Source organism: Lolium rigidum, chromosome 3 (assembly GCF_022539505.1).
Source record: "Lolium rigidum isolate FL_2022 chromosome 3, APGP_CSIRO_Lrig_0.1, whole genome shotgun sequence".
NCBI classification, from domain to species: domain Eukaryota; kingdom Viridiplantae; phylum Streptophyta; class Magnoliopsida; order Poales; family Poaceae; genus Lolium; species Lolium rigidum.
Genome location: NC_061510.1, coordinates 386,634,416 through 386,705,958, shown reverse-complemented (window position 1 = coordinate 386,705,958; position 71,543 = coordinate 386,634,416). Strand labels below are relative to the sequence as shown.

The following is a 71,543-nucleotide window of genomic DNA, read 5'->3' as shown; positions in this document are numbered from 1 at the left end:
CAGAAGTGTTAAGAATGATTGTGTCACCTCTGAACATGTGAATTTTTATTGTCCACTAACCCTCTAATGAGTTGGTTCGAGTTTGGTGTGGAGGAAGTTTTCAAGGGTCAAGAGAGGAGGATGATATACTATGATCAAGGAGAGTGAAAGCTCTAAGCTTGGGGATGCACCCGGTGGTTCACCCCTGCATATATCAAGAAGACTCAAGCGTCTAAGCTTGGGGATGCCCAAGGCATCCCCTTCTTCATCGATAAATTATCGAGTTCCTTCTCTTGAAACTATATTTTTATTCAATCACATCTTATGTACTTTACTTGGAGCGTCTCGTGTGCTTTTGTTTTTGTTTTTGTTTGAATAAATTGGATTACATCATGCTTGTGTGGGAGAGAGACACGCTCCGCTGGTTCGTATGAACACATGTGTTCTTAGCTCATAATATTCATGGCGAAGTTTCCTCTTCGTTAAATTGTTATATGGTTGGAATTGGAAAATGATACATGTAGTAATTGCTATAATGTCCTGGGTAATGTGATACTTGGCAATTGTTGTGCTCATGTTTAAGCTCTTGCATCATATACTTTGCACCTATTAGTGAAGAATACATAGAGCATGCTAAAATTTGGTTTGCATAATTGGTCTCTCTAAAGTCTAGATAACTTCTAGTATTGAGTTTTGAACAACAAGGAAGACGGTGTAGAGTCTTATAATGTTTTCAATATGTCTTTTATGTGAGTTTTGCTGCACCAGTTCATCCTTGTGTTTGTTTCAAATAACCTTGCTAGCCTAAACCTTGTATCGAGAGGGAATACTTCTCATGCATCCAAATACTTGAGCCAACTACTATGCCATTTGTGTCCACCATACCTACCTACTACATGGTATTTCTCCGCCATTCCAAAGTAAATTGCTTGAGTGCTACCTTTAAACAATTCAAAATTTATCACCTCTGATTTGTGTCAATGTTTTATAGCTCATGAGGAAGTATGTGGTGTTTATCTTTCAATCTTGTTGGGCAACTTTCACCAATGGACTAGTGGCTTCATCCGCTTATCCAATAATTTTGCAAAAAGAGCCGGCAATGGGATTCCCAGTCCCAAATTAATTAACAAAAATAGACACTCCTCCATGGTATGTGATTGTTGGACGGCACCCGAAGGATTCGGTTAGCCATGGCTTGTGTAAGCAAAGGTTGGGAGGAGTGTCATCATAATAAAACTAAAATAAAAAGGCACTCCTTCATGGTATGAGATTGTTGGCAGTGCACCCGAAGGTTCGGTTAGCCATGGTTTGTGAAAGAAAGGTTGGAAGGAGTGCCATCCAAAAATAAAATAAAATGGGAGCCGCTCTTTGAAGGTTTGTCCGGCAAGGGGTTAGAGTACCCGCTACCATTCATTGACAACAACATACACCTCTCAAAACTTTATTTTTATGCTCTCTTTATGTTTTCAAAATCAAAGCTCTAGCACAAATATAGCAATCGATGCTTTTCCTCTATGGAGGACCTTTCTTTTACTTTCATTGTTGAGTCAGTTCACCTATTTCTCTCCATCTCAAGAAGCAAACACTTGTGTGAACTGTGCATTGATTCCTACATATTTGCATATTGCATTTGTTATATTGCTTTGCATTGACAATTATCCATGAGATATACATGTTATAAGTTGAAAGCAACCGCTGAAACTTCATCTTCCTTTGTGTTGCTTCAATGCCTTTACTTTGAATTATTGCTTTATGAGTTAACTCTTATGCAAGACTTATTGATGCTTGTCTTGAAGTGCTATTCATGAAAAGTCTTTGCTATATGATTCAGTTGTTTACTCATGTCATTACCATTGTTTTGATCGCTGCATTCACTACATATGCTTTACAAATAGTATGATCAAGTTTATGATGGCATGTCACTTCAGAAATTATCTGTGTTATCGTTTACCTGCTCGGGACGAGCAGAAACTAAGCTTGGGGATGCTGATACGTCTCCGACGTATCGATAATTTCTTATGTTCCATGCCACATTATTGATGTTATCTACATGTTTTATGCACACTTTATGTCATATTCGTGCATTTTCCGGAACTAACCTATTAACAAGATGCCGAAGTGCCAGCTCTCGTTTTCTGCTGTTTTTGGTTTCGTAAATCCTAGTAACGAAATATTCTCGGAATCGGACGAAATCAACGCCAAAGTTCCTATTTTCATCGGAAGCATCCAGAACACCCGGGAAGAATCAGAGGGGAGCCCTGGGGGCCCCACACCACACCCCGGCGCGGCCAAGGGGGGGGGCGCCCCCCTAGGGTGTGGGCCCCCCTTCGACCTTCCTGCGCCGCCTCTCCGCCTATAAAAAGCCCCTGGATCAGAAAACCCTATCACAATTAACGAAACCCACGAAAACCTTCCAGAGCCGCCGCCATCGCGAAGCCAAGATCTGGGGGACAGGATCTCTGTTCCGGCACCCTGCCGGAGCGGGGAAGTGCCCCCGAAAGGCTTCTCCATCGACACCGCTGCCATCTCCACCGCCATCTTCATCACCGCCGCTTGCTCCCATGAGGAGGGAGTAGTTCTCCATCGAGGCTCGGGGCTGTACCGGTAGCTATGTGGTTCATCTCTCTCCTATGTGCTTCAATACAATAATCTCATGAGCTGCCTTACATGATTGAGATTCATATGATGATGCTTGTAATCTAGATGTCATTATGCTAGTCAAGTGGGTTTTACTTATGTGATCTCCGGAGACTCCTCGTCCCACGTGTGTAAAGGTGACGAGTGTGTGCACCGTGTGGGTCTCTTAGGCTAGATTTCACGTAATACTTATTCACCGTTGAATGGTGTAGTGAAGTGCTTATTTATATCTCTTTATGATTGCAGCATGTTGTATCACAATTTATCTATGTGCTACTCTAGTGATTTGTTATTAAAGTAGTTTATTCCTCCCGCATGTGTGCAAAGGTGACAAGTGCGTGCACCGTGTTAGTACTTGGTTTATGCTATGATCATGATCTCTTGTAGATTGCGAAGTTAACTATTGCTATGATAATATTGATGTGATCTATTCCTCCTACATATGCATGAAGGTGACAGAGGTGCATGCTATGCTAGTACTTGGTTTAGTCTCGTTGATCTATCTTACACTAAAGGTTACTTAAACATGAGCATTATTGTGGAGCTTGTTAACTCCGGCATTGAGGGTTCGTGTAATCCTACGCAATGTGTTCATCATCCAACAAAAGTGTAGAGTATGCATTTATCTATTCTCGTTATGTGATCAATGTTGAGAGTGTCCACTAGTGAAAGTGTAATCCCTAGGCCTTGTTCCTAAATACCGCTGAGTTACTACTCGCTTGTTTACTACTCGTACAGCGTTACTACTACTCGCGTTACTACCGCTTGTTTATCGTCCCGGCGTAGCACTTTTCTCGCCGTTGCTACTACTTATTCATACCACCCGTATTTCACTATCTCTTCGCCGAACTAGTGCACCTATTAGGTGTGTTGGGGACACAAGAGACTTCTTGCTTTGTGGTTGCAGGGTTGCATGAGAGGGATATCTTTGACCTCTTCCTCCCTGAGTTCGATAAACCTTGGGTATCCACTTAAGGGAAACTTGCTGCTGTTCTACAAACCTCTGCTCTTGGAGGCCCAACACTGTCTACAAGAATAGAAGCTCCCGTAGACATCACATGGCCAGGGAAGAAGTAGAGACCATATAAATAGCACACAAACCCTAGAACCAGGACAGTCGACCACATATGCAAATCACCAGGTAAGGGTGCAGTAAGAACAAGCACCAGTTCATCCAGTTCATACTCAAGAACAGAAACCAACACAACCACTTAGCCCCCAGGAATCATGGTGACCGGAGAAGCTCAACCGTAAACTGGAGGTGAAGGGCTGTGCACAAAAACCCCAAGTCTGCATCAACCAAATATTTCACACTAGGAGCTGGAACAAGGTATACCAAGTTCCTGGACAGATCCAGTGGATCTGATCCATCATGTGAGCATGATATAATTATGGGAGTGAGCAGATGCTCAAAAAGGGGTAGATCATCACTTGGTTTTCACCAAGGATTACTGCCAGTCAAAAAGCTACTAAAAATAGAAAGCATCTAGGTACAGATCTTGTACACGTAAACTAGCACACATGCACGGATGCATACACTAGCCGGATCGGATGCACAAATAGCACCGATAGATGAATTGCAAGGATTAGCATCTAATAAGACTACACAAGAAATCCTAAGCTATGAACCATCGAGAAACCCTAGATTTTCATCGAGCAAGCATATTGGCATTCATATCAAGTATGATTCCCAAATATGCAAGCAAAGGTTGAGTAGCCACAAGATCAAATTAAATAGGTGAGCAACCAATCGTAGCAAGGCCACTGAGGTCACATCACACTTAGCACCAATTAAAAGAAAGCCAAATATAGCACATCATTATCCAGGAATGGATTCAGATTCAATTGCTTGCTAGACAATCATTAATAGCCAAATCATTTGCAAGCAAGACATTTAAATCATTACTGCATAAGCAGTTCATCATAACTTAATTAATTCAAGCATGAGTTTATCACAGATCCATGCTTAATACTGACAGTAGCATACTATTAAGCAACACAGTTCAATCACTACATCATAGCCACTTGAGCAAGTCCAGCAGCTTGAATAAGCAACAACATAGTGATGCTTGAGCATCAACATCACAAGGAATTGAATCACTTAGCCACAGAATTAATCAGTAAGCCATCACTGACAATTAATTGATCAAATGGATCAATTGAATCAAGTCAAATTACACAGGGAAGATAGCCAACAAGCAAAGGGTGATCCAATGGATCACTAGCTTGCATAGGAAGCACATAAGCATATCACAGGCACCACTGGCACACACAAGTGTCACTGATACATCACAAGTACACCTAGAGAAGCAAGTATGATATGCCAGTAAGCACAAGCAAGCCATAATCAAGTATAGCATGGCATAGCAAGTTCATAAGCAAGCACAGCAGAGTCTGGCAGCACAGAGCATGCTAGGAGGAGCAGAGAAGCAAGTAAAGCATGAATCGCAAGCAAAGCAACATTGCCGCACTCAAGAATCGGTAAATTGGCCATGAGCTTGCAGTATGTAGCAGCACTGGAAGATTAAGCAACTATGGCATAGCTCTGTGTGATCACAGGATCACTAGAGAGCAATAGAGCATGAGGAGGAAGAAGAACAGTAGCAAGGGAGGCGCACAGAAGAGAAGGAGAAGGTGAAGTACTTACTTGCGCCTGGAAGCAGAAGCTAGGGCATGGCGAGGCAGTGCTCGCGCGGCCCTAACAGCTGCAAATCCAGGGTAGGCGCCGACGTTACGCCGGCGAACCCAACACCACCGTAGCGAGCACCTGAGGCGACGGCACGAGTACTGTGAGCAGCACCCGCGCCAGGTCAACCCCAGGAGCGCACCCATCGTCGGCGAGGACGAGAGCTCGCCGGAGTTCATCGAGGCGATTCTCCACGAGATCCAGAACAGAGGCGATTCGCCAGGAGAGGAAGAGAAGGGGAAAACCATACGGTCAGATCGATAGATCTGCGCGCGGCCGTTCTGGTTTGGTAGGTGGCTACGGCGGGGGAGCTCGGAGCTGGCCGGAGCGAGGCAGCGGCCATGGCGGCGACGCCATCGCCACGGGTGTCGCCACATTAGGGTTAGAGGTGAACGAGAGAGAGAGGGCCGAGTGAGTGAGAGAGAGGTGGGCCGTTCGGCGCCACCGACCCATAAGGGACAAGCCTTATTGGGCTGTCCCTGGGCTTTAGGTAAATGGGCTGGGCCCAATAGGGGCCAGGGGCATTTTTGTCTTTTAACAATTAATAAAAGACCAGAACTTTGCCAATTTTTAATAAATAAAATACAATTCTAAAAATCCATTAAAAATTGGATTAATGAATGAAAAATAAATCTTAACAAGAATAAAATATGAAATTTAATTTATGAAACAAATTCAAAATTATGAATTTTAAGAATTTAAAATAATGATTTGGAAATTAAAATTATTATTTCCTTGTATTTAAAATTCAAGGAAAAATCTCAAATAAGTTCAAATACTTATTTTCAAACATTTCAAAAGGAAATTCTACTATTCCAAGTCATTTCTATTAAGAAAGGTATTTCTGGAGAAAGGTACTCTATTCCCTATTATTTCCGTAAAATATAGAGATAACTCTATTATTTCAAATTATTTTTGGAATGAAAAATAAACCATCAAGTCAAATAGTTTTACTTGGAATTATTGTACTTTATGAGAATTAAATTGAGTTACACTTTTAAATCTATTGCAAGTTACTGTCAAAGACATAAATCGTAACTCAACCCTAAATTGCTATAACCAGCAGGGTAAAGGGATTCAACATAAAATAATACATCCATGATTGCATTATTTGGATTTTATAACATTGTCTTTACCGGACAATGATGCTTCTTACGTAACCCGAGGTCCAGGTTCCATCAATCGCATTGAACCGCACTATCTCGCGAGTCCACGTGCAAGTTCACCCTTGCTCATACCAACTTGAGTATTTTCTATTACTTTAATGCAAAGCTATATACTTATCACTCCCGCATCGCAAATGAAATGTTACTTTCCAACTATGAATATGACTATGTGGCTGGCAATGGAACCATGGTATGTGTTGATATGGTGGAGGTTCCATTGCAATGGGTTATATCACCCTAGGATTAATTACCAATGCCGTCCAGTGATTCTAGCACCGTACAAACCGCGTTGACCATGAGATCTATAATGGCTCTGGGGAAGCCAGCCGTATCTTTTCCCTTCTGCACGCCAACGGATTGGTAGAGCTGGCGGGGTGTTGGTGGCACTGCCGTAGGTTGGGATAGCCTTTTAAATCCCCATCCATTAGTGATGATGGCTCTACGATCTATGAAGGATTGTCCGGAGTACACCGTGAGTAAAGCCGTATTATCGGGAGAAGTCTACTGGGGGTGTACGGTTGGACAAAAGGGTGGGTTTGCAGTCGCGGAGAAGGCGGTGTGGGCTTGGATTTTCATACCTGGCCTCACACCAAAGGAAGTGTGAACGGGGGCAAGTCCCCGCGGATGGCAAAAAGGGTGGGATCTCTTGTGGGAAAATTAACGCACCTCCGCAGAGTGTATCAAATTGTGGCCGTCATTCCTTGTTCCGGGAAGGGAACTCGCGAACGCGGGCAGAAAGGAACTCCACGAAGTTCTAATCAACTCCGTGAAGACCGACGGGCATAGTTTTCATAATAAAAGCAACCTTTTTAAGAAATAATTTCAAAACATGCATTGACCTCGCGATTTCCCGATCAATGGTCGTAGCTAGTGCATCAAACACCTTTTTACTCTTTTAGAACTTGCCGAGTACCTCCGTACTCACTTTCTTTCGACACCCTTGCTAGACCGTGATCCGGAAGTAGAGGCCATCAACGATGGAGCACCGTAAGGAAGTTACGAGCTGGTCTACGAAGAACCCGATCTTACCGGCGGAGTGGAAGGCGTAGACTATGGGATAGTCTACGGACTCGGATGACACGGAGGTGGAGGAGTAGTGACATACCCTAGCATCATAGAGCCGAGCAACGTAGAACTTACCTAAATAAGTTGTTGAGCTCTCTTTTATATATGGTTATAAGTTGTAATCGTACTTAAGTAGTATCTTAGGGTGTTCTCATAGGACTCGTGAGAATACCAACTTGTTAAGACAATGTTTGTAATAAAGTATGGAGTGTTATGACCTGCAATGTTTCTGTTGTACCACTCTGAGGGATATGGCAATTTGTGAAGAAGTCCCTTCACAAAGATCATATCAACGACTTGTATACTACAACATGTAGTGGTATGCTGGGTCACCGCAAAGCCACTTCCATCTTGCTCATTTGTCATGTTTGGTAAAAACTTGGAGTTTGAGGTTTCTCGGTCGGATGATCTAGGTTGCCCCATATTATTGGTAAATATGCATCTTATATGTGATGTGATACATTATTACACCACATATGGGTTCACACAAATAACCAACTAAAGATAGGCAGGATTTCCGGTATTCTGGAACTTTCCAGAAAACCGGATAATCCGGCCCCCTGGCACCCCGGAATATCCGGCTGGGCCGGATTATCCGCCCTCACTTTGGGCCGATTATCCGGCCTGGGCGTTTTGCGGGAGGACTAAGACAGGCCGCGGGGTGGACAGTTGCCACAGCAATCAGTTCCCCCCACGCGCCCTCCTCTTCCTCCTCAGCCGCCGGAGCTCCTCCTCCTCGCCGGAGACGCCCCGTCCGCTCCCTCTCGGAGTTTTTGGGTGGATCGGGTGCCCCTCCTCCCTAACTACTTTCTCCTCCAAGCGGCTTTCGCAATGGATGCGGGTATGACTCACAACCCCTAACCCTAGGTGTTGTGAATTGTATGTGCTATTTTCTTGGTGGATTTGGTGTCTAGTTGTTCCAAATCGTGTGTACTATACTCCTCCTGCATGCTATGAGGCCGATCTGGTCGTAGACAAGTTTTTGATTGCAAAATCTGCTAGTTTCGCAGGGTCGGATTATCCGGCCCCCGCGAAGACCGGAATATCCGGTCTGACCGGATTATCCGCCCCCCGGGGACACCGGATTATCCGGCCTGGAGCTTCATCGCCGCTGCAGTTTTGACTCAATCTATCTTGTCTAGACTTGTACCAACTTATAGTATGCTTCTAGAGTACATTGTTGTACCATACATGACTTATGAGTGTTATCTTCTCTTTGCTATCCATCTTTGCTGTTCACAGGTAGTGGTTCTCGGGGTCGGAGACGCCCAAGGCGTGACCGGTCGAGTGATGAGTTTGCACCGAATGCCCCTCGCAAGTCCACCGCATCAAGACAGAAGAACAAGGAACAGAGGCAGAACTACAAGGTTATGGACATTGTCTCTTATGCAGCACTCCGTATGAAGAACTGGTATGAAGAACTCCCAAGGGATGAAGAGACAGAGGGCAGGAAGTTCTGGTGCATGCAGCAGGAGTTCATCTATAAGGATATTTATGAGCCCATGCAGAAACTGCGACCCATGCAAGCTATCAATGTGGATCTTCTGGCAGTCAACAATCATTTTGAGGATGCCATCTGAGTGACTGGTAGGATGGGCTTGCAGGACCTCATGAAGATTCAATGTGACTATAGTCCAGAGTTGGTGAAGCAGTTCTTTGCTACTTTGGCCATCCAGAAAGATGAGGACCGCACTATGGAATGGATGTCTGGCTCCACTCACTGTAGAGCCACCTTGCGCCGTTTTGCTGGTATTCTTGGAGTTCCTGCAGAAGGAGGTCGTCGTCTCCATGGACCTCAGAGAGCAGATAAGAGTGTGCTGTTTGATCTCTATACTTCAGCTGGAAAAGTTGGTGAGACCAAGGGGATGCTTACCATCTATGGTCAGTTACTCAGGTTCTTTCGGTCCACCATCTCTCCAAGTGGTGGTAACAATGATGCAATCCGGGGAACACTTGTGGATCTCATGTACCTCAGCTTTAGGTGTGCTCGTGATGAGAATGAGGAACGTAACTACACTATTGATGTCATGGACTTCATCTTCAATGAGATTCATGATGCCATGGTCTCCCGGACCACTATACCTTATGCACCGTATATCCAGCTCCTCATCAACAACACTGCGGGCGTGAGTGGTGAAGACTTGAGCGGGTACCCTTTGATGAAGCACTCTGTCAAGAAGGCCTACAAGCTTAAGCCAGTCTCCTCTGCTGTACCTCCACCTGACTCCTTCATGGGTGATGCTCGTTCTAGTGGTTTTGCTCCTGCTCGCCATCCTAACCTCCCGGCAATGAAGAAACAAGTGAACAGGCTCAGTTGGTTTCAGCGTTACATCCTCTGCATGAACATTGAGATCCAGAAGGAGAACTATGCGGCCAGCCGAGAGCGTTCTGAGATTAAGCATACTCAGGCGGTTATTCTGCACAAACTCAGTGGTGAGCAAGGACCCCCTCCTCAGCCTCCAGTTCACCCAGGTTACAGCGGGTGGCATTCTGCACAGGTTCCGTGGAGTGATCTCGATGATTGCATTAAAAGGTCCAGCCTCACTCACCGCTCTCCGGATGCCCCTGACACTGATGAAGAAGAAGAAGAAGAAGAAGCGTACGAGTCCGATGATGAAGATGCCTCCGAGTGATTCCCATGGGGCGAGTAGCATCGCGCTTGTCCCCTTTTTGGCGTCTCGATGCCAAAGGGGGAGAAGTGTTCTATTAGGAACTCTCTCGGGGATTTGCATGGTTTGGGCACAAGCATATGCGTTTATCATTCCTTTATTGCTTGTGTTCCCTCTTATTTGAACTATTTGCCTTGGTTGTGTTCCGTTTAAAACTATGTGCTATGTGGTGTGAGACATTGTTATGGTTTTCGGATTTCTATATGTTGAGATCAAGGCTATTATATTATGTGTGATGCTATATCTCCGTATCATATATCTACACATGGGTATGATTTCTAGCATCCTATCTCAACTTCATATATGTATATGTCTCTTGTTAGAGCTCATGATGGATATCTCTTGTGTTGAGGCACCTCGCTCCTATGTGTTGTGTATTTGTATTCAAATGCAAATTACTTATATGCACACATGTAGGGGGAGTGCCTCTATGTTTTGCCATCATGCTTGTCTCTATAGTGATTCTCTTGCAAATCCGTATATTGTCATCAAACACCAAAAAGGGGGAGATTGAAAGAACATCTCTCATATTATGTTTTGAGTGTTTGATGTCAATGTATGTGATACACTAATGTTTGTTTAAGTGGTACAGGGATTATATAGATACATTTGTATGTGTGTTGGATGTGGTCAGTGCTGTCAAAAAGAATCAGAGAAAAGTTCATCGGGCCGGATAATCCGGGCCGGATATTTCCAAAATATCCGGCCCCCGCTTTTCGGCTAAGGACTTGAGGAATTGCAGCTCAGTACACTTCTGGATAGGGGCCGGACATTTGCCCGGATATTGTCCCGGTTTTGTCCCAAGGCCGAATTATCCGGGCCGGACATTTCGGAAATATCCGGCCCCCTCGAAAATGGCTAAGGACCTGAAGAAAAGCTTGTCTGGATAGAGGCCGGATATTTGGCCGGACATTGTCCCGGTTTTGTACTTGAGGCCGGATTATCCGGGGGGGGGATAATCCGGCCTATAGGCCGGATTATCCGGCCCCCCGGAAGCCCCAACGGCTGGATTTTGGGGAGGGGTATTTATACCCCTCTTCTTCTTCCTTCCCCCTTTGCTCAATCATTGCACAAGAAATCTCGCCAAGCTTCACCTCCATTAGAGCCACCTCAAGAAACACAAGATTTGCAAGATCTCCTTCCTCCCCCAACCAAAGCTCTTGATCTTTGGAGATTCGAAGGAGAAGACGCCGATCTACATCCTCACCGAAGCGTTTTTCATTTCCCCCTCATTTGTTTGAGGGATCTCTTGCTAGTGTTCCTATTTGGTTCCCTAGTTGATTTGTGTTGATGTGTTGTTGTTGATTGTTGTATTGTTACAGATTTGGGAGCCCCCAATTCAGTTGTGGATGTGTGCTCCAAGAACCTTGTAAAGGCCCAGTTTCCGCCTCGAGGAAATCCCTTAGTGGAAGTGGGCTAGGCCTTCGTGGCGTTGCTCACAGGAGATCTGAGTGAAGCCTTCGTGGCTGTTGGTTTGGCTTTCGTAGCAACCACACTCCTCCAAACGTAGACGTACCTTCTTGCAAAGGAAGGGAACTACGGGAATCATCTCCGTGTCATCGCGTGCTCCACTCTCGGTTACCTCTATCCTATTCTATCTCTTATATTGTGTAGCTATATCTTGCTTAGTTGCTTATCTTGTCATATAGGTAAATTCACTTAGTTGCATATCTAGAGAATTTACCTTTGTGTCAAGCCTAAATTGAAAAAGAACTAAAAATTGATTAGCACCTATTCACCCCCCTCTAGGTGCGGCATACGATCCTTTCAGCCACCACCCGCGATGATTCCGAGGCCGCCACCTCGGCGCACCAACACGACCTTTTGGGGCCGCCACCCCGACATCCACCAACCCGCCGACGAGAGAGATACGAGCAAACAGACACTTGTAGACCCTGCAAGACGATGCCTTCAAGAAGATAGCGACACAACCACCACCATCGCCCGCTTCAGCAACCCAAAGCTAGGGATTTCTCCCGAGGGCCACAACTCCACGATGTGAAAGCGGAGCTCTACGACAACGCCTCCAAGAAGGTAGGCGACGCTAGGGCGCCGCCGCTATCGGCCCCAACCAACGGCCAAGGCTAGGCTTTCGCCCAGAACTCCTCCACGCCCTCACGACGGGGGTCACGTCCGAGCGGAACCACGGCGCCGACGAGCGCCGAGATCGCCGGTACAAGATCATGCTGCAAGAACAACTCACGCAGGCTCCCTCCAAGCTTTTTCTCCCCTGGCGATCGCAGGACCACCTTAACTTCTCCCCGCACAGCCCACGACGCCCTCCCGCCACGCACGAAGCCGAGCAGCAGCACATCGGCCAGGCCCCCTGTCAGATCTGGGAGCGAGGCCCCTGAAACCGCCACACCCAGCCCCGGAGTCGCCGCTCCGAGCACCACGCGGATGCGGCGAGCGCCGACGAAGCCCCCCGGCCAGGCCGGCGCGCGGCCCGCACCGCGCCGCGCCCGCCTCCCACCTCCCTAGCGAAGCCCGGGGCCGCCGCCCGGCGTCCCGCGCCGCCGCGTGAAGCTCCGCCGCAGCACGCCGGGCGCGCGGCCCCCACCGCGCCACGCCCGCCGCCCACCTCCCCACCGAAGTCCGGGGCCGCCGCCCCGCATCCCTCGCCTCCGGACACCGCCAAGCTCGGCCGTCGACGCCCGCCTTCCCACCGCGTCCACAGCGAGAACTCCCCGCACCGCCTTCGGAGGCCGGGGTCGCCGCCACCGCAGCCTGGCCAGCGGCAGCGGCGGAGGGGCAGCCTGCAGGGAGATCTGGCCGGCGGCGCCTCTAGGGTTTCCCCCGTGTCGCTCCGCTCGAGCGACGCGGGGGTCGTTTTTGCTGCTCTGTGTTTTTTTATTAAAAGGAAAAATATAAAATACGAGAGGGGAATAATTCCGCATTTTAGTGAGGATTATATATTGGGAATTGCTAATTCTCAGTAGACCGAGAACTAAGCGCTAGTAGACTCCTGCAGCGACTGATTTGCATCGTGATTCTCGCTCTTTAGCTGCAAGTTGAGTTGCAGCTGAGACTTTCTAACTTGCAGGTAAGGTTGCAACTGAATTTTTTGAGTTGAAAGTAAGGCTGCAACTACGAAAAATGCTTCAAAGCGTCTATGCTAATGGTGAGTTGCAACGTGGATTATAACTGAGATTCGATGACATTATTCTACTGAGAACTAGTTAGTTAGTTTTATGAGAACTAGTCACACCCTTATGTATATTTTTTCTTCCTTTGAAGAAAGGGGTACAAAATTGTTTTTATAGAGCTATAGGCCAACTAGGATTTTTGAAGGATTCCAATTCCAGAGGAAATGTTTCATTTGGTGGACGTTTGGTTTAAAGGAACGAATTCCCTTTAGACCATTTCGTGTGATAATAATAGCACAGGAAAGTTTCCATCGAGTCGGACCTGGGAAAAAATTGGCGGGAACGCGAGCGCGCGCGCGCGTCGGCCGCTCCACTTCGCGCCAAAAAAGGCTGCTCTTCGTGTACCTTCTAAGTTCTAAATAAACGCGGAGAGAGAAAACGCTTGAGCAGAGCAAACCCTCTTCCCCAATTCGCCTTGTCGAGCTCCACCGCTCCACGGCCGCGCGGCGGCGACGGCTCCCTCCCACCACGCTCTCTACGTTGCTTCGTCTCCAGCAGCTAGAGGTATGTCCCGATTCTACGTACAGGCTCTCCGAACTCCGATTACCAGATCTCTTGGTAGCCTTGCCGTTCCTTGCATCTGTTTTTTTTTTTTTTTTTTTGTAGATTTGAGCACTCTTGAAGCCCGTCCTTACAGATTTTGTCAATGTTTGCTGAATACTCATTTCTGCTTTCTTGCTGCATTCAGTCAAACAGGGTCGGTGAGAGTTTCTGCTTCCAGAAAGATCGATGTCGTCGTCGGCGGCCAAGCCCGAGCTGCCTCTGCTCCCCGTGGCGCCGCTGGACGGAGAGAGCGGCTACCTCCGCTGGAAGGAGTCGGTGCTGCTCCGCCTCCACACCCTCGGCCTGGCGCACGTGCTGTCCGAGGAGGAAGAGCCGGAGCGTCCCGCCGTCGTGAAGCAGCAGCGGGCGCGCGACGACGCGCTGTGCCGCGGCCACATCCTCGCCACGCTCTCCGACCGCCTCCTGCCGGTGTACGCTCACCACGCCACCGCCGGTGCCGTCTGGCGCGCCGTGGGTCTCACCTACGATCTGGACGCGGGGACGTTCTTGTCCAGGTGCAAGACCAGTGCTTTCCGGTACGATGAGGGCAAGCCCCTCCTGGAACAGCTCGCGCTCCTGCAGGCCTTGGCCACCCTCGGAAAGAGCCTAATATGTCTCGAGCAGGACCTTGCCCTCCGTGGGTTCCCGTCGGAGGTGGTACGGAAGGTCCACAAGCGCGGCCCCGGTGTGCCTATGGACGAAATCTGGGAGATCGCTCGGAAGCATGAGGAGTTGGGCAGGCTGCGAGAAATTGATCAGCACGCTCACCACACGTCAGATGATTCTCGGCCCCTGAAACGGGAGAGACAGGGGAGGTAATGTGAACATTATTAAGGTACCTGACGTTGATGCAGCGTGTTCGGTGCAACTTTGCAAGGTTTAGCTGTAGAATCTCCGGCCGTTTGTAAGTTTGCAAGGTTTAGTAATTCGTTAGGAGGAGGACTAGAGTATGAGTCAGTTTGCTGTTCGATCCTGCCCTACTAGGATTCAGTTGCTAGTCTTAATTAAGTCGTCGTAATCGGATTGAGATCAGAGTAATGTGAAAATTAAGGTACCTGACGTAACTTCAGTCATTTGTTCCGCGTGAGCTTATGTAACCGATCTCTTTGTGTGAAATCCAACGCGGTTCCTGGCGGTGTGAGGCTGCTCTGCTCTGCCCCGGCGGTTCCTGACGGCGGGGGTTGTGGGCTAGTGTGCGTCGGTGGTGGCAATAGTCAGCAGCGGGGTGGTGCAGGTGGCTGGCCGTAGACGCTGCCATTCCTGCTGAACACTCCCTTTGGTGGTGGCCTGCCTGGTGGTTGGTGCCTCCTCTCTTTGACGGCGATGCTATTTGGCCTCCCTTCATGTGGTGAGTGTCTTCTCTAGCGACATGGTTCCACGTCTCATGTCTACCCCTGCTTCGGTGGTCTATACATTTGGGTCGGGTGAAATCCTACGCGGCATTAGCCGGAGCTGACAATAGCGACGCCTGAGGGCACCCTTACATCCATGGGGGTGCTTTCATGACCATATATGTGATCTTCTCCACGAGCATTGGGGGAAACCCTAGGTCTGGCTAGCTGATCGGGCAGCGGTGGCTTCTTAGTGGCATTTCCTTGTTGGAGCTGTTGCTTGGGCTGCCCAAGGAAGTGTGGAGTACCTGATGCGGCAGCTGGAGATGTTGGTGACCGTGTTGCTCTAGCGGGGATTGCTGCACAGGTCACGGACACCCAGGGCGTAAGGACATCTCCAGCGATGCGACGCAAACGGACGCTGAGTGACCGTTTGTGTCCGCCGTGACCGGAAATGCGTCGTGCACCTCCTCCAGCGGCGCGACGCAAAGTGACCGGGCTGTCCGCGGAGACGCAAACCTGGCCCAAATATACGCCAGGTTTGCGTCTCGGCGGACGCTCGGCGGTCGCGGAAAATGTCCGCTCGGTCCTCGCACGGGCCCGCCTAGCAGCGGCACAACTGCTTCGTCTTCCGCGTCATTACTTCCGGACGGTGCGCTGCAGGGCCGCGTTAATGACGTGTCTCGGCTTCCGCGAGCGTCCGCAGCGTCGATGCATCTTCTCCGCCAGTACTGGCACCGAGGCGTCGCTTCGGCAGTCTGCGGCCGCGTTAATGGCGATGCCTCGCGTGGCGCGTGGCCGTCGCCTACCTCTGCGCACGTAGTAATGGCGATGCCACGCGTGGCGCGGCCGTCGCCCTGCCTCCGACCTATATATACAGGGGCGCGAGCATCTCATCTCCTCCCCAGAAACCCTAGCCGCCGCTGCCGTAGCGCCACTTCCTCTCAAGCAGATCCACCATGAGCAGCGCCGGACGCGGCCAGGCTGCCGCGCCTCCACTTCCACCTTCACCTCCCACTCCACCTCCTCCGGCGTCGAGCTCCTCCGAGGAGTTCGACTCCGAAGATAGCACCGATCTCCTCCACCCGGTCAGGGACGCCGCGGCCCTGGGCCGAAGCGGAGAAGGAAGCACAGGAGGAGCCGGCGGGCCACGCGGCGTTGGACGCCGAGCTGGAACAACGCAGGCTGGCGGCCGCCGCTGCAGCCGAGGACTCCGACTCGGAGATATCTTGGTCCTCCGATGACCCTGATGCGCCGACGCCGGAGGAGAAGGCGGCCAAGCAGCGGACCCTTGTCGAGTATTTCGAGACGCTCAAGGATGAGGCCGCCAACGCGAGGCTGGAGCAGTGCCTGCAAGAGGACGCGGCGGCGCACCGAGCCATAGCGGCCGCGCGGGAGGCGGCGGAGAAGCAGGCGACGGAGCGACGCAACGACGGTGCCGGCCCGTTAGGAAGGAAGTAGTCTAGGCCTATAGATCTACTTTCTATAGTTTTTATGCATTTTTATGTACTACTTTGAATGTTTGTACTATGTTGCAATTCAAAAAAATGGGTCGCCCCGGTGGGAGCACACCCAGACGCAAACGAACGAGCAAACAAAATATGTCCGCGGGGCGACACAAACGGACGCTCGCGACCACTTTTGGGCGTCCGAAATGCGTCGCGCCGCTGGAGATGCCCTAATGCAATTCGGCGCCGGCAACTTCCTAGAAGATAGCTACACTAGTCCCCTAGCCGGATCGCGCCTTTTCCTTATAGGCACGTGGGTGCAAGGAACCGTTGGCCTAGGCTGCACTACAAATGTTGTACTCCCTCCGTCTCAGTTTACTAGTCTTCCCCGGTCACTAATTTAACCTATATAATTTAATTATATAATGTAAAAATTATATCATTAGAAAATAGAATATCTAAAGTTTTTAATGATATAGTTTTTATAACATATAACTAATATTAACTTGATCAAATTTGCGATCTAGAGATACCTAATAAACACTATGAGAGAAAAAGTAGTCTTTGAAGGGTGCCTAAGAATGGTTGGGACGCTGCCTGTGGATTTGAGTCACGACGCACGCTATTCATGCCTGGCCAGGCTCAGTGAGGCAATTGATGGTTGCCGCCTGAAGCTGGAGGCACCTCCTCACCTAGTCCTCTTGGTAGGACCGTCGTGTGTCCCTCCTCTTAGAGGTTGTACAACTAAGATTATCTCTAATAGAGTTCGTAAAAGGTCCAAAACCGAAAATTAACCGCCAGTTTACGGGTTCGGGCCGAAAAACGGCGCCGACCAGTGACCGTAAACGGGCCAAAACTGAAAATATTTTTTCGAGCTGTGTTCGGTTTACGCAGCCCGAACACAATCCCTACTTTGCGCGCGAGGGAACTTTCATCTCCTCCCAACCGCCGCCACCGCCGATCTGTGCGCCCTCACCTTTCTCTGCGCCGCCACCCTCCGATTTGTCCCCGATGAGTCTCAAATCGACACCGCCGGCCGCCGTTGCTACCTCGCAGGCGCTGCCACCCTCTCCCATGGTCGCCAGAGCTTCCGCCGCTCCACCAACCACCCCGGCGACCGCTCCCACCCCTGCGACCCCCGCGGATGTTGCATCGATGGTCTCGTCCATGAGTGGGGTGAAGTGGCGGCGCGCAGGAACGCATGTGGTCCCGCAATCCGGTGCCGCGGTGGGCACCGGTGATGTGTCGGCGGTGAAGCCGAAGGCAGCACGTGCGAGACCGAAGAATTCGGCTCCGAAAAGGACGAAAGTGAAGGCGTCGACTTCCCGTGGCGCCCCGCCTCCGTGCCCCTCCCTGCCAACGCCACCGTCGCCGCCTCCGGAAGCCACCGCGAACGGCGCCCAGGACGTGCTCGACGACGGGTCGACAAGGTACACATGAACTCTTCCTCCATTTTTTTATTGCGAGTAGATACTGAGGCCTCGTCAAATTAGGAACGAGAACACCTCGTACATGGAGATGTTGGAGGAGGTGAACATTAACCCACTCCCTCCGTTCGGCAATGAGAACGACTGCGGGGACGAGGTGGAAGAAGGGGAAGAAGGGGACGAAGTGGAAGATGAAGGGGACGAGGGTGTGGTGGAGGTCACGGCCGATGGAAATTGGAAGAAGAGGCGGGCCAACAACTACACGGAGATTGAAGACGCCACCTTGTGCCGGGCAGCGAGGAATCGCGACATAGCCCGACGAGGAAGACATATTTTTTCTTTTTTTTTCTTTTTCTTTTTTTCTTTTTTTTTCTTTTTTTTTCTCAAAACAGATCGGGATCAAGGATTACTGGGAGACGAAGTCGACGAGAAGAAGCAGACGCGTCGAGGCAGAAACGAAGGAGACGGCCGGGGGCCGAGGGCGGGACGGGGCGTTGGGCGGCGAGCGGCGGCGAGCACGCAGGACGGCGGGCGGCCGGGGTAGGAAGAACCGGCGGCCGGGGAGAGGAGCAGCCGGGCGGAGAGAGAAGCAGCCGACAAGGAGAGGGCCGGGGCAGGGAGAGGAGCAACCGGCCAAGGAGAGGAGCAGCCGGCCGGAGGTGCGGCGGCTGGAGGAGAGAGATGGCCGGAACAAGCGGCAATGACGGCCACGGACTAGTATTGGATCAATTTTTGCTCTAATACCATGTTAAGGTTCATGCACTAGCCACTTGAACCAAAAGTCCGAACTGATGGAAAGAGCTAGGCAATCTACTTATACACTTCAACACCCCCTCTCACGTGTGACGGGAAGACGAGAAGACAAGTCAACACATGTAGAGAGGTAAAGAGGCAGCGGGAGGCTGGGCACGGCAGGAGGCTGCGGGGAATTTAGAATAAATTATGAAAGCCAGGATTTGAACCTGAGACCTGAGGCTCTGATACCATGTTATGGCAATATGCTTGTTGTATTACCAGGGGGCCAAAGGCCACAATATATAGTACATGTACAGGTGCAAATATGCAGGAAGTCCCCTAACATATGAAAAAACTACAATATACAGATATATACATCTAACATTCTCTACCTCTCTCTGCCGAGGCTTTCGAGGAATTTCAGCATCTATCTTCGATTCTTGATGCTACCCAGATTATGAGCATGGCTACCGACCGGAGGGTTTTTGTTTGGGGAGAGAAATATTCACCTGCTAGATATTACAGATTCCTTTTTGAGCATGTACCTAAGGACGCTGCTCTAAATGCGATCTGGTCTTCAAAGGCTCTCCCTAAACTTAAAGTTTTTATGTGACTTCTTATGCTTGATCGGCTGAATACTACAGACATTATGCTCCGTAAAAATTGGCACGTTGATTCTGGTCCAGACTGCTTATTATGCACGGACGCCCCTTGCTTCATGGAAGTCGTTGCTTGTTCTGCTTGGAATATATGGAAGGTCAGGAACGACCTAGTCTTCAATAACATCATGGCTTCGATCAACCGTTGGAAAGTAGGTTTCCAGAAGGATCTTCTCTTACATAGATTCAGAGTCAAGGCGGTCTTAGTTCAACCCCTTATTGACTGTGTGCTTTCTATTTTTGTGTAATGTTTTTGCTACCTTTTCTTCATTTGTACCCACTCTGATGTACTCTCTTTAGTTCCGAAAAACTATGTAAAGTTGGTACTCTGGTGACCACATGCGCCTCGCTGTCGACGGGAACGTCGCCTCCTACTGAATGAATATTCCGCCTTTATGAGACACACAGATGTCAAATCCGGGGTTTGAACTCTGGTGGGCTGGGGATACAACCATCCTCCTAACCACCCAACCTCTGGTTGGTTCTCAACAAGATCTAAATTTTCTAACTTAAACACGCCGATGTGTAATTTTGTGATTTTTGTACACTACATTAGTTTTCGTAACTTGTTAGGAAAATTTGCAAGAGAAAGTTTATACCCTATACCTCCATGTGTGGTTGATTTCGAATTCATATCTCTTTGAAGCTTAGAAATAATATTTTCGAAAAAAAGATCGAGTTGAAATATCCCTGGCTCAACCAGATGATTCTCGCATCATGTTCTATAGCAACGGCCCTTTCCGTCACAAGAGCGAGAGCAAGACACCAGCGTTTCTCTCTGACCTAACTTCTCTCCGCAGACAAGAAAGCTCGCATCATTGACTCGCGTTGCTGCTATTCTATGATTGCCCTGTGTGTGTGACAACTCATCGCTCGCCACAATGTCAAAATAACGAATGACAACTGTTCAGATCAAGCCCTACGTACGTATCAACCTTTTTAAATACTAGAACAACATGCTTTGTCTCATGTAGAATCAGCTACGTGGGTTGTTATTGCTTCCTGACCTAAACGCCACCATTGCATTAACGTGTCTCCACATCCATGATCCAACTGGAAACACATGACCCCACCATTCGTCACAAGAATATTTTTTTCGTTTTGGATAATGACATCGTCTTGAAAGTTACACTTTAAACATCAATGCCTACATATATAAACGTGTTTGTCACATATAAAAAAAGCATATACATTGTATACTTGTCTTTCATGATGAATCATCAGTTTGATCACGCATGTAGAAAAAGACCATCACCTTGTAGATATATTGGTAATTTTGAATGTTGATGGCCAAATCATAAAGAGTGCTCAATTTTCTGTGTACGGGTTGCAGTCTTAAAATGTTTGACTAAGATAAACTGTAGAACGATATGCACCGAGTCTTGTGTTATGGAGTAAGTAGTTTTCAACATCAGCACAATTTTAAAGACAAATGCCCCGTTTGTCTTGGTCTTCTCTTCGGCTCCTCAAAGGCTCAGTTTGTGGTTGCTGAACTAGGTACAAAAATGCTATAGAAAGATAGACACCGAAGCTAGAGAAATTGTTTGGCCAACGAAACCGAACAATATATGATTTAAGATGACACGAAATTACCATAATTGGTAGGTACTTTTGGACATGAAACAAATAACATCAATTATATGTCACATAATGCACATTGTAATAAAATAATTATATAAATACTGTTTTGTCAAATTGTTAGCTTATCGTACACTCCATCCATTTTCAAAATTATTAAATTTGTACCTTTGTCCTAAGTCAAACTATTGCAAATTTGTAGAAAATTGTATCAATTGCTAAAAGCCTCAAATAAATTTAGTTACATTTATTATAAAATAAATTTTAGATAGTTAACGTTGTAGATATTAGCATATTTTCTATAATTTCGATCAAATTTACTTCGAATAAACTTAGAACATCAACAATTAGTTTAGACTAATCAAGCAAAATCACTCAGACGGAGACGGCACCTCTTTCTTTTTTTTTTGGCGAGGAAAAATTTCCTTAAACTATGACAAAATTACATTCCTGTTGGACAATATCACTAAGAACTGGGGGAAAGCTCCTAAGCCAGAATTGTGTGGTTTTATCCTCCCTACCCAGCTTCGCCATGACATGCCCAGCTGCATTTTGCTCTCTCGGCAATTTTCATAATCTTAGTCTCTCTCTCTCGGAGAGCATCCTTAATGGATTTAATTAGATGGACTAGTGAGGAGCGGTTCATCTCAGTAGATAGAACCATGTTCACCGCCACGAGAGCAGTCCATCTCAACATCAATGGGTTCCGACGACCAGTTCGCAGCAAGCTTCGAGTCCCTCCTCACAAGCTGCCACTTCAGCCTCCAGAGCAGACGCACAATTTGTCAGATACCTACAGGCCGCGAAGATGACCTCTCCGTTTTCGCCACGGAGAATCATACCTACTCCCACCTCCCCCGTTCCAGCAATATAGCTACCGTCCACATTGAGCTTCAGTCGGCCTCGGCGGGGTCTTTCCCATTGCTTCACAGGTTTTGGCAAATGGCCAGGAGCCGTCCGCCTCTGCACTCTCTCCGAATATGATATCACTTGCTTCCCTTTACACGCATCTGCTGTAGGATGTTGTTTAATAAAGAGCAACACATCAACATAGCTACACAGGAAGCGTTTAGAGGCCATCGGCGGAGCATGCTTATCGTGTGTTAGCTCATTATGTATGTGCCATACTCTCCAGAGAATCATCATAACCATCAGCCTCTGAACGGCGTTTAGTTTTGCCAGTAGCTGAAGAACCCAATCCTTACCCGTATTCTGGAGCATCTCGTCGGCTGGTAGATCCCAACATTGTCGCATACAGCTCCACAGCCCTTTCGCTTGTGGACAAGTAACCAGGGCATGAAAGGTATCTTCATCCTCCCTTCCACAAATTCTCGCAGTGTAGGTTGGGCATCAATCTTCCTTCTCCTTAGGTTCACCTGGGTGGCTAGTCCATTACGGGCCAGTTTCCAGGTGAAGGTTTTCACTTTCGGCGGTGCCGCGTTTTGCCAGATAAGTTTCCACTCTTTATTAGCTCCATCCGGTCTAGAACTTGTAGCTCCTTCATCCCTGTCCCTCTCCTGGCACTCCATGCCTAGCTTGTAGGCACCTTTAACGAGAGAATAAACCTTTCTCATCCGGGTCCCCAAGCCACGAAGTCAGCATCATTTCTTCTTGAGGTTTTGATCTTTAAGATTTCTGTTATGTCAATTGGTTCAAAATAGGTATGCAACAGATTGGTATTCCAGGATCCATCTGGATTCAGGAGATCCGAAACTCACTTCAATCGGCATCTTCTCTTGGGAGAAATGGTTCGATAGAAGTCATGCCTCGGAATCCAGGGGTCCCACCAAATTCTCACCGCTGTACCATTTCCTATACGCCAAATAATCCGTTTTTTCAACAGTTCTAAACCATACTCAATGGCCTGCCATGTCGAGGACGCATTTCCAGTGAATATAGTATCAATGAGATTGCCATTAGGATAGTACTTGGCCCTCAACACCTGTGCGCACAAGGATTCTGGGTTCTGAAGTAGCCTCCACGCTTGCCTTGCGAGGAGTGTCTGGTTGAACATTCTCATATCCCTGAAACCCATTCCTCCCTTGATCTTTGGCTTCGACGATTATATCCCAGGCCACACAATGCATCTTTTTCTTCCCATTCTCTGCTCCCCACCAGAAGTCCCTGATTATTTTGGTGAGGTCATCACACAAGCCAAAGGGGAGTTTGTAGACTCCCATCACATAGGTGGACAGAGCCTGTGCAACAGCCTTAATGAACACTTCCTTCCCCCCTTGCGCCATGTGATGCTCAATTTGCATAATCCTCTTTGCCAATTTTCCTTGGAGACTTTGAAACTTCCCTTTAGACATTCTTCCCTCAGGGGTGGGCAGACCCAAATATTTGGTTTCAAACGTCTCTGCAGTAACTTGCAAGGTTGTCATGACTTGTTGTTTTATTTCTTGACCGCAAGCCTGGCCAAAGTAAATAGAACACTTGCTAGGGTTGATAATCTGCCCCGTACTTCTGCTATAGTTTCCAAGCACCTGCATAATTCTCTGGGCCTCTCCTGGGTCCGCTTTGAAGAAGAGCAAGCTATCATCAGCAAAAAGAAGATGAGAAATTCCTGGGGCTCTACGACAAATCTTCACTGGTGTAATCCTGTTTTCCTGTACCTCTTTTTGCAGTAATGCAGACAAACCATCAGCAACAAACAAAAATAGAAAGGGTGATAGGGGGTCACCTTGCCGTAGTCCACGAGAAGGAAAGAACGATTCCAGGAGGGTCCCATTTAATTTGACAGAATAACTCACCGTGGTCACGCACTCCATTATCCAGTTGATCCACTTGTGAGAAAAACCCAACCGTTCCATCGAACTTCTAAGAAATCCCCATTCAACCCTATCATAGGCTTTGGACAAGTCCAGTTTGTATGCACAGTAGTTACTATCTTCCTTCTTGTTGTGCTCTATGAAGTGGAGACATTCAAATGCTATTAGAGCATTATCTGTAATAAGTCGCCCAGGAACAAAGGCGCTCTGATTAGGTGATACTAGCTCCCCCAAATTTAGTCTCAACCTATTTACCAGGCATTTTGCAACCACTTTATATATCACAGTACACAGGCTTATCGGCCTGAATTCCTTTAGCTCTGCTGGATGGTCCACTTTTGGAATGAGAACTATTGTTGCTTCATTAACACCATTTGGCATCTTTCCAGTTTGGAAGAACTTTTTTACTGCTCCAATAACTTGTCCCTTAATAGTTCCCCAATTGCGCTGAAAGAAGCGGGCTGGGAAGCCATCTGGCCCGGGCGCCTTCAGTGGCCCGATTTGAAACAAGGCATTGGATATCTCCTCATCATTGAAGTCCATGGTCAAAGCGTTATTCATCTGCTCTGTCACTTTATTCTCTATGAGCTGACTAACATCATTTGCATTCAGGGACAGGTCCCTTGTAAACAGCTCCTTGAAGACGGCACCTCTGACCAGCGCTGTACCTGTACGACTGGACGCACAACATTCCGTGGAAGGGGGAGCTATTCCTGATGGTTTTTGTGACTCCATTATTGTCCTGATACCCAAGTTAACTAACCCTGTCCATTTGAAGAATTTCAGGCCTATTAGTTTGTGTAATGTGTTGTACAAGATTGCATCCAAAGTACTAGCTAATAGACTGAATGTCATTTTGCCCGTGTTTGTTTCTGAGAATCAGAGTGCTTTTATCCCAGGCCGTCTCATTACAGATAATGCTATCATTGCATATGAGTGACAGCATACAATCAAGAAACAGCGGTCTAAGAGGCCTTTTTTTGCGATGAAGGTGGATATGATGAAAGCCTATGACCGTGTTGAGTGGAACTATCTGGAAGGCTGTCTTCTGAAATTGGGCTTCTCCCCTACCTGGATTAGTACAGTTATGCGTTGTGTCACCTCAGTCAAGTATGCTGTCAAGGTGAATGGGGAGCTGACCCAACCAGTGATTCCAACAAGGGGTATCAGGCAAGGGGACCCTATGAGCCCCTACCTCTTTCTTCTCTGTACCGAAGGACTGTCTTGTTTTCTGCAACAAAAGGAGCGCCAAGGTGAACTGCAAGGTATTAAAAATGGCCGACTTGGACCTCCTATATCACACCTATTGTTTGCAGACGATAGTATTTCCTTCGCACGTAGTGATAGAAGAAGTGTTGATGCATTACACAGTACCCTTGACATGTTTTGTGAAGGGTCAAGGCAGAAAATTAATAGAGAGAAGTTGTCCTTATTCTTTGGCGCTCACTGCCCGGATGCTGTCAAATCTGCGGTCATGCAAAAGCCGGTGAGTATCTTCAGGTTCCTCTATGATCGCATGTGGAAGAGAATTAATTGATGTTCGGATAGACCAATGTCCAGAGCTGGCAAGGAGGTCTTCTTGAAGTCGGTTATCCAAGCCATTCCAGCATATGTTATGAGTTGTTTCCAAATACCAATTGCTCTCTGCGAAGAAATGAGGAAAATTATTTCTAACCACTGGTGGGGAATAGAAAAGGGAAAGAAGAAAATGCATTGGAGATCTTGGCAATGGCTCACAACTCCGAAGGCGCTTGGGGGTATGGGTTTTCGCGACATGGAACTGTTCAATAAGGCGATGTTAGCGCGACAAGGGTGGAGATCGCTCACTGATCCATCCTCTCTGTGTGCTCGTGTTCTTAAGGGAAGATATTACCCTAATTGCGATTTCTGGGAGGCACCTTCGCCACGTTCTGCTTCGTACACATGGCGGAGTATATTGTTTGGTCGTGAGCTACTTAAGGAAGGTGTACGGTGGGGTATTGGCGATGGCAACTCAACGAGAATTGAATCTGACAATTGGATACCTGGAGTATCCCCTTCGATGCTGCAACCTACTGTTCCTCTGCTTGAGAATCAGTTGGTGAGCTCCCTGATCCTGGAAGACAGGCGGTCTTGGGATACTGACCTGGTCCGCACTGTATTTTCAGAGGATGATGCTAAAAAGATTCTCCAGGTTCCTATCAGTCGCTTTGGTGGCGAGGACTTTGCCTCTTGGCCACACACTCGTTTTGGATGTTACACTGTCAAGTCAGGATATAACCTTGCTCGTATATGCAAGTTCAGTGAACAACGTAGTATCAATGGGGGTGGTCTCTCGTCTAGTACTGAAGGAGATGCGAAGTTGTGGAAGGCATTGTGGGCTATCAAAGCGCCTGGGAAAATGAAGATCACACTGTGGCGTTTCGCCCACGACTGTCTTCCATGTGGCCATCAGCTTCAGAAGCGGCAAATACCGGTAAGGCCTGATTGTGTTTTCTGTGGACGTCATGAAACAATTGAACATGCCCTGCTGTTCTGTCAATTTGCCCGCGAGGTGTGGGATGCTGTCCGCAATGAGCACCTAATTGATCTCCAACGTAAACACTTCACCTCATCTCGGGTGTGGACTTTGGACTTCCTGGACCAGTGCAAGGATAAGGAGGCGACAGCGATGCTTGTGACTTTGTGGCACATCTGGGATGCAAGAAACTGTGCCCGAGAGGGCGATCAAATGGTGCACCCTACAGTGGTGGCCGACAAGCTGTTAGCGTACATTCAGATGATTGCTACGCATCTCTACAAACCGTCTATCAGTCATAGGCGTGAGACCAATTCCTCAGTACTCAGATGGTCTCCGCCGCCTTTTGGTACGGTTTTGGTTAATGTGGATGCTGCGATCTGTTCTGAATCTCGTCGGATGGGCGTGGGTGTTGTGATCCGAGATCATAATGGACAATGCTTGGCTGCCTGCAGTGAGTATATTGCGGAGGTCACTTCACCCGAGTTTGCTGAAGCGCTGGCTCTTAGGCGCGCGGTCAGTTTTGCTCAAGACGAGGATTTTGGAAGGATAATCATCAATTCTGATTGCCTTTCCGTGGTGAATCGGGTGAATGCGTTGGAGCAGGACCGGTCTCTTATTGGCCCGGTGATACATGACATCAAGAATTTGGTGGCCTCCTTCTCCTCCTGTTCTATCAAACATGTTGTTCGAGGTTTAAATGTTGCTGCTCATATTTTAGCTAAGTCGAGTTTTACTTTAGGCCCTGTTGTGTGGCGTGGTGTGTCACCGGACTGCATCCGGGAGACTCTATGTAATGACATTATAATTATGTGATCAATAAAGCGCTAATTCCTATAAAAATAAAAACTGACGCCCCCGCCAATCCGCACGCCGGAAACGGAGTGGACTGTTTCCCTCCCGTCACATCTTCGCGGGCCCCGCCGGCGTCCCGCCGGCCACCATCCCGCTGACACCGCCAGCCGCCAGCCGTTGCGTCCCGCCCCCCGGCCAACTCCGCCACCACCTACCTGGCGACGCGGCGGCGATCCGTTCGCACTCCCCTTCCCCCGCTAACCACCCCCTTCCCGGTCGCGGCAGCAGTATTATTAAACGGCGGTCGCTGTCTGCCGATTAACCCGGCTTCACTCCCTTCCTTCTCCGTCGCCATCGCTCTGTCCCCTCCGCCCTATCCCCTCCAATAATGTCGTCTCTCAATGTTACTACGACCGGGTAGTTTGTTAGCACGCCAGCGCTGGTGACTACCTGGAGGCTGTTGCGGCCGCGAATCAACCAACCCCTTCTTGTTCACGCGCTGGAAGTCAGAGACGGCCAGCTGCCTCAGGAGACGCGGCGGCCATGGAGGCGATCCAGCCTACCAGCGATCCGATCGCCAAGGTTTGCGTCTCTGCCTCTTGTGATGCCGGTCATGCCGCTGCTCTGTTCTTGTGTTGTGTGTATATTCGCCTTTCTCATTGGTCCGTCTGTTTCATTCGATTTGGACCCGCTGTACTCGTCAATCCATCCCCTGTTCTGCTAGACGATTCAGAGACTGTGGTTTGTTAACGCACCAAATTAGCATGGAGAAAGTTCTTGTGATATACTGAGGAGTTGGCTCTGAATTTATCAAACATCTAACCTACGTTCCATTTCGTGCAAACTTGCTATGATGTTAGGGAATTGTTTTTAGTTTCTCTGAAAGAGAATTGAGTTTGAACTTGAAATCTTGAAGAGATATTTGACGAGCTATTTTGATATTTTTTTTTCTGTTTGCTGCTCCAGATACACGAGGATTATTTAACACTGTTCTATTGAGTCCATTGGTTTTTTTATTATGAAGAAATTATGTCCAACAATTGACTCTTTGTTAGCTCATCAGAATTCACAATACTACCTCCGCCCCTCTGAAAAAAATTCAGTTCATGTCAACACATAGGAATCGAACAAAATGACAGGAGTATGTTCACCGGTTTCATTTTATTTACAGTGAAAAGAACTCAATCATTCCTACGCTCAAGATTATAATTCTTCCTGGGCAGACTAATTTAATTTCAAAGTTCAAGATTAAAATTATTCACAAACTGTTAACTTTCCATCAGATGTTAAACCAAAACTAAAACCCATGCAGGTGTTGAGCGACAGAATGAACCCTCTGCTCAACGGATCGACCATCCCCGACGGCTGGTCTGTGACATCCGAAGATTCGCTGACACCGAGGTTGCTGTCCGTCAAGTCCAACTCCAGCACCGAGAGCTACTTTGGAGGCTCTGGAAGAGCGCTGTCACGATCAAGTCGACACATTTCCGCCCCAAATGCGGAGAACAACTACATGGAGTACTTGGATCTGATGAAACTGGAAGTCGATTCGCAGCTCGATAAGCTCAAGGGGGACGTGACAGGTCTGGAGAACTATGCCTTGCCAGACAGTGTCTACATAATCGGCACGCACCTGGGCATGTCTCTTGATGTGATGCTGATCGAGATAGATGAGAGGTTCAATGCGCTCAAGCTGCTGCTGGGCGTCGTGTTCCGGCAAGCTAGGGAGATGGTTGACCTGAGTAACCCGTCCGTTACTGATCTCCAGTGGGAGCACGAGTTGCAGTTGGAAATCATCAGCATTACCATCGGAGAATGCATTACTGGCTTGCAGGAGGAGCTAGAGAGGAAGCTGTATGAGCAAATTTCTGTCACAAACACCATGAGTAAGAACTGGCAGGAAGCAGTAGCGCAGTTTGCCGCGATGCGTGAAGACCTGAGTGCTCTTTCTAAGCTGCTGTTTCCTTCAGTACCAGAATCACATATTTCTCACAGTAAGAGTGAAGGTTCAGGTAAGAGTAGTAGGTGGAAGTACAATATATTCGGGAAGAAAACAAAGGAGGATCATGCTTCATCCCGCACCGAGGGAAGCAAGAGTTTCAGGAAACAGAAGTCCATGGTTATCTCAGAGAAATCTGACTTCCGCCATTTGAATGCTATGACGAAGGAAGAAACAATAAGCTATTTTAAGTCTGAGATAAGCAAGTTGAAGAGAGTGCATGAATCAGCCTTGCTAGAAAAGACGGAAGAGATCTTCAAACTGAAACGGGAGAAGGGGTCTCTTGCTCTTCAGAATGATGTGGAGTTTGAACCTTTAAGAAAGAAAATTCCACAGATCATCGCTAGAATGGACCAAATCATTTCCAAGAATATAAAGGCACCCGGATTTCTCACCACTCATCATGAACTCGATGAAAAGAGCAGATTTTCAAGCAGAATTGATTCTTTATACTACGACAATCAGCATCTTAGAGGTTTGCTTGCAGATAATATGAAGGATGTCAAGGAATTGTCATCTCAGCTGTCTGAAGCCAGTAGAGGCATGTCTCTTCAGTTATCTTCAGAAGAAGAGCTCTTGAGGCAAATTGAGAAATGTAAAGAAGAGTGGGAGGACCTCCGAATTGAAAGTGATCTAAGGGATGGGCTATACTCTACTGTTACAAGAAGTTTACTTGATGATTCTATGAACAACATGCATGATGCTTCACTGAGCTTTGATGCAAAACTGTCTTCACTTGAAGCTGTGGTCTCTGAAAATGAGAAGGCTTTGCGTTCGTCAAATGACGAAAATCGGAAGTTAAGGGAGAAGTTATCAGATCTAGAGGAAGAGTGTTTGTTCCAAGAGCATCAGGATGATCCAGAAGTCATCAAACAAGAGAGTGCACTGAATTTTGATGCAAAACTGTCTTCACTTGAGGCTGTGATCTCTGAAAAGGAGAGTGCTTTGCGTTTGTCGAATGAAGAAAATCGGAAATTAAATGAGAAGCTAGCAGAGCTAGAGAAAGTGTGTTTGTTCCAAGGGCATCAGGAAGATCCAGAAATCATCAAGCAAGAGAGTGCCGAAATGATTCTGCGTGATATTGAGGTGGAGCCTCAAACATCACCAGGAAGATCACATGAGACTCCAAAGCAAGATTTGCAGTATGATGAACTTCTCAAACTGAACGGCTCAAATATGGACTATGATGGTGCTCTCACTAAGAATGGGCAAGAAAAGCAATTGGAGTGCATTTTGGTATCTATCATGAAGTTGTCAAAGGAGTTTGTGCAAATTGAGCAAAAAATTTCAACGGAAAGAACTGAAAACAGGTCAGTACATCTTGCTTTTAAATTAAAAATCCAATGTATGTGATACATATTTAACTATTTTTATTTCCCTGGTTTAAAGTCATTATGCCATTGCTTGTGAAGACTTCAGATTCAACCATTCCAAAACCTAATCATAACTGTAACTTCTGGCGTAATATATTTTGGGAATACACTCAACTATAACTTGATGCGGTTATCATTTATTTCAGATCAGAGGATTTGAGTGATCATTGCAGCCACATGGTCAAACAAGCCGTAGTACTAACAAAAATAGGCCTCTGGTACAAACAAATGCTTGAAGAAAGGCGTTCTGAGCTCCAAAAGGCTGAAGCTAAGGTATTCATTTGTTTATTCTGTCTATCTTGGCAATACTGTCAAACACACTGTTTTATTCTTCATCTGTAGTAGCATTTGTGGAGAGATTTCTATATAGAAATTAAGTGATAGATGAATACACGCATAGCAACCCTAGGTTCATTTTTAATTTAACTTCTATTTGCTTTCAATAACATGTGATATATCATTATGAGCTCACTAAATTCTTGCATGATTCAGGTTGTCATTTTGGGTGACAAGGTTAATTCACATTTGAGTCTTCTCGAGAAAATATATGTAACTCTTGATCACTACTCTCCCACATTGCAGAAACATCCGGGGGTAAGTACTGCAATCGAACCCCATAGGTGTTTATTATTCTTATTTCTAGCATATTTTTCTTCATGGGTTATAGTGAGAACAGCTGAATTTTACATGCCAGCATCCATGCATCTTGAGTTCTTCAATAGTGAGAGCAACTAAGTTTTCTAACATGGGTGCTGTGTATGCAGTTACTGGATGCTTTCTTGAAGACATGCAAGCTTGTGGCGGGTTTGAGAAGTAGACATGATGAAGATGAAACAACATAGATGAGTGCAGATAGGTGAGATAACCCACACTACCTGAAACTTACTATTACAAATTTCATAAAACTGAGGAGGTGCAGCCTTCACAGTCGGTACGATTTCTTTTGAAAACCCATTACACAATTGTGTTTTTTTCCATTTTTTTCTTTTCAATTGTACATCCTGATTCCAAAGTTTGTAGTTTCCATACATAGTTTCACATGTAACATTATTATAGTGATTATCGGAAATTCAATTCGGCTCCCGGGTGCGTATGCTCCCTCTACTAAAAAATTATATTTCGAAATGTCGAAAAATTTGGACAAAAAATTCTACATGTAAATCTTCATAATATATAGGATATTGAATAACTGTGGTATGTTACAAACACTGCAGGTTTGGTTTTGCTTGAGTCTGGCTTAGGACCCAGGAGATCTAGGTAGATGAAGCTGATGCCCAGGCTCATGTGCTCGACCATGTGACTCTTCAGATGTAGATCAAGAGCATTGTTTCAGACTTGATTTTTCATATGTCTATTTCAAAGCGATCAGTTGTATATTGATGTGTGTGTGTATAGTGTGTATATAGGTCCAGATAAGCAGCGTGATGAGGATCAGGGATGGTTACAGACTTACAGGTTGGAAATGTAGGTTGGTTACTGTGCACATGGTGATCATAACAGTCTAGAATGATTATCAAGTCCATTTTAAATGCTGCAATGATTATGCGAGTCATTAGGTAGAGAATGGTGTTATTTCTTTAACCAGCCCACATGCATGCACCCATTCAGTAATTTTGTGTGAGTTAAGAACCTTCTATCGTGTTTTCTGGTGTCAAAATACTACCAACTATATTTCACAAGCCAGATTAATTATTGCCTACATGATCTTTTATCCATCTTGCTAGATACCCAGCACATGTGGATGCCGTGTTTCTGTGTGTTTTGTCTATTTCCTTTCTGTCTGCAAATTAGGCACTTCGAAATTAAGCTCCAGAAAAGCTGGAAAATGTCCTACTACAAGAGTACGAAACACACATTCTGCAACTTGATTTCTGTGCATTTTCTTACAAGGATGGATGTTTGTTCAACTATTTAACATTCTGGCGATATGTTTTCTCCATGGTACAATTCAAGGTATCTCAAAGTTTGTTCCTCAGCCACATGACATCACTTTCCAGTGCATCCTTGATAACAAAACTGTATACTTGCACTAGTGCCAATCTAACTTGATTTATAAAGATAAAACCATAAATCTAAATTATAGATGCACGGATTAGACAAAACATGAAAACCCGCAGGGGGTGACGTGCTATGATCACTTTAGTTGAGACAACAACATGCTCTATCACTGACTTGACTGGCCACAAGGTAGTCTTCCTTCACTTGACAAGACATGCACAGTTACCGCATTCCACTTCTGGGTTTTGAGCTAGAGACGGACTCGATAATCCGGTACATCCATCGGTCAAGCATTCCTACACACGAGGCAGAAAAGTAGGTATCAGTTTGGTGAAGGTGAAACATGATTGAGCACATGAGCCAATATTACTGTTTGTTCTTTTTAATGTGCAAACCCTGCATGCAACTTAGAATGGCATACACCACTTTTTTTTTTATTGAAGCCAATCCTAACATCAGCATATGATAAAAACACAATCTTGTAGGCTAGAAGTAAACCTGTCATTGCAAATGTACCCCCAAGAACTGCACAAAGGCGAGTTATAAAATGTAGGAAGTTCCGTCTTTCCTCTTTGATTGTGACTGTGATTGGTGAGAGATCATACAGGAAGTAAACAGCTGCCGAAGAAAAACGGATCAGTCCTGAGAAAAATGAAGATGGCATACTTTGAGAGCAGAGCGGGGATATGGGGTTACCTGGCCAGGATCTATCAGTTGGGCGCATGGGAACAAAATACTCTGTCACAGAAAACTGATTTGTTGGCAACACTTTCTTTGAGAGGTATCTGTACTCTGTTGGAACAACCTGCATATCAATTTGAATAACAGATGGCGACATTATTCTCACATAAAAGCAACTGGTTGCAGGGAAAATGAAGTGGTAAATTTTCCATCTGGGCTCCAGCTTGCAGATGATAGTTCAGCAATCTGTTGTACAAATCAGATCCAGGCAACAACCTTGATATAGGTTGTAGGAAAAGGGTATAACAGGGACAATTCCGTTTGGCATACCAATGACTTTGCATGTAGTGAGGATATTTGTACAGTTTTTTCATTACTATTGCCCCTAAATGTTGCAATTAGCAACTGGCTGTCTGAACATGCTTGATTACAATCAGAAACTATTAAATGAATGGCTACTAACCTTGATATAGTATTTGAATGTCCCACTTGCTTCATGCAGTATCCTTGAATTATCATCAAGTGGATTGTGAACTCCAGGGTATTCTGGACCAAAGGACAGAGTATGGATAACATGACTAACGTTGACATGGTTTGACCCTTCAAAAATCTGCATGCAACAGATGGATAAACATCATCTATAGGAAATGATCAGCTTAAAACTGTACCGACTGTGCAATGAATAGATAAGAAAGTAAATAAAAAGCACAGGGAGAGCCCTCTGGATTACTCCGAGGTTCAGAAGCGGCCAGTTTCCGTAGTTTCTGTTGGTTTTAGACTAAATTCCCTTTTCAGCTATAGCTAGCCACAGTCGTAAAATTTTCTACTAAAGATTTAAAAGATAACTTATGAACACAATGTAAGTTAGTTGTCTCTACTTCATACACTACAAATTCCTTAAGCATAAATTTCTGTTCTAGAGATCTTACTCAACAGTCAACACGTTAAATAAAGTAAGTGTACTTCACAGCAAAGAATATACGGATTGAAGAACAATAGAGTATCTGCAGTTTTAGATGGATAACCTGATTTGCAACAAAAATGTTTAAACCATGCACTGATATATGGAAGTTACCAGCAACCCTCTGCACATCCAACGCACCATACACCTGCAGAAGTGAAGGCATAAATTTGTTGACAGCACCACAGAATGGGCTTAATAAACACAACCTCAAATAACAATATGTAAAATGAACAAATACTGGTCGAGAAATACTTACTCGGCATCCTTCACCATTTTCCATTGCAAGTTTGACACTCTTAACCATTTTATCTGCGTCTTCATTGAAAGTGTGCTCAGGCTTCTTTTCCTCTACAGGATGCTCCTTACCATGGTCTGATTTAAAACTTAACGCATGAGCATATTGCACGAAGAATAACTAAGCACCAACAAAATCTTACAACAAACCAACTTTCCAGAGGAAAAAAAAACAACAGCTTCCACATTGAGAAGGCAATAAAACCTGGGAAATGCTTATTAATCTAGGAAGGCAATCAGCTTTGAGATTTTATCCAAAACCTAGATGAACAGAAAGTAAGCTGCCAAGCTGCAACTACCAAATACATGACTCAGTTGACTGCTCACTTTGGCAGTTTGGCCTATCACCTGAAACTACACAAGATGCCTAGTTTCTTTAATGCCAATCTTTCACTTAACAGTTTTTTAACAGCACTTGAGACAATTTTTAAAGAGAAAGTAAGATTGGTTGCTTATTGCAGCAATCATTTCTCTATTTTCTGCTACATCTTTCCAGTACCTGGTCATGTATACAGTATAGTTCAACTCCATAGCAACTATACTAATTACTGAGAGATAACATTCCCATGTTTGGGTTTATTCCAGCACACGAACTTAATGGAACATGCTAGCATTTTAGCTAAAGCAAAACTGGTCGATCAAATGAACCATTTTAGCTAAAGCATGTTTGTGCATCAAATGAAGTTTCTAACTACACTTAATTTCTTTTGTGAGAAAACTTAGTACTAGTGCTATGTATCAGTTTTCCTTTTAAGGGGGAAACAGAATATACCATGGTCGTGAGTCCCATGCTCCTTTTCGACCAGATCAGACAAGTACTCAGTACCAATGATGTGGCCATACTTATCTAAGCGAAGCTGCATACAGCAGGAAAAAGGAAGACGCAAGATATTATTAGACATGACAAGACATATAGTGAATAGTGATGACCATTTAAAAACTACAGTATAACTTTTCTGAGAAAATACTTTCTGAAAACCATGAATAACAATAGCAGCACAAGAGCAAGACATAAACCACAGATTAAAGTGTATCTTCTCTGCAACCTACACTAATCTAAGAAAACAACTCGCAAAAGAGCTAGCATATAGGCATGCATCATGGATGGTAGGTATGCGCATTTATGTAATGTTTCTCCATCACAAACAAAAGAGAGTAATAATTAATTAGTGCAGCTATAATCATATTACAAGTTTAGAACATACATGGATCTGATATAATATTGAGTTGCATGCATTGACTTATAATCATATTAGAAGTAACAAACTTTTAACATCAGATGGTACCTTCCAAATATTTGTATGCAAGTCAACCTCATGTTTGCCAGACATGTCAATTGCATCCACGCTCAAGACTGAATGACAACAGGAGACAATGAAATATATATCAAAATCATGAACCACATGCAAAATAATGTCCAAATGGAACCTTGTATCAAACGGATATTGGACATATATGGAATCAATAACTGACCTTCACATGGTAAAGAAGGAAATGATACATTTATATGAATTGGCAGAGTTTCTCCTCGTTTCAGATCTACAGACATCTGCAGACATTAATAAAAGCATGAGACCAGCTCATGATCTTGATGTTGACAATCAAAACAAAGGAAATAAAACCGGCCTCACAACAAAGTAGCTTTTTCATGGAATCATGGCTCATAATTACGCAGTGGATATTTACAAGAACCAGACTCGCAAATGGCACACAATTTGACACAGATGTAACTGATTGTTCAGTTTCATAGGCATGCTTTTATCATCATGCAAATTGTTTGCACAGATTAGCCATTAATTTGTACATTGAAGTGAATGTAATATCAAAGATGAGTATATAAGAAATTTCTGTAGCCTGCAGGCATATTCCAAACAGAAACTATAATCGTAGAAAGTGTGGAAGAATGGACAAAACAACATGGATATTACAAATTTACAATAAGCGGTACATGCAAGTCATCATCTAAGAACAGGCAGCGAGAACCAGCCATACCTGATGCATCGTGTAGGTCGTGAGGTAAAACGTGAGCTCATGCGCGAACAGCGTAACCATTATAATCAGCCCGAGAATCGTCACTGCCAACATATCAACGACAACGCAAATCAAACACAAATCGCAAACATGTATAAGCATCCAGAGCAGAGACAATTCACTGCGATCTATGTACCTATAGCACCCGAGTAAGTCTTCTTCAGCAGGTGGTCTTCGGCGTGCGGGAACGCATTGAAGTTCTTCAGCGACGGTATCCTCCCCATCTTCGCAGCTGGCACAGAACACACAGTCAACTTCGTCAGATGCTATGGCGAGTGGTTGCGCAGAATCAAGCCGAGGTCTCTAGATTTGACTGGAATTCTCCGTAAACGAGAACGGTTCCTCAGGAACAGCAGGCCAGTACAGAATTCTCCGTCACGGAGAGTTCGACAGGGCGGGCTCGACGGCGCCTCGCGGCGGGAGGACGTAAGCTGTGTCGGAGCCGGCCGTGACGCCCAGATCGAACGGAAGGAACCGCGTACTACGAGGTGGGTCGGAAGAGTTGCTCACCGAGAACGGGGCCGGGAGGGAGCGACGGGTTGTCGGCGTTGGCGGCGGGTGTGGATCTCGCTGCCGGCGATCTAGTCGCCTCAGGACACGGCGGCGAGGCCGGTGGCGGAGACGGAGACGGAGCAGGCGGAGTCGCGGTCGGAGACGCGAGAGAACCGAAACCCAACGACCCGAAGCTAGTATCTGCTCCGCGTGACGTGAGGGACGTGGTCGCTCGCTGCCAGGTGGGACCCATGGGCCGTTCGGCCCAGCCCAGTTCTAAATTAGGCCCACTGGGCCTATGGTGCCTGCAGCTTGGAAACGAATCGGGCTGTCTCACTAATCGGCCGTTCGACGACTCACGCCGGCAGCACACTGCCCTTCTGCCGCCGCCGGCCACGCCTCCCCGCCTCCGGCCGCTGCTCGTCGGCCGCCTTCGAGCTGCAACGCTGCCCCCCACTGGGCGCCGTAGGTGTGTGATGCGATTCGTTCTTTGCCGCCCTAGATCCGTCTCCGCTCCCGCCTTCCCGACGCTCCAACTCAGCCCCGTTTGATTCAGCTCTGTATTTCAGAAGCTTGCGCGAACAGATTCAGCGTGATGGCGGACGCCGAGACAGAAGGGGAGGCGCCGCGCTGCGTCGGCTGCGGCCGGCGCGTGAAGACGCTCTTCGTGCAGTACTCTCCGGGCAACATCCGTTTGATGAAATGCGTAAGAGGCGTCGTATGCGTAATTGCGTAACCCTTTCTTCTTGTTCTTGCAAGCGCCTATTTAATTCTGGATGCTTCTGTTTATATGTAGGATAACTGCAAGGCTGTCGCTGATCCCTACATCGAGTGTGAGTTCATGGTATGATGATGGCCAACGATATATGAGTTTTAGTTTCTGATATCCGTGTGGATCGAAGTTTTTTATATCTCCAATACAAATGGTACACTATGTTAGGACTTAACTCCTACTCTTTGTACACCCCTGCAGATTATCTTGATTGATCTGATTCTGCACAAGACCAGGGCGTACCGGCATCTGCTGTTTAATAAGCTGCACATTGGTTCATCTCTTGATAAGGTGGGAGCCATATCATACTATGCAGCCTCACTCAAGTGCTACTCTGCATTTTCAAACACCCCAGTGCAATTAATTTTATGTTCGCTCACCTCGCCGCTCTTGTATAATATTCTCCTTTTTTACTCTGTCTGTTAGAGCTTTGTCCACCTAATTTATTAGAGATTATGCTGTTTTCCGTTTTGGGCCTTTTTGTTTCTTTCCGGCCTTGTAGTTTCTAGTCTTTCCCTGTGTTTTTTTGCTTCTGTAAATAACTTTTCAACCTGATTTTTCTACCATAATGGTTTAGGCCGGCCTGGTGCCAGCTGTACATTCCTCAAAAAATAAAATAGAAGACCCTAGGGTCAACTCGAGTCAATGGTCTGTGCTGCATATTTCACGAGCTTTTGGTGTTAATGCTCTAAACACTCATAAATTGTGCTTTGATCTTCCTTAGCGGTTCTGTAGTAATCCACTTGCACTGCAGTTACATTATCCATGTGATGTTTGTAGTTGGTATCATGTGATCATTTGAGTTACATTATTTGGTTTACGAAGTGTCTACTCTATCTGAACTTGTGAATGCTACTGAATTGTTGTGGCTAGTATTCTTTTACCTTAATATCACAAGTACTTGATTTGTCATGTATGTTTTACTCTAGCAACAAACAGTGCTAACAATTTGCATCATCAAACTGTCTTCCTAGTTTTACGATTTACTTATTGCTGCATGTGAGTCATGATACTGAATTTGAAGCTTCATCTGTTTCAGATCTGCCTGTTTTTTCCTTCTTGTTGATGGTTTGCCTGTGTCATATGCATTTCAGCCTTCTATTTTTATGCCTTGACATTCCATCCAACAAGAGTGTATATGTGTTGTTGCCTGGATAATATAGTTGTTGATTCGTAATCTCGAACTGTATATTTGGGACTCTTGTTGTCATATTTTCCGCTGTCATTTACTTCTTCTGTGCATATAATGTCTAACTTGCCTTACGTATCAGATTGTGTTTTTTTTCTTGCAGGGAATACTGTACCAGTCCATTCTGGTGTATATTGTTGTTGATGCTTGTATCCATTTGATTTATAATTTCTTAGTTTCAGTTTTGGTTGTTTCAAATATTTAACTTATACGGACCATAACTATATAAGTCAGAATATCGGTTTCAGAAGGCAACACAGCTGATAAGAATTCTTCCAGAAGCATGTTGTCCACAATTTTCATTTGCAGCGAGGTGATTATAAAAGCTGGCTGTGTTCTGATGTTTCTGCTTCTCATTACCTTAACACTGTATTGATGTTCTGCTGTTCTTCAGGTTCTGGGTAACTCATTGTTAGGGAACGTCGTATTTATGGCAATATTACTTCTGGGAGTACGATATATTCTCAAACTATCTTTTGATATTATGAGGTATTGTCGAATACTTGTGTAACCTTTTTTTATTATGTCTGGATATCTGGTGGAATATTTCAGTTCTCATAACAAAATTCCTAGAAATACACCTGTTATTTCATCGTGTGTATAGTGTTCTCAGTTGGATATCATTTATATAATCAGTAATATTCTGTAACAGTATATTTCTGTCTTAGAAGGTGGTGAAAACACATTAGAGTTTCACATTTGATGTTCGTTATAATTGAGCTCACGGTTACATTTTTATTACTCAGGTATAGAGAGGTTCTGTTAGCTGTCATCATTTCAAGCTACTTCAAGTTATTTCTTCTGACAATGATGGTATCGAAGAACTATATAGAAAGTTTTTTCTGTGAATTCTTTCAATTGTTTTCTTTGTAGTTGAATATGCCATTTGCAGGTATGGGAGTTTCCATCATCTGCTATATTCATTGTTGAACTATTTGTTCTCTCATCAAATGTTGTCGCCCTGAGAGGTAAGCACTGTTATTTTATGCTCTTCCTTAAGTTCTTTCTTTTATCTTCATGCTTTCTAGCTTTTACAGTTTTTCCACATTAATGAGATTCATGGTCATTGTTAATCGACGTCTGAATAAGCATAAATATACTAGATATCGTACATAATTATGACATAGCCATGTTTAGCGTCAACTGGTACAGAATCACAGCTTCCCTACTAATCATGCATTATTCGAACATTTATAAAATTGTTGTGTGAAAGAGGCATCTATGTGGCCACAATCTCCTGTAATCGAATCAGACAGATGCTCCAAGCTCCGGCGCAAATGATTGAGTTCTGTCACATTCTCATTGTATCCTACAGAATTGATTGATAGATAGATCTAGGCCTCAGCTTTATCGTGTCCAATGTCTATAATTTCCTGAAGCTCCTCCTTTAATTCAGAGCTTCTGTCAATAATACGTGTTGTACACTCGCACGAAACTTACTAAATTTGTTGCTTAGCCCCTAGCTTTCAATACTGAATGCAAACCAAAGTTTGTACTACAATTAAATGGTTATTTTCCTTGCAACATCGGAGCTCATATTTACTTTCTTGCCTATTACTTATGCTGAAAGTGGTTTCTCTGATGAAAAGGAACCAAACCTACAGTTTACTCACCAGTGGCGTAAATATGTTAGATATCATAAATAATTATGCCATGGCTTTGTGTAACGTCAACTGGTACACAATCACAGTGTCCTTACTGGTCCTGCAGTATTTGTACATTCATAAGATGGTTGTGTGAAATAGTCACACTATCCTGTGATTAGATCAGACAGAGGCCTCAAGCTCTGTGCAAATGATTGAGGTCTGTCACATTCTCATTGTATCCTACAGAATAGGTTAGTAAATCTAGGCCTTAGCTTTATCATGTCCAACGTCTAGAATTTCCTGAAGCCTACATCACTTTCGATGCAGAGCCCTGTCAATCCATACCTGTTATACTCTTGATATACGCTGAACTTACTATTAGTGTAGGTTCTCCCTTAACTTTTGATACTGAACGCATTGACAACTGACGGATTGTACCAAATAGAAAATGGTTAATACTTTACTTTACCAGACGTAAATATGCTAGATATCATATACTGTATATAATTATGCCATAGCTCTGTTTAGCCTCAACCAGTAAAGAATCACATGTTTCCTGCTGGTCCTGCAGTATCTGAACATTCATAACCTGGTTGTGTGAAATTGGCACAATCTCCTGTGATTTGATCAGACAGAGTCCCAAAGCTCTGCACCAAATGATTGAGGTCTGTCACATTCTCATGGCATCCTACAGAATTAATTGATAGATCTAGGCCTCAGCTTTATCATGTCCAACGTATGATTTTCTGAAGTATACATCACTTTCAGTGCAGAACCCTGTCAATGTGTACCTGCTATACACCTGATATACGCTGAAATTATTACTATTGTCAGTTCTCCCTTAGTTTTCGGTAATGAACGCACTGACAACCGACATATTGTACTGAATAGAAAATGGTTAAATTCCTCTTGACAGTTGAACCACCAACGTATTTCCTTTTATGGTTTATTTATACTGAAAGGGTTGTCCTATTTCTTTGATGAACAGAAACCAAACACATAATTTATTAATCAACTGGAATGTTGTGAAAACTGAACGTCCTGGTCCTTTTGCAGTCATGACCCAGTTCCCAAAAGCCCATTGCGTTGGAATCTGCTTCGTGGCGCATGCAGCGAAACACTTGACGGAGCGATGGCTCCTCCGGACACCGTGAACATGGATTCATCAGGACTGCCCACCATCTTACTCCAAGGTAGGTGGTCCCAGATCGAACCTGTTTAACTCCATATAGGCATACTGTGCAGCGTTCATGATCCCGCCTGTATCGCAGCACATCTAATCATCTGCGACGAACTGACCGACTGCCCTATGCAGTGTCCTTGCGAGTTGCTCAGCTCTGGACCACGCCGGAACATGAGTGGTGGCGGGATGTCCTGTTGTCTTTGTACCGAGGCCCTACAGCGTTTGCTGCAGTTGGGCGATCTTTTCCGGTGAGCGTGCTTCGAAACTGAAGGGGTGATATGTGTAGTGTAGATGGCCTGTCCCCTTCGCCTGCTTATTGCGTAGGCAGTAGCTGCTTCCACTGTTCATGGAAGTGCGTCACTGAAAGGGCCTCTCTACCTTCTTCCTACACGTGCAAAACGCAGCAAAATCCAGTGTCTGTCTTGCTCTGTTCAGTTTTGTTTACATCCATTGTTGTTAAAAAGAGCCTTGGGTTGACAAGCTATTTAGCTTGAGCTGAGCTTGAACTTGCCTTGAAGTATGCAGTGACTATAACATGCCAATGTATAAATTTTTTGCTTCTCGTCGAGCTTATTCAAACCTATGGTAATGCTTGCATATGTAGTGTTCATGGTCGTGAGGAGATGCTTTCTGGCACACCGACACGTCTTGATCAATGTGCTTATGGGGAGTACAGTCGCTCCAAAACCTTGCAACAGTGCCTGTCCATCGCCTAGGAAAGGTTACATACATTGCTCAGGTAAAGGACACTCTTGCGAAGCATTGTAGTCTGTATAAGTACAGAGCACGCTCGCCATCAATCTATATCTACATCGGTGCCTTGAAGGCAGCTAATCCTACTGCCACTGGTGTGGACGGTGTTGCCACATGACAGTACAACAGTTAACAGCAGCAACAGCTATGATCGAGACCGCAATGTGTATCTGTGTGCCTGGGCACCGACATGGCGACACACTGCCCGTTACCTGCCCATTTTCACTTGTGGTTTCTGTGGTTTCCCTGGCCCGAGCCGCGGAGCAGGGTATGTTGTTCAGGAAGGTGGAACCTGAACGTGGTGTGGACGTCTTGGTAGGGTGAACAAATTCGCCAGGTTCCTGGCAATATGTCTCATTCCAGCGAGCTTAGCTTTTCTGGCCATCACCACCGGCTGATTATGCTTCTGCAGATTGAGGCCGCACGTTGATCTATCTTTCTCTTGCGCTCAGTTTTGCTATCAATTGTCGTTGAGAAGTCAATCCGTGCATCATTTGTGCACTGAATCGACTGTCTTCTGAGTTTCATCCACCGATCAGTTTATGCCCAGAAAAAACCAAAACATTCTTCCACTAATAAGTCGATCGGGAACTGTTCGGTCAGGTATTGTTTGTAACCAAAATCACCCGTCTTAAGATATTCTGAGCACGAACTAACTCTAACACAAAAGACAACACTCACTTGGCTTGTCCCTCCATCTAGTATTTCTGTTTCCCATCCCTGCCTTTGGGCTTTGGCTGGTCGCCACCACTAGACAATTCCGATGAACCTGCACTCTGCCTCTCTGAGTTACACTCGCACTTTATCATGCAATGGACATCATGGTTTGCTCCGTCTAATCTGGTCAAAACTATTCTTTGACCTGCCGATTCATTATCTCTTAATTTGGTGGATGGTCTCCTGGTTCATGAAATACACATGAAGCAAAGCAGATAGGGGACACACACTGATTTATTAAACAAACTCCCCTCACTTTCGGATGTTACTCTCAGCGTGTGTAAGTTGCATAATTGAGTCGTAGACGATCGGCAGGCACCTCGATTAACAAGTCTGGCTGGCATTCGTGCACATGTACTTGTTAGTTTGAACTCTACTCACACCAACCACCTCGTAAAGTAATTAGCTACCATTTTTTAGGTGAGCTAACGAAATAGGAGTAGCAATTTTGGCAGCCTTTAGTTGAATTATCAAATCAGTTTCCGCTCAACATGCAATGAGTAGTCATGAATCACATCATGATGCAAAATGGATAGGAAATCTTAACCCATAACTTTCTCAAAAGGTTTTGCATGGACATTATCCCTCCAAGTAAGTCCCTTTTGTTGTCTAGCTTTATCACCCCCTACTAGTGTGGTCACCGTCGGTCATTTCCCAACAAGCTGAGTTACACAATATAGGGTTGAGATCACTACCTTTTAGTTCTCGGGACTGTGATTTTAATTACACTTTTTTAGATGAGGGTGTGACTTTTGATTAAGATATACTATTCAATGAGTTCTTGTCTACTGCCTAAATGGAACTACAGAGTAGTTTCCTTTTTCCTATAAAGTAAGAGGGAAATTTATGAGTCACGAGCGCACCTCTTACTCTTAGTCGTCAAGTTACTTGATCAACGACCATTATTGTGCAGTGCACCATGCAACCTTAGCTTTGATGAAGAGTCCCACTTCCTTCTGCATGATTGCATCCGAATATACAAAATCTTACCAGAAGAATCTTTCTCCTATCATGTAGATTGTAGAGGCATCATGGAATCTAGCTATCCTTACATGATGCATTTAAATTTCAGTAACTAGTTTACGTTTCCCCATGCATATATGTAGGTGAAGCTTTTTCTAACCAATCTATGTATTACTGGTATATGCATAAAAGTCTAAACCAAGAAGTACATTTAGAATTTATAGGGTGTGTCTGATTTGAGGCGAATTAAAGTATAGCCAAAGTTTTGGACAAGATTTTGCTGGCCCAGGATGTGTCCATATTGGCATATGAAACATAAACAAGTGGACATTGAGGCATGGCAGGTGTGGCAATTTTTTTTGGATGTGTCCAAACGGGGTCAAAATTTTGGCCGTGACCACATAACTGGTAGCCACTATATATTGGTGTAATGCAGAGAATGTGGTCACGAACCAAAACGTAACCTTGTTTTATGTGAAAGCGCACAAGTTTTAACTATGTTCCCGGCTTTGTGTCCCATAAAACAAATTGACAGTGCATGGTGGTCCATGACAAAGAAGTGGCGGAAAGGATGGGTTTAGGAAAGGATGGCATGAATGGAATCAACAAAAATACTCATACATGGAGCTGATGGTGATGCTGGGAATCCAAGAAAGGGAGGAAGGTGGTCACATTTTAGAGCTTGTTGAGCTTATTCAAAACCTATGGCAATATACTCACATACGTGTACAAGTTGCTGAGTTTCTTTTTGGAGTTCGTGTATTTGTAGAGTTGAGTGTAATGTAGAAGGCGACGGTATGGGTAACATAGTCGCTCCAAACCCTACTGGTAGTCCCTGTTAGCCTAGGAAAGCTTACCTACATTGCTACTGTCACTGGTGTGGACGGTGATGGCACAGGACAGCGCAACGGTTTAACAGCAGCAGCTACGATCGAGGCCCGCTTCCTCGCAATTTTCACATGTGGTTTCTCTTTTCCCGGCCGGAGCAGGAAGGCAGAGAACCTGAACATGTGTGCGTCTGATAGGGTGAACAAGTTTGTTCGGGCATCTCTAGCGAGGCGACTCATCCTGTTCTGGATAGTCCGCGGCGCGATCCAAACGAACCGATTCGCGCGGACTGACCCATGCATTCACCAAATTTGGGTCAGGCATGCGTCGGGCCGGATATCCAGCGTGTCCTTCGCTTGGCCACTCCGGGCCCTTCCAAATTTGCTAGAACAGACCGAATGGCTGAATGGCACAGGCTTGGCAGGCCGAACATCAGTCCAATTTCTATCCACGATGCGATTCAAACGGATAGAATCGAACCATTTGGGTTGCTGTTTTGGTTCGTCTCGTTGAAGATGTCCTTACTCTGGGTCGATCGGGACCTGATTGGTATTCGCCTGTCTTGAGATATCTTGTGCACGAGCTAATAGTCTAACACAACGGACAAACACTCCTTGCTTGTTCCTCGATCTAGTTCTTCCGTGCCCCCATCGCTGCCTTTTGGCTGGTCGCCACCACCAAATGCACATTTCCCACCTACGCTTAGGCCAGACGATTCCGACGAACCTGCAGTTTGCCCCTCCGAGCTACTCCACACTTTATCATGCATGGTTGCTCTGCTCCATGTAATCAGGTCAAAACTATTATTTGGTCTCCGGGTTCATCATCTCTTTGGGTGGATGGTCTCCGGGTTCATGATACACGTGAAGCATGATCAAGTAGATAGGGGACAAGAGCTGATTTATTAAACAAACTTTCGGACATAATTCTCGCTAATCTGCGTGTGTGGCTCGCATTATCGAGTATTGATCATTGAGGCCATAGCCACCTCAATTAACAAATGTGGCGTACGTGCGCATGCACTTGTTCGTTTCCCCATTTTCATATTATCCTAATCCGGCCAAAGAAAACCTGAAGACCAAGCCATCTAATTCTTCGACCGTGTGCACTTTTGACGTGAATGCTTGAGAACGATAATCATGTGTCCAACTGTACTTTACTGCACACCTTAACTATATCCATTTTCATGCCATCCTAATTAAACTGCCCAAATAAAATTAAAAGACCCTAATCCCACCAACCGTCTCTAATGAACTAACTAGCTACCGTTTCTTAGCTGAGCTAACAAATATGGGCACAAATTTGGCAGGCCTTTAGTTGAATTTTCACATCAGTTATACATACACTCCACAGTTGCATCTACCGAGTAGTCACCACTCACCAATCATATCATGATGCAAAATGGATATATATAAAATATTAACCCATAACTTTCTGAAAAGGTTTCTTGCATGGACATTATCTCCAATGGGTGGGTTATTGTCTACCGCCTAAATAGTATTACATTCGTCCAAAAATTTAAGGCACCCTTCAATTTCACAGGTAATTAACTTAGAACTTTGACTATGGATTGTACTTACAATATGTCAACAAATTATTATATATAAAGATATATGAAATGAAAGAACTTTGGAAGACGTATGCAACGGTGCCATTTATTCATTCTCAATAAGTGTAATTTGTTAAATATTAGTGGTGCATAAAAGACCATGCAAAATAATTTGACCATTACATTTTGGGATGGAGGGAGTAGTAAGGAATTTTTTTGTAGCTAAAGTAAGATGGAAGTTCACTAACCCATAATTGTGCGCTTCAGAGAGTTTTTCCTTGTGCATGATTGGATTGAAATATACAAACTCTTACAAGAAGAGTTCCTGTGCTATTATATATATGGGTCAAGCTTTGCTAGCCAATCTATTTGTTGGTAGTACATACAAAAAAGGGTAGACCAAGAAGTGCGTTTAGATCTTAAGGTGTCTTTAATTTGAGGAAAATGACTCTATCCATGTTCAAGGATTTTACCAGGCATGATCTGACCAACATTGGCAAGAAAACTAAACTAGTGGGCAATATTTTGAATATCAATGGTATCAATAAATGGAAAAAGGTTGTTACATTTTAGAGATTTTGTTGGGAAAATATGACAGTACATTAGTGGAATCAACAAGATAACTCATACATATAGTTGTCGAGTAATTTGCATGCTAGTAATCCAAACAAGGGAACAATGTGGTATCATTTTAGGGATTTTGCTGGGAGTGTAACAAACAAATAATTTCCTTATCTCGCACCAAACATAGCATATGTGCAGAACTAGCCCATATCCAGCTAGGCAAGCATGGGCACTGCCTCAAACCTCCATAGGAGGAACTCTTCAATATAATTATTATCTGTTACACCAAATAGACCATTGTTGAATGTATTAAAAATACATATATTTTTCAATTTTAGAAGAAGATCAACACATAGTGCAAATAATTAAATCAGATCGGTGATGACATGTTAGGTCATACTGATATATGTTGTGTTGTTTTATTATTTATAAATTTACATCATAGGGGCTTCCCCTACGGTAAAGGTTTCAAAAAAAGATACTCCCTCCATCCCAAAATGTAAGGCATCTAAGGATTGGTCAAAAGTTAAACCTTATTAACTCTGACCAAATATTTAGAAAAAAATATTTACATCTACAATATCGAATGGACACATTAAGAAAATATACTTTATGATGAATGGGTGTGGGTGTTTTCGTCACCGTACTGATTTGGTATTGTAAATGTTCATTTTTTGATAAATTTAGTCAACCTTAAAAAGCATTGACTTTTGACTAATCCTTAAGTGCCTTACATTTTGGGACGGAGGGAGTATATGCTAACTAAATTTTCATGTTCTGTGTTGCATAAAAGGATATAGATAATTAAACTATATGTCTCCAATTGTATAGTAGATCCGCACTATTTTATGTTAACTGGTGATAACCAAAAGCAATGCTATTTAAATAAAGAGTGAATTCTGGTTTTTATCCCCTACTTTGTCAATTTTGACACTGATTACCCCATTTAATAAATCTTCATCCTAATTACCCCATTTAGGAAAAGTTTTGCCAAATTTTACCCACTTTAAAATATTAGAGCTTTTAGAAATATGGGTCCGCGTCATCAGGTCCATGTGGCGTGATAGGTATGCGGCTTTCGGCCTTCTGGCTTTATCCCACAAACCAGATATAAAGGAAAAGATGAAAGAATTGGGTTTGAACCCTTGGGACACCGTGTATTATCAGAAGAAGGAGACCAATGAAAATTCCATGGTTGAGCTGACAAATGATTCATGTGTGACAAAGATGCTAGAGGAGTTTGAACCTTATCTGGCCAAAAACCGCATATGTGTCACGCCACATGGACTAGATGACGTGGAACCACCTGTCAAAATGTTCTAATACTTTAAAGGGGGTAAATTTTGGCAAAACCTTTTCCTTAATGGGGTAATTAGGATTAATAAAATTGTTAAATGGGATAATTAGTGTCAAAATTGACAAAGTAGCGGATAAAAACCGAAATTCACTCTTAAATAAAAGTAGTATCCACAAGTTGTCAACTTATTAATGAGCCAATTCGAACATGTAAGACTCATTATACCTAGAAAATAAGAGTAAAGAATAACGAGAGTGCCTTAATTTGTTCCCTAGAAGTTTCAATAATATGGTTACCTAGTCATATCCTAGACACCACTATTTAGAAAATTGTTAGGTTGTACTCTTTATAGACTTAAAAAAATGTATATACTGCATAAGTTATGCAATTTCTGAAACCTAATACCAGAAGAAACTTTCTTACAAAATACAATTTAAACTTAGCACATGCAAGTTTGTTTGAAGTTATCCATTACAAATGTATAACAAGGAATATTTGAACCAATGTTTTACATGTTATAGAAAATACAGCCCTCTAAATAAGCATGGCGAGGTAATTGTACATGGCCGAATTCCATTTAAAACATTGAATACTACATAAAATTTAGCAAAATTTCCATGTTTAACAATGGTAAGTAAAATAGTAGAAAATTTGTACTTACCAATACTTTATGCCAAAAACACAAAAAGAATAAAAGTTTAGTACTATTTATATTTATTTTTAGTTTGCCCCGTGTGAGAATTGTGCTTGGGCTGGCCCTGCATTGTGTTTCTAAAATCTTTATTGCCTTTGGCCTTTCGGGCCCCCTTCATAGATTAGCTTGTTTTACCTTTGCGGCCTAGAGATGGGCCCTCTAGAATATTCATAATAGGATGACTATTGAAGGGAAACTCATTGATATCCATGTTGATGCCTTTATGATGCTACACAAGTAGTGCTGGAGGGTGTTGGTCAGACGGAGGGAGTAGACGCTGTTCTGGACGAGGAGTTGGGCGAGGTTTCGAGGTTGCATGAGCGAGCTATAGCTGGAGTCACTTGAGCGTCGTTTCTTATTCGGACCGCTTCAGGGTTGTACTTAGTGACTCTTGTATGTACTCTTTTCATGTATTCCTCTTGTGACGTAATCTTGGGTGGGTCAATTTGTGCATGCGTGAACTATCCGTGGTTTGGTTGTATTCAAACTATGTATTGTGGTGCCGGTGTATGGCTTTATATATATAGCTTGTCTGAGGCCTTCTGTTTCAAAGTTTCATCCATCACACATTTTGCTTGTGAGTCGGGAGCTGTTTGACATGTTTCCGGCGTGAGGTTACTAGCAATCTAACACAACAGCCAACACCAATGTTCCCTCGATTATTTTCTTTGCCCTAAGCCCAACCCTTCCTTTGGTTGGTCGCCACCACTTATGCACATCTCGATGACTCGATGGACACTTAGACCTGACCATAGAAAATCAAAATACCAAAGGTAGCTAGTGCGCTATTCTTCCATCCGTGCACACACTTTTTTTGATGTGAACGATGATCATGATTTTATTGGTGAACTCTACTCACACCAACCGTCTCCTATAAAGCAGTTAATCACCATTTTTAGGCGAGATAACAAAAGCCGGAGTACCAATTTTGGCAGCATTTGGTTGAATCATCACACCAGTGTCTGTGTACTCTTGCCTCCATAGCACTGAGTATTCATGAATCATATCACGATGCAAAACTGATAGGATATCCTAACCCAAAACTTTCTCAAAAGGTTCTTGTATATGTGGACAGTATCCACCAAAGTAAGACACTTTTGATGTATGGCTTCCTTAGGGCATGCACAATGGTTGATAAGACTGTCTTATCATAGCGGCGCTACGTAATTTAGATATAACAACAAAACATGTTGTACAATGGGTTATATTTTAGTCCTATCTCTAGTAATCAGATATCCTAAATTTATGGTGAGAGAGATTATGCTAAGAGATCATCTCTTAACTAAGAGAAAGCAAACCCTTTTTTCAACATTCTTTCTCCTCAACCTCAGCATTTATCCTACGTGGCACTGCTAAGATATCACCATTGTACATGCCCTTATCCCCTACTAGTGTTGTCACCTTCAATCATCTCTTAACATGCGGGGTTAGGGCACGTACAATGCGGTGATGTCAGCCTTCCTTTAGAGATGTCACGTCAGATTTTTGCTTAGTTGGAGGAGAGAGAATGAAGAGAGAGAAGGTTGTCTTCCCTTAGCTAAGGGATCATCTCTTAGGAAATAATGGAAAACTATTTTCTCCACTGTATCACATATGCCTTCCCTTAGCAACAAATTTCCTACCAAAATTAAATTATTCGTATTAAGTGCTAGATATGGCTGTAAGAGATAATGCATTGTATGACTTATATCTAATGTCTTCTCTAGCTGATGTGACGGAGTAAGGAAAGGCATGCCTTCTACCATTATACATGCCCTTACACAATTTGGAGTTGAGCTCAGTTTTTTTTCTGGTTTTGGTAAGACTAGTTAGTATGTACGTGCAACGCACGTCTCGATTAGTTGATGTAAATTGTAATGCAACATATATATCATAAAAAGCTTAATGATTTTTCATCATTGATGCGTGATAGAGTAGGTGGAGCGGGATTTAGCCTTTGTATTCTGGAGCTTGCGGCAGCATGGAGATTTGTTTCGAAAATAACTGCTAATTTAGTGAAAGGTTTCCAAATTAGTTAGACGATTCGTTCGGCAGCGTGGAGATTTGTTTCCAAAATAACTGCTAATTTAATGGAAGGTTTCCAAAATAGTCAGACGATGCGTGGAGATTTGTTTCCAAAATAACTGCTAATTTAATGGAAGGGACACGCAATGTCATTGGAGCATGCTAGGCCACAAGATCTCAGTAGATAGATGGCTGAGATTAAATGTTCCTGCCAACTTCTTGCTTTTATAAGTAGTTTAGATTTAGATTTAGATAGACTGGTTGATGCGTTCCTGTTTACTGCCAAAATGGAAACTAAAGAGTCCTTTTCTTTTTGGCTATGCAGAAAGAGGGGAATTCACTAACCGTGAACTATGCGCCTCTTGCTCTTAGGCATCAAATTACTTGATTAACGTCCATACTTTAGAGAAAAAACCTTGATTAACGGCCATTATTAGGTACAGCAGCATGCAAGCTTAGCTTTGAAGAGCCGTTATTCTTACTTCATGATTGCACCGGAATATACAAAATCTCAGCAGAAGAATAGTTTTCCTATCATCTAGATTGTATACGTAGGAATCATCATATCTAGCCATCATCGTTGCATGGGCCATTGAAATTCTAGTGACCACTTTACGTTTCCACATAAATATGCATATGTCAAGATTTTCTAGCCAATCTATATATATGGTAGGAAACTAGGATTACATAAAGAAAAGGCTAAATAAAAAGTACATTTAGATGTTAGGGTCTGTCTAATTTGAGGGAAATGACCCCAATGCTCAACATTTTTTCCATCTCGTCAATATTGGGAACAAATATAAACTGGTGGTGATCTGGCATTGTGACATCGAAAATTGTGGTAGACTAGCCAGAGACGAATGTATTTTATTTTTGTCTCCGGACAAAAAACGGTAAGCTAAACTGGGGTCACAAGCCAAACATAACCTTGTTGGTAGTGACAAGTACGTACTCATATGTTCACTATGTTCCTGGCTTTCTGTTCGATAACAAAAGAAATTATGATGGTATTCCGTTGAAAGTTGATGTAGAAGAACAATTAGGAAAATATGACATGAACGGAATTAACAAGATTACTCATACACATAGCTGAGGTTGATAACTTGGCAAGGCAGGCAAGCAAGGGAACAAGGGCTGGTCACATTTTAATGTTTTTGCTGCGAGTGCATCACACAAACCATTTTCTTATCTCCCTTGAAACATGGCAACTGTGCCTGAAAAATCCTTAATTTGGTTGAGAAAAACATACCAAAGTAGCCCAATTTTCATATTAGTTAACGCCAGAGAATTTTAGGATTGATGATCATAACAATTTATTCAGAGAATTTTGTTGATAAGTACTCCTAGATAGACACCTGGGTGTTATGTTATGATGCACAGACTAAAAATATTGGCTTTCGCAAAACTTTACTTACGCTGATTTGGCTAATGGACATATTAAGTCTATTGTGAGAAAAGGCCCTGATCATTGATCAGATCAAGCATGCAATTCTCTTGCATTGTCAAATGTCAACACACGCCCGGAAACTTCATGTGTAAAAATTAGTTGTGTTGTTTTGGCCACAAACCAGACATGCCCGTTAGAAATGGCACTCAATAATATGTTTGTTCATTAGCTCCTAGATTTTTTTATTAAAAAAAGTTGAAGGCAGCAGAAAAAGTGTTAGGAAAAGATGACATGAGAGACAGGAACAAAATACCTGGCACACGTAGCTGATGTTGACAACTTGACATGTTAGAATCAAAATCCAGCAGGGAACCAAAAGTGATCAAATGTTGGAGCTTTTACTAGAAGCGCAACACACCAACCATCTCCAACGAAAGATGGCACGTATGCCTCTAAAATCCTGAAATAGGCCGAACGCTACGAACCAAATTAGCTAAAAGTCCTCATTAATTAGTCAGCACGAGTATATTTCCATACGACCACAACACTTAATGACGGGAATTACTTGAAAGGTATATATCACCTCGTGTACTTTGGAGTTTGGACCGTCATTTAGCTATTGCATGAGGCTGTACATCGGTAGGGTCCTAGATAGACACCTTGGTGCTGCGTTATGGTATACAGTGACGTGGATTTGACGCCCTAACCATGGCGATCAACATCAACGTGTGTACGATCCTCCGGCCGTCCCCGTAGCTAGCCTAGCGAGCTTGGGCCTCCTGCTCCAAGCACGATCGATGACCATCGCAGCCAACTTGTTCTGGCTGCGTTGCCGAATCTGTCCGACAAGCAGTGGCGAAGGACGAACACAATTTAAGGTCGGGCGAACTTCAAAGGATTTTTTTTAGGTTGAATGTCGAAAATTGAGGTATTGTAGATACATTAATACTTAATATGATTCTAATTATAATCGCTTAGTACAACGAAAATAGATCCTAGAAATACACCGATAGTGAAACTTTAATTAATACCACATTTACACACTTTTTGAAAAAATTCCTTTACTTTACCAAGATTGAGACTTGAATATCTCAGCTCGATGTAGCACACCATTAAGTTATTAAGCTATCCATCGGTCATCTTATTGCGCGACTGAATCTTGAGGATCTAAAAAGGCCCTTTTGACTATTGTTGTCGTCATTGATAATAACAATACCTTGAAGGGTCGGTGGCACCGAAGAAGGTGGAGTGGTGGAGGCACATCGGCGGGAGGTGGAGGAAAATTGAAGAAATACAAGTGGTGAAGCTAGAAAGAAATAGCTAGGCGGTCCAATTAAAAGAAAACACAATTTTATTTATTTATTGACAACCTAAAACTTGGAGAAAAATTGAGTGAAAAATATGATGATATTAAATATCTAACTAAAAATTTGGAGAAACAAATAAAAGAGATCCCACGTGGTAGCCTGGGATAGATACATGATCTTTTAAACTTGACTAACAAAGCTAGCTAGCTACCGACGATATTTACATTTTGTTGAGAAATAACACTAAGCAATGGCAGCTGCGTTGTGTTTTCTCCAGAATTTTTATTGAGCTTTCTTCTCACAATCGAGAAGCTAGTGGTGCTCCTTGCCTGGCTGGGTCACCGCTGCTCTCTGGGAAGCTGGCTTGTTTGGTAGATGGCTCAGGTATGCTGCAAGTAAAAATGGACTGGACCACCAATGCAAGAATACGTATATGTGAACTTTTGTCTGGAATCAAGGTAGGACGGCCGCCACGGAAAATGCATAGATGAACCGAGCGGCATATGCTCCTGGTGGAAGTCGGGATGTCATTGGTCCAAGTGTGCAGGACCACTAGACCTATTGATTGCAAGATGTTGGTATTAAATCTGTATCTATCATTTCACACCAGTATAGTTACTGGTTAGCTTGTCCGGGCAGACAGGTGTTGTCCACACGCCTGAATTTGACAGTGGAAAGAGCCTAGGACCAACAGTGCTAATTCAGTGCATCAATGTCTTTTATCATCAATGTCTTTTTAAGGACTCGTGAGACCCCAGCACACAATCCTTACACTGAACCTGATACTTGCCTCTCGCCCATCGTACCACGTTGAGCCCAGCCAAGATCACCATTGATCTGCAGCAAAACCCAGCACACCAAGCCCTCTGTTCCAGCCCTTGGGTGCCAATACCCCTGCAGGCCGCAGGCATGTGTCAGTCTTCGTACTACTCGGTCGATCGAACGATCAACCGTTGACGTCGGAGCAGAGCCTCTCCATCTCGCTGTTGGAGCCGGTCTTGGCGCCGAGGCTGGTGAGCCAGACGAATGAGCTCACCTAGCTACGGAAGGTCTCTTGGCTTTGCGCGAACGCCGCCACCATGGCCCGCGCCGTGGCGTTCTGCTCAAGCACCGCGTACTTGCGCGCACGTCCAGCAGGCTGCTGAAGTAACGGCCGCGTGTCCGCCGTTCGCGCCAGCTCGTTCGCGTCGGTCCCGCCGGCGCCTTCATGTCTATGCGCCGGCCCGGCCGAACTGATAGCACAAGTTTCTCAGACATTGCTTTTGGTGTTGATCCGTGTTGCCGACGGCGTGACCTGAATACATGATGCGACGCAGGGGAGACAACCTGGGACGGGTGCTCTAACCAGCACAGCCTATGTGGTCTGCAACACTGTCAAGAGGGCGCCTCCCGCCGTTGTGCTCCTATGCCGGTACCCAACACGAATCGGCTGTTCGAACCACCACCTCTGATATCCCAAGATAAAATCGGTACATCACCGGAGCATCGACGAGCTGATCTTGCGTCAGCCGCTTGCCAAGCTCACGACGCCGCCACTTCCGCCGCGGATGGAGCAGTAGACTACTGTGGATCTTGCGGTCGTGGTCTTGTGGAGGAAAATGAGAGCTCGGCGGAGAGAGAGAGTTAGGTGGGGAGGGGACGAGGTTCAGAGGAGAATTTAACTTGTGCGGGGACCAGTATGGTTGTTGCCATTTTTTACTCTCTCTCCCACAGAACTGGGTCCACATCTATGTATTCATCTCTCATTACTTTCATCGTATAGAGAAAACCCACCTCAAGCTGTGGGCCCCGCACATGTTCCTGAACCAATCACATAATGACTTGACGCAGGTTCATATGTCGCCGGGTTCCATTCATCCACTCTCCGCCACACCTCGCCCTACCGAGAGCCTCGCCACTGCCTACAAGAGCACCACCCATATGAGTACCCACATCCAATGCTCACAGAAACCAGCATGAACCACTTCAATGAAGAGATGGCCCCAGCCATCATGCAGGAGACACAAATTAGGCATCAAGTTTCCCAGCAATGTCCGTGGCTATTATTAATTATGCACTTTTAACATAAAACTCATCGCCACATACGAAGAAGAAAAAACAAGTGCCCCACCTCCGCATACATGTACGCATCATAAATTTTGGAATGTTACCTCTGCTGCAAAAATAATTCTACTTTTTTAAAAGATAACTCGCCACAGGAATTCAACGAAATACCTACGGCTCGGAGGTAAGCCGAGTAGCCGACAGACATTTGTCGGGACCGTCGGCGTAGCCTATAGGCACCTACGGCTGGGAAAAAAAAACTGTCAGCATAGCACTAGCTAGAAAATAGTTATACACGGCAAACGTTCCAACAATATTGTACTATCACTTAGAAAATGTTGCATAGGCAATACATGTAACAAACGCACAATCTCTCTCTCTCTCTCTCTCTCTCTCTCTCTCTCTCGGCTGTAAAATGCAACATAAAAAATGTCATAAATCCTATCAAAGAAATATTTAGTTTTCATGATCTTGTCGAAACAAGTCTTTAGTGCAAATATAATTTTATTTGGATGTTTCATTCGAGACAATCATCGAAGGTCGGCCTGTTGAGGGAGCACACACCAAGCATGAAAGATGAGTCTGATAGGAGATACCTAACTCCGATTTTTAAAGCAAACTTCGCATGAACTTCTCCCTGCCCCGCTCGTGTGCGAAAGTGCCGTCATTAGGGCTTAAGCCATATTCGGTGCGGCCGAGCCGCACCAGCTTAATTACTATACTATCTCAATTTGTTAATGTAAGACCTTTCATCTTTTCTATTACTACTGCACGTACTATTTATAAATAATATAGTGTGTAGGTTTACTCATTTTTTTCCATATCTAACTTAATTTAAATATCTAAAATACCTCACATTAGTGAAGAATTACAGTTTACTAGCATACATGCGCATCCATTTGTTAATTTATTGGTTTCTCCTTTTCATATTATCCTAAATAAACTTCCCAAAGAAAATCAAAAGACCAAAGGTAGGTACTGCGCTATTTTTTGCCCCGTGCTAATTAACTAGATTATTCTAAACATGGACACTGCTGACTATTCATTTGAAACTTGACATTTTCATCTAAACTACAAATTTTCGAATTTAAGTATGAAAAATGGCACGTACGTACATACATGCGTTCTTTATATGCAAAACAAATCTTTAGAATTTCTTGAAAGCTGGAAATACAGAATTTAGGCGCAAACCGTTATCGGGTTCAGCGGTGCTTAGTACCAAGGCATGTATTTCGAAACCATGCGCCCACTTTTGACGCGAACGATGATCATGGGCTTCGTAAACCCTGCTCACACCAACCGTATCCTGATAATTGATGAAGTAATTAAAGACCTTTTTTAGGCACGCTAACAAAAATAAGAGTAACAATTTCGGCAACCTTTGGTGGAATCATCACATCAATATCTGTACTCTTGTCTCCATAGTTTTGCATGCAATGAGTAGTCCTGAATAACATCACGATGCAGAATGGATATGAAATCTTAACCCACAACTTTCTCAAAAGGTTCTTCTATATATGGACAGTATCCCCCCCAAAAGTAAGGCCCCTTGTGTTGTCTAGCTTTCTTATCCCCTACTAATGCTATCACCTTCAGTCATCTCTTCACAAGTGTAGTCACAAAATTTGGAGTTCAGCTCAGTACCGTTTTCTCTTGGGACTGTCGTTTTGTAGTACTCTATTTTCTTAGAGATGAGAATCTGACTGTTGATTAAGATAGACTACTTGATGAGTTCATGTCTACTTCCTAAATGGAAACTAAAGAGTCATATTCTTCTTTGGCTATAAAGTAAGACTGAAATTCAATAGCCGTTAATTGTGCGCCTCTTGCTCTTAGTCATCAATTTACTTGATCGACGACTATTATTGGGTAGAGCACCATGCGCTTTGAAGATTCGTTCTTCCTTGTGCAAGATTGCATCGGAATATACAAAATCTTACCTGAAAAATCGTTGTCCAATCATGTAGAATATAGAGGCATCATGGCATCTAGTCATCCTTGCATGGGCCATTGACATTTTAGGAACCACTTTACGATTCTACATAGATATACATAGGTCAAGCTTTTCTAGCCAATATATATGTAGTAGTAGTACACAGAGAAAAGCCAAAACTAAAGCTTGCCGACAACTCGTCGATACCGGGAAAGCAAAAATTAATGGGCGATCGGGCTTGGTGAGATCATTTTTTTAGTAAACTCGCCAACCTAAGGTCAATTTTTTCGCTCCGAACAAAAACATTGGTAAGGGTTGTGGTCACAAACTCACAATCCAAACATGACCTTGTTTGTAGGGACAAACACTCATATGTTTAATAAGGGTGACTTCTTTTGACCTTCTACCCCAGCTTATAGGTCCCAAACAGCTGAAGCCTAAAAGACGAGGTCAGTTTCTGGAGAGCTTCCTCCCACCGTGAAGCCCACACCATGTATGTAGCAAGACCAGTTTCTGAGCATTTTCCCAAGCTTCTCCCCTAAAACCCGAATCGGTAAACATCTCTGCCCATTTTGTTGCTTCTATTTACGGTAGAACTGCCATTCTAGAGAATAGCATTTGAGCAATTGAAAAAGACAAAAAAAAATCAACTTACCGCTTGACGGGACCGAGGCAGCCCCACACTCCTTCGCACCACTCCAACCCAAACTCCCCATGTCGCTCTTGAGTCTTGACCCCGAGGTAGGGTACGGGAACCGCCGCCACTCCACGATCGCTGACCCCGCGTCAGCACGGCAGCTCCGGCGGGGCTGCAGCCTCCCACCCCCCCACCCCAGCAAGGACGGTACCCGCATATGCATCCGTCGCCGACGAGATCGAGCTCCGCCTCCGCCGGCCGAAATTCAACCTCGTCCTCCCCCATCTGAAATCACCGCCGTCGTCCCCGCATCCATCTGTTCTTGCCCCGCATGCCTGAGTTCTCTCCCCGCATCTCCACCAATAGCAAAGACGATGCCCACCTCTCCACCCGCAGACTGACCCCGTTGACAAGCTCTCCGCTCCGCCCCCACCAGCTGACCGTCGACCTCATCCTCCACGATCTGATTCGTCCTCCACTAGCAACTAGCTCATTCCAATGTTTACTTGTATTGTCATTGATATGTTGGTAGTATATTTGTTCCAAATGTTCTCTAATTGTGAATTGATGCTCTTCTAGTGATTTGACTTTTTTGATATATATTGTTCTCTAAGATCATGACATGCATGGAATCAGCAAGATTATTCATAGACATAATTGATGTTTCCAGCTAGGCAAGAAAACCAAGCAAGGCTGCAAGGGAACAAAGGGTGGTCTCACATTTTAGAGCTTCTGTTGTGAGTGTAACATATATACCAACCATTTTCTTATCTTCGGATGGCATGTATGCCTCTGAAGTCCTTAATAAGGTGAAGCAAAACATACCAAATTAACCTAATTTTTTTGATTATTCAACGCAAGATAACTTAAGTATGACACTAACAATTGATTAAGGGAATTCACTGGATAGGTATACACATGGAAAAAATTGCGCGCTATTTCGGCGCTAATAGCATGCTATAGCGTTTCTAGACAGCCCACGCTACATCATTCCGGCGCAATAGCGTGCTATTAGCGCGCTATAGCACGCTAATAGCGTATTTTTCGGCCGACGCTATTTTGTTATAGCGCGCTATTTTTTCCTTGGGTATACATCATCTCATCTAGCGTGGATTCTCCATTCTTAAAGTTAGTCACAGTTGCACATGTAGGCACCTAGATTGACACCTTGGTGTTGTGTTACGATGCATCGTGGCAAGGATTTGACGGGCTAACATTGCATGAACAACAAAAAATGGCTAGCGTAAGTTTGGGTTAGTATTTTACTTGTGCATGCCTTGGATAATATGGACATCTCCATTGTGTGAAAAGGGCATGATCAAGCATGCATTTTTCTTGCATTGCCAACACAAACACCGAAATTGTGGTCATGTCTCATAAATTGGTGGTTTTGTTTTGGGCACAAACCAAACATTCCCGTGAAGTGGCAAACAATAATTTTTTATTTCATTAGCTCCAAGATTTGTGCAATAACCAAAATGTTGAAGATGACATAAAAGGGTCAAATAACTAGCACATGTAGCTAATGTTGACAAGTTGACATGCTAGTAAGCCAAGAAGGTAGCAAAAGGTGATCAAGTTTGGGAGCTTTTGTTACGAGTGTAACACAACAACCATCTGCTACATGTCTCCATAGAAAGATGGCACATATGCCTCTAAAATTCTTGATTAGGTCGAACATTCCGCACCAAATTAGCTAAAAAATCTCATTAGTCAGCACAAGAATTCAATAGCACTAGTACACCATTTAATCAAGGGAATTGCTTCAAAGGTATACATCACCTCATGTAGTTTGGAGTTTGGACTCGCCAATTTTGAGCTGGTGAGGCAGATATGCAGGTAGACTACTAGGTAACCATCTTGGGTTCTCGGTGCTTCGTTGGAGCAAGAATAATCATATAGTCAAGTGCCGGCTATATGACATTGTCATGCAATCTATAGCTAATCTATAGCTAATCTATAGCTAATATGTGCAACAACGAGCTATAAAGAAGAACTGATTTACTAATACATGACCAATCATTCGTTCTCACAAAGTGTTTTAGAGCTCGTATCAAAGCTGGCTCTTAGGTTACAACCCGCTTGTCTTCTCTTCCCTCCAACGCAGCAAATACATAGTATTTAACTTTTATTAATTATCAGCTGATGTCACCCCATTATACTTGCTCTCATGAACAGTGGTGTGGATTTTACGCCCTACTAGTGACAATCATGCCGTTTACTTGTTTTGATCGTGTGATAGTTACTACGCGTCAGTCCCAATAAACATGTACGAGGAGTAGTCTAGTTGAGCCGGTCCAGCCCAGACGCAGGTCAATGGTACTCCTAGCTTGTACAGTACTGCTGTGATTCATGGATAATTAATTAGCATCGGATTTCCCCTCCTTCGTAGATGCATCGCTACACATCAGACGGGGTACACAACAGAGGAGCAGATGTAGATCACATCGATGCCCTACTTTGTTACATCCAAAGGGTAAACACACAATGCAACTATGCAAGCCAAATAAAAACTGAAAAGGTTAACGCGCAAGTTGCAAAAAAGCAACTAACCTCCTACGTAGCTACTCTAGTGATAATCAAGTACACTAGCTAAAAGTGGTTATGCATGCAACGTACGTGTACGCCACGCATGCATGCATGCACGCCAATTAACTATGTGTGATAATACTCCCACTCCGTACTATACCTGAGAAACATTTAAGAAAAACCATGGCTAGAGTTTTTTAAAGAAAAAAAATACTAGAAATGTCAAAAAACCATGGATCCAGAGTGCTGTATGAACTGGCTAACGTTGATTCTGGATGGGTAGTACCCATTCTTAGGCCGACGTGGCACAACAGACTGTCAGGGATGAGGGTGACACATGTAAGCCAGTTCAAAATTCTGGACTGTTTTGTATTTTTCCCGTGCCAAAGAAAAGAACTTTCAAATGGGGACCTACGCGTTAGGTTTATCTGCTCTAGTGCCTTTGTATGTCAGCGATGGGGAACATGGTGGCTTCGGGCGGCGATGACGGGCGACTCCAGGCACCATTCTTGAAGTTGTAGAGCCACATGCTGAGGGGGAGCCACACGCTTCTCAGACAATACTATATGGTCGTCAGTGATAGACACAGTGCTGGCGAGTTGGTGCATACAGGATGGATGACGATGAGCTTCTCATATAACGGGCTACTAACTCTGGTTGATAAGATTGGAGTGTACCATTTGATCGTTTGGTGGTTAGAAGCTATCTAGAGAGGTTAATTGGGCATAGGAGCTCTAGGGAGCTCGCCACGGTCACTGGATTGGCGGTGCGTATTTTGGTTGGATGCAATGAAGGAGAGCTCGATTGGCCGATTCACAAAGCATGGATGATTCAGGGGAGGAGATTAGGGAGTTTGTGTGGATCTGCGTGTCTTCGGATCGGTGGCGAGCTACTGTGAGAGAGAGCGATGTCCGGTGATGGCAGCTCGAGACGCCTGAGGCCAGTGCGGTTCTCGGTGTGACCCCCCCCCCCCCACCACCACCAATCGGGAGCGGACGAGGTTGAGGATAAGAGACCATTGGTGAGATGCTCTGAAGGTTGGGGACGCGCGCGTGGAGCAAGGGATACGGCTGACACTGAGCTATGAAGGTTGCGGAAGGGTCCCGTGAACCAGAGGAAGTGGTCGACGATGACCTCTTTAGATTGGGGAGGGCCCGAAGTAGCAGGGGAGGCGTATGCAAGGCAGCTTATTTGGAGGTTGGGAGAGTACGCGGATGCATCTACATATATTTTAGTTATAGATATCATTGTATATCTAAAAAAAAGGTTGGGTCACTTGTTTTAGAACGGAAGAAGTAATAAGTGTTAGTGGACATATGTAAACTCTGGTGCGCTGGATATAACCATCCTTCTGATTATCCAATCTAAGATCAGTTCTCACTACACAATCTAAGAGTGCGCGTTTTAGTGTGTAGGTTTACTAAATTTTTAGAGTGTAGGTTTACTAATTTTTTTAAAATGAAAGCTATTGTCCTCTAATTAGGAATGGAGGAAGCAGCACATAAGCTAACAAGGATAGGTTGATATGCATGTGCATGTACGCACGCGCAGCGCCCAGCATCGCCGGTATAGGATACCGGCGGGACAGCACGACGTGGGAGCATGTTTTCTCACGTTCCGGCACTGCCGATCCATGAACGTGAGGTACCGAAACAAAAGCCTAATTATACCGGCTGTACGGCACGCGCGGCGGCACCATCGGGATCGAGAGCGCCAGGTGCGTGCAGTGCCAGCGCGGCGCCGATCGGTTCGTCCGGATCCCAGGTGCGGCGGCGGCGGCGGCCGCCCCTGTCTCCGCCCACCCCGGCAAACGCCAAGACTCGTATCCGCCCCCCTCGACGAGATCGAGCGCATCTCCGGCCATGAATCAATCACCCTTGTTCACGCACCGTCCGGCCGATATTGCAGTCAAGTTGTTCTGGTTGCTTTACCAAATCTGTCCAACAAGAGATGAGCCCAGCCATGACTAGGAGATCGATGCATCAAACTTCCTACCAAACTGCTCGTGGCTATATATTACGCAGTTCTCAACATAAAACCCTTTTTGCAAAGGAAAATGATTGTCCGATTGTGGCCAGACGATGGCCAGCGCATCTCGTCTGGCTCGCCATCGCAACCTCCGGATCCCACATCGTCCGATTGTGGCCATCGTCTGGCTTCCGATCCACACGCGTCCCTGCGGGCCCACCCACGACGCGTCATCCCCTCGTCCTTATCCAGAGAATTCGGGAGTTGCAGACGGCCGCTCCCCACCTCCCCTTCGATTCCCCATCGTTGACCACCGCGCCGCCGCCTTGCTCGTCCACCAGCGCGCCCGCCTACAGCTTGCTCCCCCCGCTCGGCGCCGTGCTGCTCCTCTGTCGTCGTCCCACACCCCGGAGTTGCTCCTCCCGCGCCGTCCCCCGTGCTACTCCTCTGCCTGCGGGCGAAACCACACCGCCATGGGCCACCTTGATGGGAGATCGGGCGCCGGAGATCCTGTCGCCGCTGGCCGGCTGCCGCCGCGCTTCGTGGCTCACGACGACGCTGCTGCGGGGCGCCACCGCCGTTTGGGCCGGCTGCCACTGCGCGCCGCGACGGCGTCGCCCGCCTAGCTCGCCGCCGCCGGTCGGGCTCACGACGCGGTAGAGCTCCTCAGTGGCGACAGCTGCGGCGTCCAGCCGAGCTCTCTGCGCCTCCTGCTATGATTCCTGGATGACTGCCTTTTGCACCGTCGCGGGGTGAGTCTGGCTTTCCTGGATGTTCCAACCATAGTGCTACCATTGGCCAACAAGGGTGCTACCAACGCTGGCCGGGGAAGCTACACATAGTATTCCGAGTTAGCTACTGTATGGTGTCCTGATTTGGGACTTTGCTCCGCCAGCTACATAGATATATACTTTTGCTATTTTTGCTACCTCAAAGTGCTACGAAGCCATGATGCTACAATAGTATATTTTTTTGCTACAATTACTAAAACTGTTTTGCTACTTTTGGTACAAAATTATGCTACGATTTCCGACGAGGTTGGGTTTGCTACGATTTTCCCGCGGAGGGTGGATTTTTGCTACCATAGGCATAGGGCGTTGCTACTAGCAGCTTGTGGCGTTGCTGTCCTTGACGGACGGAGTTGCTACAACCTCGGACGGCGTTGCTGCCTGCTGCAGGCGATGTCTCCGTTGATGTTTTAGAGGATTTGCAACATATGAATTAAAAAAATTGCTACAATTTATTTGCGGTTTTGCTACATCTGCGTAATATGTTTGCTACGTGGTCTCCGGCGAGGTCTCCGGCGAGCCCAGCCTTTTTATTTTCTTTTCTGAACGAACCATTTTTTGCTTCAGTCATTTGCTGCCGGGGGTGATTTTTTGCTGCAGGAGATATTTTTTTGCTACATGCAAATCTAACCGTCAAAATGGTTGATCCGACGGCTGGGGACCCGGGGGCTGGGGAATCAGATCCCCCGGGGGACGCCCAGCAGTTTCCTTTTGCAAAACAAAAGCACGTACCTCACCTCCATATACAGGTAAGCATGCTAAATTGGTAGTACTACTATTTTCCTCTTTTTTTTATTTTCCTACAGTTTTCATTAAAATCACTACTGAAAAGTGAAAATGCAGTACACTGACTCCGGAATTGGCAATGCACGGCAGAAATGCAGTAGCTCCAGTAATGTTTTACTGCCACTTACAAAATGTAGCAAACTTCCTCCAAAAAAATTCCATGCACATACATACAAGAAATGCAATGACTTTTGCCCCTCACATATCCTATCAAATCAGTATATAGTTGTGGTGATCTTGTCCAAACAAGTCGTCGTGGAGAATGGATTTTTATTTGCCTATTTCATTCCTGAGCATCATCGTGAGAGTTTCCGAAATCCAGTTTTACTGTACCATCATCATCTATTTGTTTCAGAAGCACGATGGTTCCAACAAGAAAGTGTGGTACAGTGGCAAGTCTGAAAAAATGCTAAAATCAATACTATGTGTGCGACAGCACGTAAGATACAAATCAGAAATACAAATTATTTAATTTATTACGAAAGACTAATGCATCCAATTTTATGTTTTCTATTTTTATTCCTGGGATAATAAGCATATGAAGATTTTAATGCAAACCGTTAGGTTTATGTTTCCTTAATAACATAGCCCTCAAAACAAACTAAACAATTACAAAAGAATAAGCATATTATTACTTCAAATATTGACCCATTTTTATTTGATTAATATACTTAATAGTTTTAATGATACATAGTATACTATGTAATGGTGGTTGATTATATTAGAATCAAAAGAAATAAATTTTGTTGAAGAAAGCTAAGACATTAAAGATTTTTATTCATAGAAGGATTCACAACTATGAATTGAAATTTTTAATCAAAGAGGCAGGTCAAAAATATAGGAGAACTCTCGGTTTTTCGCTCTTTTGCATTTGGGTTCATTGGAACCATGAGAATCCAATTTTATTGGAACAATATATATGTTTTCAATAAATTAATGATGATTCGGAATGCATCTTTGTCTATCAAATGGTGTTGAGTATATTGTTTTGAGAAAAAACTCATCAAATATTTAAATATACAGTTTAAAGGAAACAATATGTTTTATGCTGCCACCCTATCTCTACCATCGCTTTCACTTAGTCATTCCTACCATCTAATACTTGGTAGTTTTTTTTTCTTACTTCCTCGGTTCCTTAGTTTACACGAGATAGGAAGTTCGGCACCCTGTGTTTATATGACTACAACACAATTGAATTAGTGCCAAGTGACTCAATCCAAGTCGTATAACATAAATATTTTGGTTCCCTATGTATTTATTTACTCTAAAAATCTCAAAAAAATATCTAAAGCTAGATAAGCGCGACATACAAATGTATCAATTTTCCAACACTCCTCCCCACGGTATATTTGACTCATCAATCATCTAGATATTTCTGTCCTTGGGCCTTCCAATTAAGCTCTTCCACTATGCAATTTATCATTTTCTTGATGTAGTGGAGAGTGCTCACCCTTTAGCTAGAGTTTGGTCCATATCTCATTGTAGCCTTGTACTCCACATTTAATTTCCTCTTTGATGCTTCTTTAATTCTAGTGAAGGTATATTAAGTTGACCAATTATAACTACCATAACTGAGATACAACTGTGATCTCCCGGTAGTGAAGATTCAACATCCAAGAGTGTCACATCGCTGGGAGAGCCGACCTCTCTATTTCTTACTATGAAAAAAAATTAAATAACATTATCTTAAAATTGTAGTATATAATTAATATTATTAGATTTGTATTGAACTGTACTTTTTAATGATGGCATTGATATATTCCATATTTTATATATACAAATTAATTTTTGGTCAAAGAAAAATGACAAAAAACGAGGGCTCTGTGTTCATTAATTGAAATGGAGGGAGTATATGTGTACACACGGAGTAAGTACGTTCATGCACCGTTCAGATTAATTTGTATTCCATCTGTTTCAAATTAGTTGCCACAGCTTTGGCCAAATTTGATCGACATACCCATGTACCTAGACACGTTTTAGCGTGTAGGTTCTATGTTTTGGTAAAAAAAGTTGAGACAACTAATTTTAAATGGAGGGAGTAATTATTACTATTGTTGCACTTTATGTTACTACACCCTATGTTCATTACTTTCTTTGTTATTGCTGATTTGACGGTACATCATAGCTCAAGGACCCCTTAGGGAGTGGAAGTGGCTAAGAACAGGCGCTTTGGCGCTTGCACCATCTAGAAATGGAGCATCTCTAAGGCAATGGGTTTAATATATTAAGGATGATTTTCCCCACCTTTGTTGGACTCAAAATGCGGAGCAAGGGTTATTTTTCCCACAAGGGTGACTCTAGTATTTATATCTAACTCTCAGGAAAAAAGTTTGGTTCTTCCTTCAATCCTTTTTAAGGAACCTGATAAGTAATAGCAACAATTTTGTGTCCCCAACTTCATAGAATATTTTGTCAGGCACATTGAGGTGTAAGTAATACAAAACTTAACGAAATAAAGCAAGTAAAGCATGAAAAATATTTTTGTATTTTTCACAATAATAAATTGTTGAAAATAAAAATGCAAGTAAAGTAAATATAAAGGTTCTTATTATAGTTTAAAATGGACCGCGGTTCATGGGTTCACTTGATTTCTCTTTTAAACATGGTGAAATGAATATATCATTTAATAACAAGCAACAAGTGATAGCATGTAGTATTGTGTATTTGATAAGCATTCATATGGGAATCATTTTCTAGCATAGAGATGAGGCAAATTATGTCACTAATACTCCCTTAGAAAGAGATCCGCAGTATTATCTTAAGTATTTTGACACGAAGTGTACTTTAGTCATAATATCTTGAGAAAAAAGTCAGCTAGATTGTCGGTGAATGAATAAGCCTGATCTTTTTTTATCTCTAGTGAGGTAACTAATGGATAGGTAAAAAAATCTTACTTGCACACATATTATTGTCACATCCACATTCATAGTACTCCCTCCGGTTCAGTTTATAAGGCACGCACGTAGATTAAGAAAAGGTTTGACCATTAATTTAGTCAAAAAATATGAATTATATGTCATAAAAATTATACCGTTAGAAACTTCTCTTGAATATGAATCCAATGGTATAAATTTTGTGGCATATATCTCATATTTTGTTGACAAAATATGTAGTCAAAGTCTTTCTTAAACGGCGTGCACGCCTTATAAACTGAACCGGAGGGTAACATGGTTACTTCAAATATCACACACATCTCACACATAGGTTCATGGATACAAATTCAATCAGAATATAGCATACACAACGCGATAACATATACATCAACCACACAAAAATTCATTGCTTCTCACAACTCATCTTATAACAAAAGATCCACCATCAAAACTTCACATATGTGCTCATAATAATGTTAGGCAGCTCATGTGATACTATTAGTGAAGATCATTTGGGGAGAGTTGATACAAGCTATTTCCACAACTTCATAGTCCAAATGTGGACTACCCTCTCTTCATCATGGTGGCGGAGATTGTGATGGGGGTGGAGGAGCAACTAGGGGCGGGGGGGGGGGGGGTACTCTGGCGGTGTTTCTTCTCAAAATCTTTGCAAAACTTCTTTGGTTTGCGTTTTCCTCTGTCGACGGCCAGCCTGTTGCGAATTCATGATGGTTAGAATATATATGCGTTTTCAGGTCAAGAGGGAGATGTGGGCGTCGAAACCGAGGCAAAAGGGTTGCTGGGGCGCGACAACGCGGGTGGCCAGACCGTGGGCCCTTCCTCCTGGCCTAGACAACTTCAGCTGCCCTCCTTCTCATATTATTGTATTTTGCGAAAAATTGACGTGCCAAAAGAATGAGGTCCATTTGATTCCGTAAGATACCGAAACTCAAAATTACATAAAACGGGGGTTTTCTGCAGTGCAACGTTAAAGACCAACGAAAGGAGATTGTGTTGCAAATCCCTATAAATCAGTGTAAGACAACTAGAAAACCTCACATATCACAGAAATTCAATTCGGCTCCCGGGTGCGTATGCTCCCTCTACCAAAAAATCATATTTTTAAATGTCGAAAAAATTTAACAAATTTTTTTACATGTACATATTCATAATATATGTTCGTTCGTCAAGTTTTACGAAAAACTAATATTTTTTGTGGTCTATGTAAAAAAGAGAAAACTTATCTTGTGAAAAGCAATATTTTTAGCACTGAATTTTGTCTTTTTTACACACGTCACATGATATGTTGATTTTTTATGAAACAACTTTGTAAGCGTGTAGCACGAGAAGATGTACATGTGAATTTTTTGTTTCAATTTTTTTGAAATTCAAAATACATGTAAGATGCATTTCAAAATAGAGGGAGCATATGCTCCCATGTTCCAAAACACCACTCCCCACATATCATGCCTATATCATAAAGTATTCTACCAAATATAACAAAGTTGATGAATGCATTTCCAATGTATCAGTTACCAGCGACGAAGCAGTTCGCCGGTGGAGTACTAGGCGGGTGCCAGTGGACGGGTGATGCTGCCGCTGAATACCGGTTTGGTCGGCGGTAGGAGCGTCGATGGCAGCAGCTTAACCTTATTGGTCGCCATCGATTGATTGAGCCGCTGCATAATTAAGTACGTTCATGTGTAATTCTGCTTCACTTAATTCACCTTAGATTTTTAGCTGCGAGGTATGTCGATGCATGAATAATTCTTGAGTTGTTTTTTTTTTTTCTGCAATTCTTGAGTTGAATTAACTCACCATCTCTCTAGTTCCATCCACCGTTCAAAATACCAAGCTAGAAGAGAACACACGTTTTAACAGGGGCCGTGAATATTTGATAAAGTTCCGCGCCGCGCGTGTCGTCAGCTTATCTTAACTCTTAAGATTCTTTGAGCACGAGCTAACGAACTGTCTATCACGACAGGCAACCCGATGTTATGGCTTTATCACTCTGTCTGCACCCCGTCCCTGCCCTTTGCCTTGTCTCTGGCCGTTTTTCTTTCTTACCTTCTTTTTTCGAAAAAGAAGAATGGTCACCCGGTTCATGATACATAAGAAGCATGATGAATTAGATAACAGACGTACATCTCTGATTTATTAAACAAACTTGGTACTTTCGAACGAAGTTCTCCCTCATCTGCTCGTGTGTGGACTGTGGAGGTCCCATTATTGGATCTTAATCGATGATCATCGCCGCCGACCGGCACCATCTCAATAATAGTACTACTACCTAGCAAGTTTGACTGGTGCACGTACGTGCGCATGCACTTGTTCATTGGCTTATTTATCCCTCTTCATATTATACTAATTAAACTGCCCAAAGAGAATCAAAGACCAAATGTAGCATTTTTTAGGCAAAAAGACGAACGGTAGCTAGTGCGCTACTCTTCCACCCGTGCGCGTACATTTGACGCGAACGATGATCATGGGCTTGGACACTATTGGTGAACTCTACTCACACCAAGTGTCTCCTCATAAAGCAATCAACTGCCATTTTAGGCCTCCATAGTTTTGCATGCATCATTTATGAGTCATGAATCATATCATGATGCAAAATGGACATGAAATCTTAACCGGTAACTTTCTCAAAAGGTTCTTGTATACACTGTCAAGTAAGACCCTTGTGGTGTCTATCTTTCTTATCCCCAACTAGTGATGGCACCTTCAGTCATCTCCTAACAAGAAGTGGAGTTCCACAATTTGGAGTTGAGCTCAGTACCTTTTCTTCTAGGGATAGTGGTTGTGTTACTCTTTTTACATATGAGAAAATGCCTTCTGAATAATATAGACTAGTTCATCAGTTCTTGTCTACTGCCTAGATGGAACTAAATAATACATATTATTTTGGCTAGAAATAAAGAGGGAAATTCATTAACCGTGAACTGTGTGACACTCTTGCTCTTAGTCATCAAGTGGATTGATCGACGACTATTATTATTGCGTAAAGCACTATGCAACCTTAACTTCTAAGAGCCGTTCTTCCTTGCGCATAATTGCATCGGAATATACAAAATCGAACTAGAAGAATTGTTGTCCCATCATCTAGATTAATTGTATATGCATCATGGAATCTAGCCATCCTTTTATGGGTCATTGACGTTTTAGCAACCACTTTATGTTTCCACATACTATACATAGATCAAGCTTTTCTAGCCAATATATATATCGACGCGGATTTTCTACCTAGGGTGATAGCTATGCACGCACTTAGCACCATTGGATTCTGCTCATCTTAACGTGGAGATAGACGGACACTTCACAGTTCTTGCCTGAGCCGACAAAAAGATGTGGTTCCCATCACATGTTACTTTTTTGAAACTAGAGGTTACAACACTACTCTAATTAATGTTCATCTGTACGGTTACAATACTGCTTTCAATATTGAGAAATATTACCGCCATGGTGTCAGCCACCACGCGCCACGACATTTACGGCTGTTGCTCATAGTCTCCACCAGATTTGACTGAACGATTAACAATGCCGAAAAATATTATGCCGGTTGCCCATGATACCAACAAAACTTTATGTATAATACCAGTAACCCATAAAGTCAACCAATCACGAAACAACTCCATATTTTCTGTAAAACAAACTTGATGAACATGTGATCTGGATCGAAAAAATAAGAAGATAATTAACATAACTTTTTCTTCATAAGTTTTCACCCTTTATTTCTATGAAATGGAATACGGATTGACCCTGCAGAAACAACATCAACCATTTGAATGACCCTGGGATCTGGAGCACGGTGAAACAAATCCTGATCGAAATTTCTACCGTTTATTTCAATGACCCTGGGATCTGGATCTAGAAACACCATGTACAAAAAATCAACATGGAATCTGGATTGGGAACAAAGGAAAATCGAGAGAACAAAGGAAAATCGAGATCAGAAAAAAAGGGGTGATGCAAATCAAAATCGAGAAAAAAACACGGACGACCTCGCAAGTGCCTCCGCCCAGGTCGATCTCCCTGTACGCCCGCGACTGCCGCATATTCTCTTCTCGCCATTGCTCCGACCCGCACGACAACCATTAACAGTAATCAAGCAGTAACCAAATATTAATTCCCATATGGATGAACTCGTTTTTCTTGGTATAAGAACCGAAACGAAAGCAAAAGATAAAGAGGACTCATCCATTAGAGAGAGAAATTGAGCTAGCATCAGG

At 44.1% G+C, this 71,543-nt stretch overlaps 4 protein-coding genes across 5 annotated transcripts; 3 read left to right on the top strand and 1 right to left on the bottom strand.

The window, feature by feature from the left end:
- Positions 1–14,077: 14,077 nt before the first annotated feature.
- LOC124697600 lies at positions 14,078–14,710 on the top strand. Its single transcript, XM_047230166.1, has one exon. The coding sequence runs from the start codon at positions 14,078–14,080 to the stop codon at positions 14,708–14,710; it is 633 nt and encodes a 210-aa protein (XP_047086122.1).
- Positions 14,711–27,638: 12,928 nt separating this feature from the next.
- Positions 27,639–32,061, top strand: LOC124704464 (WPP domain-associated protein-like). The gene is made up of 6 exons (XM_047236718.1): positions 27,639–27,714; positions 28,445–30,441; positions 30,651–30,777; positions 30,997–31,098; positions 31,269–31,360; positions 31,719–32,061. The coding sequence occupies exons 1-5, from the start codon at positions 27,676–27,678 to the stop codon at positions 31,344–31,346; spliced, it is 2,343 nt and encodes a 780-aa protein (XP_047092674.1). The 5' UTR covers positions 27,639–27,675; the 3' UTR covers positions 31,347–31,360; positions 31,719–32,061.
- Positions 32,062–32,359: 298 nt separating this feature from the next.
- Positions 32,360–37,080, bottom strand: LOC124704463 (endoplasmic reticulum-Golgi intermediate compartment protein 3). Its single transcript, XM_047236717.1, has 12 exons — positions 36,983–37,080; positions 36,609–36,704; positions 36,434–36,516; positions 35,915–35,990; positions 35,728–35,795; positions 35,214–35,298; positions 34,404–34,519; positions 34,209–34,292; positions 33,647–33,793; positions 33,199–33,307; positions 33,001–33,120; positions 32,360–32,798 (listed from the first exon to the last, which is right to left on the bottom strand). Exons 2-12 carry the CDS (start codon positions 36,694–36,696, stop codon positions 32,725–32,727), a joined length of 1,050 nt encoding a protein of 349 aa, XP_047092673.1. The 5' UTR covers positions 36,697–36,704; positions 36,983–37,080; the 3' UTR covers positions 32,360–32,724.
- A 449-nt stretch (positions 37,081–37,529) lies between these two features.
- LOC124700733 (protein ARV 2-like) lies at positions 37,530–42,149 on the top strand. 2 transcript variants are annotated; one of them, XR_007001814.1, is made up of 10 exons: positions 37,530–37,670; positions 37,761–37,808; positions 37,938–38,027; positions 39,029–39,074; positions 39,156–39,238; positions 39,320–39,414; positions 39,672–39,738; positions 39,818–39,893; positions 41,083–41,176; positions 41,568–41,675. XR_007001814.1 is itself a non-coding variant. In XM_047232815.1 (10 exons), exons 1-9 carry the CDS (start codon positions 37,560–37,562, stop codon positions 41,663–41,665), a joined length of 714 nt encoding a protein of 237 aa, XP_047088771.1. In that variant the 5' UTR covers positions 37,530–37,559; the 3' UTR covers positions 41,666–41,704; positions 41,827–42,149. The 2 variants fall into 2 exon arrangements, 1 of the variants encoding a protein (XP_047088771.1); XM_047232815.1 differs by lacking the exon at positions 41,083–41,176 and adding an exon at positions 41,827–42,149 and having other exon boundaries at positions 41,568–41,704.
- Positions 42,150–71,543: the final 29,394 nt, after the last annotated feature.

Excerpts from the sequence above, each read along its gene's own strand:
- LOC124697600 (XM_047230166.1), top strand. The coding sequence starts at position 14,078 with ATGTCGTCGTCGGCGGCCAAGCCCGAGCTGCCTCTGCTCCCCGTGGCG.
- LOC124704464 (XM_047236718.1), top strand. The coding sequence starts at position 27,676 with ATGGAGGCGATCCAGCCTACCAGCGATCCGATCGCCAAG. Across the intron at positions 30,442-30,650 it reads ACGGAAAGAACTGAAAACAG|ATCAGAGGATTTGAGTGATC; the intron begins GTCAGTACATCT and ends CATTTATTTCAG. Across the intron at positions 31,099-31,268 it reads CATTGCAGAAACATCCGGGG|TTACTGGATGCTTTCTTGAA; the intron begins GTAAGTACTGCA and ends CTGTGTATGCAG.
- LOC124704463 (XM_047236717.1), bottom strand. The coding sequence starts at position 36,696 with ATGGGGAGGATACCGTCGCTGAAGAACTTCAATGCGTTCCCGCACGCC. Across the intron at positions 35,299-35,727 it reads TGCATACAAATATTTGGAAG|CTTCGCTTAGATAAGTATGG; the intron begins GTACCATCTGAT and ends TGCTGTATGCAG. Across the intron at positions 33,308-33,646 it reads CATTCAAATACTATATCAAG|GTTGTTCCAACAGAGTACAG; the intron begins GTTAGTAGCCAT and ends ATTGATATGCAG.
- LOC124700733 (XM_047232815.1), top strand. The coding sequence starts at position 37,560 with ATGGCGGACGCCGAGACAGAAGGGGAGGCGCCGCGCTGCGTCGGCTGC. Across the intron at positions 38,028-39,028 it reads TTGGTTCATCTCTTGATAAG|GGAATACTGTACCAGTCCAT; the intron begins GTGGGAGCCATA and ends TTTTTCTTGCAG. Across the intron at positions 39,075-39,155 it reads GTATATTGTTGTTGATGCTT|TCAGAATATCGGTTTCAGAA; the intron begins GTATCCATTTGA and ends TAACTATATAAG.